At 41.7% G+C, this 72,089-nt stretch overlaps 2 protein-coding genes across 6 annotated transcripts in view; both read left to right on the top strand.

Moving 5' to 3' along the window:
- LSM8 (LSM8 homolog, U6 small nuclear RNA associated) overlaps positions 1–6,842 on the top strand; it is a 9,221-nt gene extending 2,379 nt beyond the window's left edge. For all 3 annotated transcript variants that reach the window (XM_054726136.1, XM_008152426.3, XM_054726137.1), the window contains exons 3-4: positions 1,858–1,985; positions 6,571–6,842. In XM_054726136.1, coding sequence (XP_054582111.1) covers positions 1,858–1,985; positions 6,571–6,661 — 219 coding nt within the window. In that variant the 3' untranslated portion in view covers positions 6,662–6,842. The remainder of the gene's footprint in view (positions 1–1,857; positions 1,986–6,570) is intronic.
- Positions 6,843–31,712: 24,870 nt separating this feature from the next.
- Positions 31,713–56,008, top strand: ANKRD7 (ankyrin repeat domain 7). Of its 3 annotated transcripts, XR_003612838.2 has the most exons (8): positions 31,713–32,040; positions 37,906–38,020; positions 38,181–38,354; positions 39,475–39,581; positions 41,107–41,244; positions 43,568–43,674; positions 44,878–44,946; positions 55,865–56,008. XR_003612838.2 is itself a non-coding variant. In XM_028127065.2 (7 exons), the coding sequence occupies exons 1-7, from the start codon at positions 31,811–31,813 to the stop codon at positions 55,867–55,869; spliced, it is 876 nt and encodes a 291-aa protein (XP_027982866.2). In that variant the 5' UTR covers positions 31,713–31,810; the 3' UTR covers positions 55,870–56,008. The 3 variants fall into 3 exon arrangements, 2 of the variants coding, with proteins under 2 accessions (XP_027982866.2, XP_027982865.2); XM_028127065.2 differs by lacking the exon at positions 44,878–44,946; XM_028127064.2 differs by lacking the exon at positions 55,865–56,008 and having other exon boundaries at positions 44,878–45,239.
- The last annotated feature ends 16,081 nt before the right edge of the window (positions 56,009–72,089 follow it).

Genomic DNA, 72,089 nt, shown 5'->3' with positions numbered 1-72,089 from the left:
TGCCTGCCTGCCTGATTGCCCCTAACTGCTCTCCCCTGCTGGCTTGATCTCCCCTAACCGCCTCAGCCTCAGCCCCCGCCACCATGGCTTTGTCCAGAAGGATGACCAGAAGATGTCTGGTTGAACTGGTCTAATTAACATATTACCCTTTTATTAGTATAGATATTATCATTTAATCTTCAGGACAACTGGGTGAGACTATACTATAATTACCCTTGTATTCTAGGTTAAGCACCAAGCTCAGAAAAAGTGAGTCACTTTCCCAGAGTCACCTGTAATCAAGTGGCAGAACCAAATGGTCTTATTTCCTTCTTAATTAAGAGAACAATCATGTTTTCTTTTAAGCACCTCAGCTTATATTTTGTCAAGGACAGTTTGAAATATTTTAATCTTAACACTTCAAGAAGCCTTCTGCTATTAACACATATTTACAAGTAGTTTTTTTTTATTTTTCAAAAACATCAAGTTTAAATTTTTCTGTTGTTAAAAGGATATGTAATGAATTGGAAATTTAATTTTATAAAAGAAGGGAAGCTTTTTAAAAACAGCATTTTGAGTACTAAAGTTCATTTGTTCTGCATTTCTTTGATGCATGGTACACTTGATAGAACAATTATATATAAAATGAAGCCAAAATGCTATGTATTTATGTGATAACTATTTGCTAATTAGTTTACTATAGACAGTATTCCATATTTTGTTTTCTCTTTATTTCATTCTGACTTTATATATATCTTGATTTTCAAAACATGAAACAACTTAATAGGGAGCTTCAGAGATTTAAACAATCAAACAAATATAAGTTAATGTTTCTTCAAAAAATTGAATAGCCTCGAGTTATTGTGCTGTGCTATGCCCATGTCTTCCCTTATTCAAAATCAGAAGTCTTCCATTAAAACTTTATCTGTATATTTCCTTCAAGGTCTGGCTCTAATTATTGCAGTCATGTTTGTATCTACCTTATTGCGTTATTAGTAGGATTGAATAAGTAAATGCATATATTCAGCTAGAACAGTTTCTGCCAAATAGTAAAGTACTCATTGTGTTAACTGTTAAGAACAGTTGAGGTTTATACATCTTTATGGGACTTATCTGAATCTCTTAAGAATGTGAATTATATTTGCTTGTTCATAGTAGTATAGTAGTTCACCTGTCTCTGAAGCTATCCTTTCATGGTTCAGATCCTAGCTCTGCTACTTTCTACCTAAGAAACCTTTAGAGATTACTTAACCTCCCTGTGCCTCAGTTTTTCTTCTCTGAAGTGGGAATAATTATATCTACTTCAAAGGAAAAGATTAGTTGAGATAATGTGTGCAGTGTGTTTAGCACAAGTCTAGTATTAGTATGTTGCATGAAGTGATACTGCTACATTGCAATAGCTGGTATATATGGTTCCATACATATATATACACACAAGGGTGGCAAAATTAGGTTTACACTCATGAGTTTGCAAAACACAGAGTTTATTCTTGTATTTTCCATACCTGTAACTGTAACCCTACTTTTGCCCAGCCTTGTATAATTTTCCCTTAAATTTCACTTGTTTTAGTTCGTGTCTGTAGAATGTTAGCTTCTGGATGGGCTTTTTTGCTACTTTCTTGGAAATACACTGGTACATTAGTGTCCTTTGTAAGTCTAAGCAACTCTGCACACTAGTGAAATGTGTGGTGTAGTTTCTTTTACCCTTTAAAAAACCAAGAGGTAAGTTTTGTGCCAGAATATTGGTAATTATAAAGAGGAATTACATTTTATAGTGGACTTTTATATTTCTATAGGAGGACCCAGCAACTAAAATTATTGTCTGGTTAAATTTACATATTCAAGTAAACCTGAATACTTGAACTTTTCTTTTTACAGGGAACACTGAAAGGTTTTGACCAGACCATTAATTTGATTTTGGATGAAAGCCACGAAAGAGTGTTCAGCTCTTCACAGGGAGTGGAACAAGTGGTACTAGGGTTGTACATCGTAAGAGGGGACAATGTGTAAGTGAAATGTGTCTTCTTTAAGGCAGGTTAAATATACTATAGGTGTACTGCCCTGCTATGTGGAGAGGAGGTTTTTATCTACTGAGATTTGTCCATATTTCTAATAGTTAAGTGGTCTGGATAGGGTTCAGAAAGGGCTTCGACTTACACTGAATAATTCATTAGGGAGGCTTCTTAGAATGTTCTTCCAAAATACCTCTAATTTCAGAGGAATATAAATATACTCCTAGGATATCAAAGCTAAGGTTTGAAAATTTCTTTGAAATATTTTGCATGAACAATTTTAAATGATTCCTGCTATATAACTAGAGCTGAATTTATAAACAAGTAATTATCTTTTTTTTTAATTTCAGTATAATTGGCATGCTAAATATGTGCTTTGTCAATGCTGTGGCCTCAGTTAATTTGTGACACACTGATAGGGCAGTTTAAGAAGATATATTGTAGTGGTGGCAGTTTAAGAAAAGTCTGCAACAATATAGAACCAAGCTGTTAGTAGACCTTTTGGGGTGGGGGTGGTGGAAATGCTATATATCTGCATTAAGGTAGATACCACTAAGGTGAGTACTAGCTGTGTATGACTGCTGAGTACTTGGAAAGTGGCTAGTGTGGCTGAATAACTGAATTTTAAATTTTATTTAAATATAATTTAATACTTGTGGCTAGTGGCTACTGTATTAGACAGTGTGTTATAGCAGCTAAAAGATTGTTGAATCAATTTCCTAGTGAGTACTGTATAGATTTAAAACATGGCTAGAATACAGCAAAAGATGTATTAGCATCTCAGATTATTTGGGGGGACAGGTAGGATATAGAAGATGTAAGAATACTGTTCATTTGAATTGTTTATCTTAAGAAAATCATCTTTTGGATGGGTAAGTTATTGGCTTTTTATCTAAATCAGGGGTTTATAAAATAGAGAGATGACTATTAGGTGCAAAGTTATAAAGTTAGCTGTAAATAATAAGAAGGCTAAGGAGATGGGGCCCAGGTCCCCTGACCAGAACACACTTTATATTGCGGCTCTGCATAAAAATTGATTTTAAGAATCTCCTACATTAAAAAATAATATTTTTGAACTGCAATTTAAAAAAAATGTAGATCTTTGCTGTAGACCCAGTGGTATGCTGAAGCCAGCTTATACTGACTTTTGAAAGCAGATTGTTGTGTTTTCAGTTTTGTAAGCTGGTTGATTAATGTCTGTCTTGTTGGTAGCTTGATATCGGGCATAGTGGGAGTGTTTACACTATGAATGTCAGTACATACTGTAAACCAGCCTCCCATTTTTTTCTTTGGAGAGCTGGTTTTAAAACATTTATCAGCACCCACTGTCTTCCATAAGGATTTTAAATGATCCTAAATTTTTAAGGGTACAGTTGAGATCTTTGATTTGTTTTATTTTGAGAAAACAATACATTTCCCCAGAGTTTAGTACTTTTCATTATTAGAGAACTGAAGGCTTTATATAGTTTAAAGCATAATTGGGCAAATTCTGTATTGAAAGTATCCTATCTAATAAGGAGGGAATATGCTAATTGACCGCTATGCCCTCAAAGATGGCAGCACCCAGTCCTTTTAGCCCCGCTGGGGTGGCAGGTGCATGGCATGGCTGGACCCACCCTGCATGGCTGCCTCCGGAGTCCCCCAGTCTCCTCAGACCCCAGCCCCCCAGGGCCAGCCCAAGGCACAGGCAAACCTTGGATGGCAGCTGCCCAGCTGCCCAGGGCAGCCTGAGGCTCAGGTAACCAGGGCCGGCCGAGGCTTGCACTGCTGGCAGCAGCAGCAGCAGATGTTAATGGGGGTGTCGCCTTTCCCTGATCTCTGGGTCCCCTCCCACCCCTGAGGGCTCCCGTACTGTGAGAGGGGGCAGGCCGGGCTGAGGGGACCTCCCCCCGCTTTCCAGTGCATGAATTTTCATGCACCAGGCCTCTAGTTCATTTATAAAGAATGTACTCTCATTAAAACCAAACAAATGTAAACAACTGATTTTTAGTGGAATAATGTTTCACACATGTCTCTTGGTCTGGATGGAACAATAACTATATCCAGCTAGAAAGCCATGGCTTTGTTACTTAGCACACCATTAATGAAATTAATGTAATAGGTTTGTGTTTAATCATGGGAAAACTTACTGGCTGTAAATAGCCAATCACATAAAAAAATAATTTTATTAGTTACCTAAGTACTTGTTGCTGCTGTTATTTTTGTATATAAAAAACTACTTTTTGGTCTTGAATTTAAATCAAGCAAACTGAGAAATCATGACAATTACTAATAAACATTATACACCACTTACGGATTTAGTTCATTGATGTTACTGTTAGGTCGCCGAAGGAGGAATGCACGAGGCCAGAATGGTGAGGGATTACAAATTTATTCAATCATTCGCACACCAGGTGGCTGAGCCTGTATAGCTCCAGCCTCCAGTGACGGGAGTCAGCGGCTTTTAAAGGACTTTTGGCGGGCTTTTTCTGGGTGGAGACTTCTTTATGCAGACCCGGAGGGGAGATAATGGAATATGGTCACTGCAAGTGAAATGTGGTCTCCGCAAAGGGAATGTCCATTGTGAAATGGCCTGAAAAGCCAGTTCCGGGGAGGGGGGGGGGGTGTATTTATTCAATCAAACCTAACAGTTACTTAAATAACAGATGCTTTAATTTCTTATTTAGTGATTTTGTGATTTTCCTCTCTTCTCAGACTTCCTTAATACAGTTCCTAGAGTTGAAATGATAGGATTGGAAGTTTTGGGTTTTTATACCATACCTATCCTATTTGTGTCTTCTTCCTTTAAAGACTTATGATCGAACTAGAGGCCCGGTGAACAAAATTCGTGCACTTGGGGATGGGTCCCTCAGCCTGGCCTGTGCCCGCTCACAGTCTGGGAGCCCTGGGGGGATGTCCGACTGACAGCTTAGTGGGCCTAAGCTGTTAGTCATGTCAGTAGGACATCCTTAGCATTGCCACAGAGGCAGGAGAGGCTCCCACCACTGTAGCTGTGCTCGCCAGCTGTGAGCCCAGCTTCTGGCTGAGCAGCGCTCCCCCAGTGGGAGCACTCTGACCACCAGGGGGCAGCTCCTGCGTTGAGTGTCTGCCCCCTGGTGGTAAGCATGCATCATAGTGACCGGTCAGTCCACCATTTGGTCATTTGCATATTAGCCTTTTATTATGTAGGCTATGCTGTAGATGAGGCTTCCTAGAACCATAAGAAATGCAAAAAATTCACTGTTAACTCATTCTTGAATTGGCCCCACTTAAAATCAGATTGTCCCCCATGTGAGGCATGTGCTGCACTTTGGGAACCAGTGGGCTTGACACTTTTCCTCTCTGAGCTTTATTTCTGAATACATACGCATATACCATGGGAACTGGAATCTCTTCTCCGCCTGCTTCACTGGGTTATCATGAGGAGGTTCTGAGCTAATAAACCTAGAAATGTTTCATCAAGTAAGTGATGTCAGAACGGAAAGGGACTGTTATTTTTAAGCTCATGGGTACCCTCACAGGTAGCAGGTGCTGATTAGGGGAGGAGGGCATGATTGTTTCCTGGGACTGTAGCTATGGAAGCTTTGCAGAGGGTTCCGCAGGCCTCAGAGGGGCGGGCTCTGGCCAGCAGCCCTGTAGTGGTGGTCGTCCCTGGAGGCGCTGGCAGGGGGCAGGGAGTTAGGGGGATGCTAGGGGGGCGGTGAGACCGAAGGGGAAGTAACTGTCAAATTTTTCTGCTTGGCGCCATCCTTTAGATTGTATGTGGCTGTTTCGCAGCTGTACCTGCTCAGGGAAGAGCTCCAATCTCCTGGAGTGGGGTGGGGGCTGGGGCTGGGCCAGGGCAGAGCCAGGCAGGCTAGGAGGGCAGGTTAGCCATAACCCCAGCAAAGTTCAATGGGCCTGCTGTCAGGCGGGGGAGTGGGGGGAGGTCTGACCCTGGAGGGCCACTCAGGCCTGCCTCTACCCGGGTCTGGAGTTGTAGGGAGGAGAGGCATGCCCAGCACCAGCAGCGGCGGGCCACGGGCCCTAGGTGCCTCGGGGGTGCTGAGGGGTGGTCGCCAGTGTGCTATTATTTTGGGCACCCCTGGCAGGGGTGGCAGAGGAAGAGATCGGGAGTCGGAGGTGCAGGCTGCAGCTACCCCCAAGGCTGGGTCTTCTTCCAATCCAGTCAGCCTCCCCATCCCCCCTAGGGGTGAGGGGGTTTGGGTTAGGGTGTCTGTCAGGGAGATTGGAAGAGCTCCCCATGGCCGCTTCCTCTTCCTTCTTTGCAGTCCAGATTTCTGTCAGGCACTGTCCTCAGATCCCTGGGAACTTGGCTCCGGCCGCCCACCCCCTGCTGCACACGCATCAGGTCGTTACGGGGACACTGTCATGGACAAATTAGCATATTACCTCTTTATATGTATAGATCACACTATATGAAATATGTCCTTTAATATTCGTTCCTGCAATAATGTTGCCTTCAAATGATTTCTTTTAGAGTTTTGTGACTTCATGAAAAGTTTGGTTTTCAAATTAAGTAGTTCTTTTTAGTTTGTCTTCTCAGTTTTATTCAGAAATGAGATTGTTTTAACTCACTTTTTTTCTCAACTAATTGCAGTGCAGTCATTGGAGAAATTGATGAAGAAACAGATTCTGCGCTTGATTTGGGGAATATTCGAGCAGAACCTCTGAACTCAGTAGCACACTGAGGAAAAATTACATACATTGGACATCTGTAAATCTTTGTACAGAAACTGATTATTCTGAGGATGATGTGTGGAATTTTTATAAACGTGTAATTGTGCAATTTTGACTATTGATTAATTGTGATATATGTAAATTATAATATTTTTACATTTTGTTGAATAAAGATTTTTCTTGTCTAAATCATAGGTTTGGTAGTTGGTTTTATTTTTCCATTAAATAGTGTGAAAATCAAATGATTATTTTGAGAATTTTTAGAAAAATTTTTTTGATATTTTAATCTTTATGGAAAACTTGTTGAAAAGAGAAATGTGTGTGTTGTGTAACTAAAGCATAAAATACCACCAATAACAGTGCAGGATACACTTCACAGAAAGGTAAGTCTTGCTTTCCAATTATCTTACACACACCCCTTCCCATTTATTGCACTGCCCTGGGGACTGTTCTCTCGAACTTTAGAAGTGTGGGTAAAATGTGTTTGGTTGAGAAAAGGAAAAATGCTTAAAAGTTGTATATTATCTGAAAAAAATTAATGCCATATAATATTAAAAACCATCTTGGTTCTTAAGAATTGTGGAATTACTAGTATTAAAGGAGTTTTTGTTGTTTATAAATGTGAGTAAATAAACCTTAAGTTTGTGTTGAAGTAGTGCTTGCTATTGTTGTCAACAACTTTCTATGACACTGGTTCCATAAACTTGGTTTCTAAAGAAGTACTGTAAACCTGGTTTCTACAGCATTTCAGGCCTATCATTGGTTGATTATTTGAATGAGTCAAGGAATGCCCCTCATCTACAAATAGGCTGTTTTCTAAAACTCCTTGTATAATTGGTTGATTACATATTTTAAGGAATCCATAGAAACAATGTTATAAGTAGTGTTTAGATATCCAGGCTAGTCCACAAAGATTATCAACCTATGTTTAGGCCAAAGTGTATATCTGTGCTGAAAAAACTTGAAATTTAAATAAAAATTTTAATGAAAGTGTTAAAAATAGCTATTAGCAAAGTTTTTGTCACAATGCAGATAGTAAATATTTTAAACTCTTTTGAGGTCCCATATTGTCTATGTTATAGCTTCTCATGAAAACAACCATCCTATTTAATAAAAGAGTAATATGCAGATTGACCATCACTCCAACACACAAGATGGCTGCCCCCATGTGGACACAAGATGGCCAGCAGCGGAGGGCAGTTGGGAGGAACCAGGTCTGCAAGGGATGGCAGTTGTGGGCGATCAGGCCAGCACAGGAGGGCAGTCAGGACGGACCAGGCCAGCACAGGAGGGCAGTCAGGACGGACCAGGCCTGCAAGGGAGTGATCAAGCCTGCAGGGGAGGGCAGTTAGGGGTGACCAGGCCTGCAGGGGAGGGCAGTTAGGGGCAAACAGGCTGGCAGGGGAGCAGTTAGGCATCAATCAGGCTGGCAGGGAAGTGATTAGGGGGTGATCAGGCTGGCAGGCAGAAGCGGTTGGGACGGACCAGGCTGGGCTGAGGGACACACACACACACCCATGCACCGGGCCTCTAGGCTATACTAATAAAAGGGTAATATGCTAATTAGACTGGATCTTCTTCAGGACAGTGGCTGTGAGGGCCGAAGGAATGCAGCCATGGAGGTGGCTGCGAGGGCCAAGGGCAGGCAGCTGCAACAGTGACTGTGAGGGCTGAAGGTGGGCAGCCATGGTGACGGCTGCCAGGGCCAAGGGCAGACTGCTGCAGAGACTGGCAGTGGCAGCAGCTGCTGGGTGATGGGGTGGCGCCTTCCCCTGATAGGCCTGGTCACCTCCCACAGAGGTAGGCCAGAGGCAGCAGCAGTGGCAGGGCGATGGGGGCTGTGCCTTCCCCTGATCAGCCCGGTCACCTCCCATAGAGGGAGGCCAGAGGCAGCACCAGTGGTGGGGTGATGGGCCTGAGGCAGCAGCAGTGGTGGGGTGATGGGCCTGAGGCAGCAGCAGTGGTGGGGTGATGGGGGCAGCACTTTCCCCTGATCGGCCCGGTCTCCTCCCGCAGAGGTGCTCCCAGACTGAGGGGGCAGGCCGGTCTGAGGGACCCCCCACCCCCCAGGTCCTGGATGCCTGTGACCAGCCAGAAGGAGGGAAGCCTGGGTGCGGGGGCCGAGGCAGAGGCGGTTAGGGGCAGTCAGGCAGGCAGGCGAGCAGTTAGGGGCAATCAGGTAAGCAGGTGTGCGGTTAGGAGCCAGCAGTCCCAGATTGTGAGAGGGATGTCCAACTGCGGTTTAGGCCCGATCCTCTCCCTCAAGTAATGAGTTGCCAATATGATGTATAATTTTGAAGTCTAAAATGATTCACAAAGATGTATTTTCTTGGTTGATGTCAGAAAAATCATTCCCAAAGTATGAGTTGGTTGTCTTTATTGTTTGGTAGAGGAAACAAATGAAAATGCACCAAATGTACATGCAGTTCTTTACTCCTGGGTGCACATGGTAGGTTTTTATGCTCAACCAATTCAAGTTGGATATCTTTTTGCAAAAGCACTGTAAGGGAAACAACTATAAGTGGTATCATTAATATGCAGAGGCAAGTTTTTTATATTCTTTAATGAGACTTATTTTTACAGTTTCTTATAAAGAGGCTCAAATCATTTTTAACCTATAATTACCAATTCTGTGCTTTGTGACTCAGGTACTATCTAAACCCAACTTAATAAATCAAATTTTTCTTGGCATGGTATTCTCACTAAAGCATTTTGCAAATGGCAACTAACTTCAAAAAGGACTTAATTTGTTTCTTTTTAACTGAAAAGATACTATCTAAAATAATAATTTAAAAGATTGTTTTCATGTTAAAACAATTTGATAAATGGCCTTACATGCTAACTGTTTTGGCTTAAATAATACAAATCTTGAGGCCAGAGAATAAGAGATTATAGATACATTTTTATTAATATTTGCTTTAAGCATCTCTTTTAACATCTTAATAAAATTCAGATTACAATTTTTAACATTGTGAGATATAAGAACTTTTAAGTAGTATTTAATGCAAATATAGACTATGTCAACATTTTTTCTCAGACATGTAACACAAAAGATTCCCCATGTGGACAAGAAAGGAAAGGAAACAATCCACAATGGGATCCAAACCTACTTGTGTAGTAGCCAAAGTTACAAAATAGTCTTTAACTGGCAATATAATGCATTCTGGGCCGTCTCCTTCAAAATTAGTGCATAGTGTTTATTGAATGCATACCATGTGCCAGCTGTGATATTAAGTGCTTAGAACAGTGACTATTTTACATATGGCAAAATTGAGGCTCAATAGGGTTAGGCGCCTTACAAGAGATCTCTTGGAATAGGACTCTGATTCAACTAGGTCTTTGTCTTCCTTACTGCCTTATCTGCACAAAGTATAATTTCAAAATTTCTTCTATCAAGTACCTATCAAAAGCATAGTTGGAAGAAATACTTAAATGATCTAAGGCTATTCCCGAAGCTTCACATACAGGGTGGGGCAAAAGTAGGTTTGTAGTTCATGTGAAAGATAATATAATGTTAATAAATAATAATATAAAAATAAACTATTTCACATACAACTGTAAACCCAATTTTGCCCCAATATTCATTGTGGGCCACCTTTATTATAATTACCTGAAATAATTTAAATATTCTTGGCCCTACTCTCACTATTGTGGTTCAGTAGATAAGTGAGCACAGGTGGTCTTTGTGAACAGATGCTGCCTCCTAGTGATCACTGCTTAGTTTTCTGTGTCCATAATGTTAAAACAAAACAAAAAACCCCACAAAACAGAGTTTTGAAATTTTGTCAGGGACATTTGTCAAGCCATTAATGCATGTTAGGTACTATGCTGGAAGCTATAGATATATCAGGGAACAATATTAACTAACTGTTGTTCTTGTGAAGCTTGTACCTGTCTATAGTACCTCGGCCAAAACATCTTGACTCAAAAATTTACTGTTCAAGGTCATGAGTTAGTTCATTAAATTCTCTCACTGCTCTGGGATATAACTTATGGGTCTTGGATTCCATTTAAAGCAACTGAAAACTGTGTTTTTGAGTTTAATATAAATTGTATTGAACTTCGCCTGCCTTTTTTCTGTTTTACGATTACAGAGTCTTTGTAGGTTGCAAAACAAGAAGGATAAAGGCAAAATAGGATTTCACCAATAGTTCTCTATCAGTAGCCAACAGTATACATCATTTGGTAATGAATGAGTTGAGAACTATTCTCCAAGACATCTTTCCTTAGGTTTAGCATTTAAAAATTTTTAAACATTCAATTTTTAAATTTATTTTCCTTTTACCCGTTACTTCCATACATTTTGTACATATTTCTCTTTTAAGCATCCTTTAATTTTATAGATATATTGCTTGCCTGAGGTGGCACAGATCAAGTATTGTTAAATGAGGATCAAAATCCCATCCTAGTGGTTTTTCAACTATATGATATGGTTTTTTCTCTCTTATCATCTTATACAGTACACATTTTTTAAAGTTTTATTTTTCCCATATACTACCTTTACAAATGCCACATGATAGAAATGGCACAATATTGTTATTATATTTGAAATATGTTAAAAGGAAAGTAACCTAGGAGTGAAGGGGTGAGAGAGATCCCTGGAGGATGTGACACATTTTGTCATGTATGTATGTAAAACTAGAGTGTCTCTGTGTGGGAGGCTACGGCAGGAAAATAAAGTGTTTCTGTTTGCTGTATGAAAACTTTGTTTCATCTAATTTGTCTCATACCAGGTAAGTCATAGGCTATAATAATTTGCACTTCACAAAGAGGAAAATTCATAAGCATATGTTGCCAGAGTTTTGAAATCTGGCTTATGTAGCATTTTAAAATAAATGGTATGAAAGAGGTCATAATGACAAATTTTTAATGAAATTTGTTTATCTTTAAAATTACAATTTTATTTTCTAAAATTATTTATTGTTTTGATAAATATTGACAAGTGTTTAATGTATTTATCAATTTTCTCTGTGACCAATGGTGAATGTACACATTTCTCTAAAATTTTGCTATTTTTAATTAATTTAATAAGTGTAAAAAACATTGCTCTTTTTTATTTATTTATTTATCTTTATTTTCAAGAGCATTACAAATGTCCCCTCCTTGTTCTGCCATCACCCCATCCACCCAATTACTGCTACATCCCAGGCCTTCTTGCAATATTATCTGTGACCATGGGCAATGCATAGCCTATATAATAAAGAGCTAATATGCTAATTAGACTGAACAGCAGAACGACCATCCGGACGACCTTCCAGACAAAGCCAGGGCTGTGAGGGCTGGCCAAGGCAACCGGGGCTGTGAGGGCTGAGACCCTTGCACGAATTTTGTGCATCAGTCCTCTAGTATGTATGTATGTTCTGTGGTTAATCTCTTCCCATACCCCTTCACCCTTTCCTCTGAGGTTCTTCAGTGGGTTCCATGCTTCCATGCTTCTGGATCTATTTAGTCACTTTATTTTGTTCATTAGATTCTACATATAAGTGAGATAAAGGATATTTGTCTTTCTCTGACTGGCTTATTTTACTTACTATAATAATCTCCAGATCCCTCCATGCTGTCTCAAAGGATAAGAGATTCTTATTTTTTACAGCTGCATAGTATTCAAATATGTAAATGTACCACACCTTTTTTATTCACTCATCTGCTGATGGACACTTGGGCTGTTTCTGAATCTTAGCTATTGGAAATAGTGCTGCTATGAACATAGGGGAACAAACATTCTTTCTGACTGGTGTTTTGGGATTCTTTGGGTATATTCCAAAAGTGGAATCATTGGGTCATATGGCAGTTCCATTTTTTTTTTTTTTTTTTTTGAGGAAACTCCATACTGTTTTCCATAGTGGCTGTACCAGTACTTGTCATTTGTTGATTTGTTGATGGTAGCCATTCTAGCAGGTGTGAGGTGATATCTCATGGTAGTCTTAATTTCTACCTCTCTGATGATCAGTGACATTGAGCATTTTTTCATGTCTCTTGGACATCTGCATGTTCACTTTGAAGAAGAGTCTATTCAAGTACGTTGTCCATTCTTTTTATTGGCTTTCTTCCCCCTTTTGTAAAGTTGTATGCGTTTGTTATATGTTTTAGAGATAACCCTTTATCAGGTGTATTATTGGCAAGTAGGTTCTTCCATACAGTGGGTTCCCCCATTTAATTATGATGCTGATTTCTTTAGCTATGCAGAAGCTTTTAGTTTGTTGTAGTCCCATTTGTTTATTTTTTCCTTTGTTTTTCTTACACTAGGAGAAACTTAGAAGCAGTGAAAAATCTGCTACATGAGATGTCTGCGATTTTATTGTCTATGTTTTCTTCTAGGATTTTTACAGATTCATGACTTACATTTAAGTCTTTTATCCATTTTGAGTTTATTCTTGTGTGTGGTGTAAGTTGATGATGTAGTTTTGTAGGCCTTTTTTATTTTGCATATACCTGTCTAATTTTCCCAACACTATTTATTGAAAAGACTGTCTTTATTCCATTGTATGCTGCTGCCTCCCATGTCAAATATTAATTGAGCATAATGGCTTGGGTTGAATTCTGGGTTCTCTGTTCTGTTCCATTGATATATATGCCTTTTCTGGTGCCAGTACCAGGCTGTTTTGATTACCCTTTGTAGTATAATTTGATATACAGTATTATGATCCTTCCAACTTGGTTCTTTGTTCTCAAGATTGCTGAGGCTCTTTGGGGTCTTTTTGGTTCCATATAAATTTTTGGATATACTTATAAGAACTGAATGTGAGAAGAGCAATAATAGTTATGCTGACAGGCAAATGAATGTCTGTAGTGAGTTTCTTTTGGACCAACAGTTCTTTAGAGACCCAATTTCAATGTCCACCAGTTCCTTATGTGTACATGTCAGCACTGACCCCTCAGCTCTGGATGGTGGACAAATGGTGGTAACGGAGGTCCGACTCCCTCTGGTTTGGTCTCGGCCAGACCCAGGGGCACGGCTTCACCCGGACTCAGGGGCACGTGGCCTCTCCCAGACCCAGGGGTGCGTGGCCTCACCCGGAGCTAGGTGCACGAGGCCTCACCCGGACCCGGGACCCAGCCTCACCCGGATCCAGGGACACACGGCCTCACCCGGACCCGGGGGCGCGTGGCCTCTCCCAGACCCAGGGTCGCGTGGCCTCACCCGGACCTAGGTGCACGAGGCCTCACCTGGATCCAGGGACACATGGCCTCACCTGGACCCAGGGGTGCGTGGCCTCTCCCAGACCCAGGGGCGCGTGGCCTCACCCGGACCTAGGTGCATGAGGCCTCACCCGGATCCAGGCACACATGGCCTCACCCGGACCCAGGGGCGCGTGGCCTCTCCCAGACCCAGGGTCGCGTGGCCTCACCTGGACCTAGGTGCACGAGTCCTCACCCGGATCCAGGGACACATGGCCTCATCCGGATCCAGGGGCGCGTGTCCTCTCCCAGACCCCGGGGCGCGTGGCCTCACCTGGACCCGGGACCCAGCCTCACCCGGATCCAGGGACACATGGCCTCACCCGGACCCAGGGGCGCGTGGCCTCTCCCAGACCCAGGGGCGCGTGGCCTCACCCGGACCTAGGTGCTCGAGGCCTCACCCGGATCCAGGGACACATGGCCTCACCCGGACCCGGGGGCGCGTGGCCTCTACCAGACCCAGGGGCGCGTGGCCTCACCCGGACCTAGGTGCGAGAGGCCTCACCCGGATCCAGGGACACATGGCCTCACCCGGACCCGGGGGCGCGTGGCCTCTCCCAGACCCAGGGGCGCGTGGCCTCACCCGGACCTAGGTGCGCGAGGCCTCACCCGGATCCAGGGACACATGGCCTCACCCGGACACAGGGGCGCGTGGCCTCTCCCAGACCCAGGGGCGCGTGGCCTCACCCGGACCTAGGTGCACGAGGCCTCACCCGGATCCAGCGACACATGGCCTCACCCGGACCCAGGGGTGCGTGGCCTCTCCCAAACCCAGGGGCGCGTGGCCTCACCCGGACCCGGGACCCAGCCTCACCCGGATCCAGGGACACATGGCCTCACCCGGACCCGGGCTCCAGCCTCACCCAGACCCAGGGGCATGTGGCCTCACCCGGACCCAGGGGCACATGGCCTCACCCGGGCCCGGGACCCAGCCTCACCCGGATCCAGGGGCACATGGTCTCACCCGGACCCAGGATCTAGCTTCACCTAGACCCAGGGGCACGTGGCCTCACCCGGACCCAGGGTCGCGTGACCTCTCCCAGACCCCTGGTCGCATGGTCTCACCCGGATCCAGGGGCGCACGGCCTCACCCGGACCCGGGACCCAGCCTTACCCGGATCCAGGGGCACACGGCCTCACCCGGACCCAGGATTCAGCTTCACCCGGACCCCGGGGCACATGGCCTCACCCGAACCCAGAATCCGGCTTCACCTGGACCCATGGGCGCGTGGCCTCACCCAGACCCAGGGGCGTGAGGCCTCACCTAGATCCAAGGGCGTGTGACCACACCTGAGCCCAGAGGCTCGCAGCCTCGCCTGGTCTCAGCGGGGTTTCGTCTTCTTGATCCCAATTCCTGTTGGTCAGTTCCCTCTCAGCAATTCCTTCGGTCATTTTCTCAGAGCTCCAGGGCAGCTGCCGCAGAACTCGTTGGGCGGCGGGCTCGGCGAAGCTCCGGTGTGCCCGGTGCGCGGTGGCGGGCTGGTCCGGTGTCGCTGCGTCGGCCCTTGGGTCTGCAGCGGTGGCAGGTCGCCGAGCGTGCACACCTGGCCGCTTCCGGGGCGTTGAGATTCTTGAAGGACTCGGAGGTCAGCAAGCGCGGAGTCTCCCATCCCATGTCTCCCAGGGGCTCGTCTGTCTGTGCTCGGCAGCGAGTGGAGACGTCCCCTCAGCCGGAGACCGCCAGGGGAACTGCGCCGTGCACGTTCCAGGCTGCCATTGTGTCGCCTGAGCCGTAGTTCTTAAAGTGTGGACTTTGGGTCACCGGCATCAGCATCATCCCACATACCCCTCTCTTTTATTCTAGTTGTAGAGCATCTGCTCAGCCAGCCCTCCGGTGGTTCTGGCTGGTGTCTGCTCTGCTCTCCCGTCGTAGTCTCAAAATTGTTGTGGTAGGCAACGATCAGGCTTCCGCCCTATGTCTCCATCTTGGTCCTCCTTTGTACAGTTAAGTCTTGATTGTTGTTGGTGTCACTGGGAGGAATTGTCCTCCAGGCCAATTGGCCGTGAGGACCCTCTTTGTCTATATAGGAAGAGTTGCTGTGCAGGAGACATGTTTATGGGCCGGGTCTTGATGCAGCAATGCTTTGGCGCTCACTGAGTCTGCCTCTCGAATGTATCCCTTATGCGAGTGGTTGAAATCTGGTGTCATCTCACACCGACCACTAGATGCCCTCATTTCTGGGTCTCCGATGGAGTGTAGGTCAGCTACTGCCTGAGGCACTCAGCAGGGAAAAGCTTCTGTGCTCAGCTTGGATGTGGCGGAGTTACAGGGTGGAGCCTACAACCTTGTCTTCCTGTCAGCCCTGCCCTATGAGGTTCCTGTGTCTGTGTCCCTCTGTACTCCTTGCGAACACCTCTGAGAGAAACGCGCCCTGGAGTTTCGCCCGCTGCCAAACAGTCTAGTCTCTCCCCTAATGAATCTGGACTCCCAGATTCTCGCCTGGAACTGGGTTTCAATGTAGTTGGAACTGGGGCTCAGCTCAGTCTGGCGCCTTTGTCTCCTTGGTATTTTAATAGGGATTACATTGAATCTATATATTGCTTTGGGTAGTATGGACATTTTAATGATGCTAATTCTTCCAATTCATGAATACAGTATTTGCTTCCACTGGTGTACTTCCTCTATTTCTTTTTTCAATGTCCTGTAGTTTTCTGAGTACAAGTCTTTTATATCCTTGGTTAAATCTATTTCTAGGTATCTTATTGATTTGTTGTTGCAATCTTAAATTGGATTTGTTTTTTAGTTTGTCTTTCTGATAGTTCATTATTGGTGCATAAAAATGGTATGAATTTCCAGAGGTTCATTTTGTATCTGTATTCTGCTATTTTGCCCAATTTATTTATTAAATCTAGCAGTTTTCTGGTGGAGTCTTTAAGGTTTTCTATGTACAGAATCATGTCATCTGAAAATAATGACAGTTTGACATTCCCCTTCCCTATTTGGATGTCTTTTATTTTTTTCTTCTTGTCTGATCACTGTGGCTAAGACTTAGAGTACTAAATTGAATAAAGGTGGTAAAAGCAGACATCCCTGTCTTGTTCCTGTTCTTATGAGAAATGCTTTTAGTTTTTCCTCATTGAGTATGATGTTTGCTATAGATTTGTCATATATGGTCTTTAATATTCCCACTTTACTGGGAGGTGTTATAAAAAAATGGTTGCTGGATTTTTCTAATACTATTTCTTAGTCTAATTAAATGATCATGTGATTTTTATCCTTTATTTTGTTTATGTGATGTATCACATTTATTGATTTGCATATATTGTACCAGCCTTGTATACCTGGAATAAATCCTACTTGGTCATGGTGTATGATCTTTTGCCATATTGGTGGATCTGATTTGGTAATATTTTTTGAGGATTTTAGCATCTATGTTCAACATGAATATTGGCCTGTAATTTTTTTCTTTGTAGTGTCTTCTTCTGGTTTTGGAATCAGGATAATGCTGGCCTCATAAAAAGAGCTTGGAAGTCTTCCCACCTCTTGAATTTTTTAAACTAGTTTGAGAATAGGTGTTAGTTCTGTTTTGAAGCTATTGGGAGCAGGACTTTGTTTGCTGGGAGTTTTTTGATTACTGCTTCAGTCTCATTAGTTGTTATTGGCCTGTTCAGGTTTTCTGATTCACCTTGGTTGAGTTTTGGAAGATTTATGTTTCTAGGAATTTTTCCATTTCATTTAGGTAGCCCAATTTGTTGGCATATAGTTGTTAATAGTAATTTCTTACAATCCCTTTTGTTTTTGTGGTGTCAGTTGTTACTTCACACTTTCATTTCTGATTTTATTTATTTGGGTCCTCTCTCTTTGTTTCTTGATGAGTCTGGCTAAAGGTTCATCAATCTTGTTTATCTTTTCAAAGAAACAGCTCTTGGTTTCAGTGGTCAAAAGTATCCCTGGTGGAGAATGTTGCCAGCCTTGCCCATATAGGAGTCTAATCATTGCCTCTTGGTTCCAGACAATAGTCCCTCAGGGTCTCACACTTGGAATATCCAGCTCTGGACTGTTCTCCAGTCTCCCACCAAACTGCACCCACTGGGGGAATCTGGCCTTCACAGAGCTGATCCAAACTGAGAGGCATGTTCACCAGCACCTTCAGGAATACAAAGTGGCTCCTCTCCTCTGGGGCTTCCAGTCTAGTGGGGAAAATGTCCCACACAGTGTGTATGAGGCCATTAGGAAGAGACAGCATAAACCAGGATACCATTCTGGAATCTATGGCTTCAGAGTTCTTGGTGAGGTCCACTAACATTGTTTTCCAATACCCATCTCAGCTCATTAGTGCTCCATGCTCTCCCTTAAGATATACTTGTCCTGAGTCATCTTGGCTCCTCCACATGTGAGATGCAGGCAATGCTAATGTCTCAGACCTACCTGTGTACCTCATGGTCTTAAAATACATTGTTACAGAATTTATCAGGCGACCAAAAAATATACAGGAGTACCCGGAGACACAGGAAAACCCCATTTATTTCCAGATGTACTAGTACTGTGACTCAGGGAAGCCTATTTCCAAATCCTGAGTAAGTCAATGTGGAGGAAGCTTTCTCTTTATACCCTTTTGTTTCTTTGTCCCCCAAATATGGATCAGACTTCCGGAACTTTCGCGGTCTTTGCAGAAAGCCCCATGTGTTGGGATGGGGGCCGTGAGACCACACCTAAAGGCCTGGCCTGGCCTGGCGCCAGCACTGATAACCCCCTCTGGGGGTTGTGTATTGTTCTTGGTTTATGGCCTCTGTAAAATGGGAGTATGTAGGTAAACAGGTTTTGCAAGACCAGATAATTAAGGAAGGGGCAGTGACTAGACTATAGGCTAACAGGAATATGCATTAGGGATACAGAGTCAGGCTGCTAGCAACCCCCCTCCCCAAATGTCTTATTTTCCTCATCAACGTGGCCAAGCAACATTGAAATCTCTTTAATGTTGGGCTGGAGCAATTTAAACACCCATCCCTTACTCAAGTATTCAATGTCTTTCTTCATGCAACTGCCTGTATAGGAAAGAAGCATATCATAGTGCTACAGTTGTGTTACACAATCCCCATAGAGCACACAGGCTCAGAAAATATAGAGTAAAGGGATTTAGTTTGGGAGGAAATGTATGGATTCCTATTTCAGTGAAATGGCACCTAGAGTTCTAGTTACTTTTATTAACATGATTATTTCTGCATTATATATTATATATATATATATAAAAGCCTAAGTGACCGGATGACCAGATGACCGGATGACTGGATGACTGGACGACCAGCTGGTAGCTATGATGTGCACTGACCACCAGGGGGCAGACGCTCAATCCAAGAGCTGCCCCCTGGTGGTCAGTGTGCTCCCATAATGGGAGTGCCGCTAGCTGACAGATGGGCGCCAGACTCTGGGCTGATGGCTGGTGAGCGCAGCTGCAGCAACACGAGCCTCTCCCTGCACGCCCTGCACGCCAGAGTGGTGGGGGCATGTGCAGCGGGGCCAGGATGAGTAAGAGCAGCGGCACCCAGCCTGGGCTCAGTTTCCTCCCTGGCCACCTGCTGTATCGCTCACTACTTCGTGCTGTGTGGAATCAACATGGACAGCGGGCTGGAGCCCAACGAGCTGGTGGGTAAGGCCAGGCTGCAGCAGCATGGAGGTCCACTGATCCCCGGAGGCCAGGCCGAGGGACCCCACTGGTGCAAGAATCTGTGTACTGGATCTCTAGTTTCAGTATATAAAAGAATTTGTTAACTCTATAGTACTACCTAAAACAATGTTTATAACTAAATGCACTGCATCAAAATACACTGATAATATGTCAAAAGCAGGGTATGATTAAAACTCTTTGATGCTGAGGACCGTAGATGCGGCAGCCTTGTCCTCAAACTGCTATTACATTCTTGAGAATGCATTTTCCTATAGAGCCACAGTGCCTTATCACAGCTACCAAAATAAACAATAATTCACCCAGTAACTAGTCTACAATCGGATTTCCCCAATTCTCTCAAAAATGCCTTTTTACAATTGGTCATAAGAAAAGATATGATTTCTCTGTACCCTAGTTTTTGGTATTCAGATAATTTTGTGTAATTTCCCTAGAGTTGTTTGCTTGTTTTGATTCCCCTATTTCCCTGGGTAGAAACATTGAGGTGCCTTTTGCTGGGGCTGGAGATCTGAACTCAGGAAGAAGTAGCTGGCCCTTCTCTCCCTTCCCACTCCCCTGGCTGCCACTCTTACAGTGGAGGCTGCTCCTTCCGATGCTGAGAACTTTGCTGCTCCTGCACCAACTGCCCCGGAATAGCCCTGTTCTTTTTGCTCTCGACACATTACATCCCTGCTGTTCTTAACTATTTTTTTTAAGAGAGAGAGAGAAGGAGGTAGACACATTACATCCCTGCTGTCCTTAACTACCTTATTTTTTTAATTTTTTAATTTTTTTTTTAGAGAGAGAAGGAGGGAAGGGAAGAGAGAGAGAGAGAAAGAGATGTCAATTTATTCCACTTATTTATGCTTTCATTGGTTGATTGGTTATTTCTTATATATGTTCTGACTGGGTATGAAACCATGACATATGGGAAGGATGCTCTAGCTGAGCTGCCCACCAGAGCTGTCCTTTGTTATTCTTTGTGTTGGGGGAAAACTTCAGGTCTTTCTGAGCTTTGCTTCTCTGATGCTATTTACAAAATCTGTTCTACTTCTCTTCACTTAGTCATCTTTGCTTCTGTCTTTTGTCCCTGTAAATTCTGAAGTCCTCAGAAGCACCCAGGATGCTTGGGTGTTTCAGATGCTTCCTTCTTGAAGTCCTGTGGTGATTTTTAGATCTCATCAGTTGGGTTTTAAGGAGGAGGATGTGCATCTTGGACCATGAGAGGAACCTCTGCCCTTCTATAGGGAACAGACAATGCTGGCAGTGGGGGCAGCTCTTCCAGACCCTGAGCCTGCTGAGCTACTCCAGGTGGGAGAGAGGCCCTAGTGACAAAGTTGCTAATTTCCATATCTCTTTCATGGATGCCCAGCAGTGTGTCTGATTCTTGTTGATAAAGACATTTAATACTATCTATTGATAAGTAGATGCTCTGGGAAGATTCTTAGGGGATATAAATAATTGATACTGTGAATGTAGTCATTTATAATCTATAAACTGAGAATATCAGGATATAAATAATTGATACTGTGAATGTAATCATTTATAAACTACTAGAGGCCTGACGCACAAAATTTGTGCAAGGAGCTCAGCCCTCACAGCTGTGGTGGCTGCCTCAGCCCTCTCAGCTCTGGCTTCCGGACAGTTGTTCTGCTGTTCAGCCACTCGGTCTAATTAGCATATTATGCTTTTATTATCTATACTAGAAGTCTGGTGCATGAAAATTCATGCACTGGAGGGGGGGGGGGTCCCTGAGCCCGGCCTGGCCTCTCTCACAGTCCAGGAGCACTCAGGGGTGGGAGGCAACCCGGTGATCAGAAGAAGATGATGCCCCCATCACACCTCTGCTGCTGCCACTGCTGGCAGCGCAAGCCTCAGCCGGCCCTGGTTACCTGAGCCTTGGGTGGCCCTGGGTGGCTGGGCAGCCTCCATCCAAGGCTTGCTTGTGCCTCGGGCTGGCTCTGGGTGGCTGGGGGGCTGAGGGGACTGGGGGACTCCGGAGGCTTGCCATGTGCCTGCCGCCCTGGCAGGGCTGAGGGGACTGGGTGTCGCCATCTTGTGGCTGTGTGCGCTGCCATCTTTGAGGGCGTGGCAGTCAATTAGCATATTCCCTGCTTATTAGCTGTGGGTGCTGCCATCTTTGCGACAGTGTGAGGGTCAATTAGCATATTCCTTCTTTATCAGATAGGATATATAAAAGGCTAATATGCAAAGTGCCCCCTCAGGAGTTCAACTGGGAGACCGGGAGTTCAATTGCTTGCTATGACGTGTGCTGACCACCAGGGGTGGCACAAAACAAAGGAAGGCCCCGGCCAGCAGCTAGTAGCCAGAGAAGGAAGGCCCTGGCCGGCCAGGCCTAGGGACCCTACCCATGCATAAATTGCATGCACCAGACCTCTAGTTATAGATAACTGAGAATATCACTGTAAAGTAAAAATGAAAAAATTCTAGGACTTACATAGTTTAAGCAGCAGGAAAGGTTCTTAGGTGGTCCAAAATTAGTGACTTATTTTAATCAAGTTGTCTAGAGTCAGTTATAGTTTGAATTATACCTTTCCTCCCTCTTACTACCACACTTTACTGGTCTTTTGTAGTTTCCCACTCCCAACTTCAGGTGTGAAATCCAGCATTGTTTCTGTTTTCATCTTCAGTACAATTTTTTGAAAGTCAACACTACCAAGTAGTACTACTGTGTATTAATCATTGAGATGAGAGATGGGAGATGGGAATACAAAAGAATACAAAAAAATTAAAAATATAGTCTTTTCCCTCCAGGAGCTAACAGTAATTTTGGGGAAGCCCATTACAAACCCTCCCCCCCACACCCAAATAAAATAGACATGGTAAAGATACTGTATGTTCTAAGAGATCAAGGAAAGGTCATGGTGTGAGGGTGAATTATTTAATAAATTTTTATTTATCCCACCTTTTAATAGATTGGGGTTTATTTAATGTCTACATTCTTTAACTTGTTAGTCAAAAAAAAAAAAAAGAAAGAAAAAAAAAAAGTCTGTGAAGATATGTAAGGGTTTTTTAATATTTTGAATATCAGTAGAATGAAAGGCTAATATTTGATGATACAACAATTATTAGGAGACATTCAAAGTTGACAATCCTGTTGAAGTTCGAAGATAGAGGTGTGAATATTCTCAAACAGAAAACATTTTACAGGAAGAAAAACTAAGTCCAAGAGTCTGAAACTAGAGAAGGCGGAGAAGGGCAGAGTGTATGGTGGGATGTCTGGGTGGGGCCTCCCAGCCACTTTCTCATCCTGGTTCTGCGCTTAGCTTTGTGTGTAACCTTGAGGAAGCCTCTCAGCTGCCTCTTCAGCTCAAACTGAGGTTAGAACACTGATCTTCCTTCCTCGTTTGTTAGATGGAAAGGTAATCCCCCTAACAGCATCAGCACCCAGGCCTAGTACCGTGGGGCAGATGCCACAAATGTGCATCAAATGAAGGGCATGTTTGGGTTTGTCCTGACAGGTGCAGACTACCCAAGGCACCCTGAGAGCATGGGGTTTCCTTAGGGTGTCCACAAGGATCATCCTGTTTAGTCTGGCGGCAACCCCCCAGAGAGGTAAAGTGGTGTTAGAGCTCAGAGTTCAGAGAGACCAAGGGCTCCCTGTGGGTGTTCTCAATCTAGATCTCGTCTCTTCCTGTACACCACACTGCTTCCTCGGTAGTGGGCATACACTGAGGAGGCAAACCACCTTAGTTACAGTGGATTGTTCAAGCCTGTTAACGATGCCATAATCACACACCAGCAACAGGACTATCTGAGGAGTGGCAATAAGTGAAGCTGTGAAAGAATAACAATCCATTTACAGAGCCAGTGTTCTGTATTTGCCAAAGAAAACCATTATGTTTGTGTTGTATTTTATAAGGTGCAAAATGTTTTCACATAATTTATTTCACTTACTATTGTTTACAACCCAGTTAGGTAGTATGGCAGACATTACCATTTTACAAGGAAGAAGAGATCATATGGGCAGCCATGGCCAACCAGAGATCATTCCTTGAAGGGCCAAGATAACCTTTCTTCTTTAAGAGTAATCTCTGCAATGAAAAACTGACAACAAAATAATGGCAATCAATTGCTGTGTCCATCAGTAGAAACATTGCGAAAAAGAAAAAAAAAAAAGGAAAGACAGACAGAAAGAAATTATAGATAATAAAATGTGTGTGTGGGGTGTGGAGTTAGTTCTTTTCTATGACTTGTGTGACTAAGATAGGGTTGCCAGAAAAAATGCAATATGCTTATTCAGATTTGAGGGTTTTTTAAATGACTGACTTTAGAGAGAGGAAAGGAGAGAGAGAAACATCAATTTGTTGTTCCAATTATTTATGCATTCATTCATTGGTTGATTCTTTTTTTTTTTTTTAAAATATGTTCCATTGATTTTCTACAGAGAGGAAGGGAGAAGGACAGAGAGCTAGAAACATCGATCAGCTGCCTCCTGCACTCCCACTGGGGATGTGCCCACAACCAAGGCACACGCCCCCGACCGGAATCGAACCCAGGACCCTTCAGTCCGCAGGCTGACACTCCATCCACTGAGCCAAACTGGTCAGGGCCATTGGTTGATTCTTGTATGTGCCCTGATCAGGAATTGAACCCACAACCTTAGAGGTTTATCAGGATGATGCTCAAACCAATTGAGCAACCCAGCCAGGGCCTTAGATCTGAATTACAGATGTCGTTTTTTAGTGTGAGCATATCCCAAATATTGCATGGTACATCCTGCAATCATTGCATACACCATAATTTGAAACCAAAATAATCTTGATTTGCAAAAGCCCTGCATTTGTGAAGAGAATGGGGATTTTCTTAAAAACCCCAAATCTTTATGTTTCACTAGAAAAGCAAAGCTTGGTGGACCCAAGGCTTAAGCCAATAATATGAACCTGCTATTTCACCTGACACTGTGGCTAGGAAGGGGCATGAGACATGGTCCATTCCCTCCTAGATCATCTAAATCTCTTTTCAATGAACACTGCAGACCCAAGGGGACCTCCTTTTCACAATGATCCATGAAGATTCATGAGCTTTGAACATGCAGCCTGTCCAACAGGTTTCAATGACAGGAAGTCATTCACAGTACATTTTCTGGTGTAAGCAAACCATCAGCAGGAGCTAGGAAAAATTATTTTCCTAGCAGCAAAAGGCTAGTCAAGTGAAGCAGTGGGAGTGGAGAAGGAACAAAGAAATCTGTAACTGGCTGTGATCAATTAGTTGTAAGACACCACTGCACTCGGACCAGCCAGAGAATAGGGTGCGGTTGAAACTAATATAAACCTCTACAGTTACCTCCTTCTTTCACTCATAGTGATTATTCATAGCTGGGGTATTTTTCAATGTATGAGCCTACACATCATATATAAACCATATATTTTAAAAGCGAAAACATTACACATCGGAACTTTGTCAAGAAAAGAGCCTTTTCCTCCCCAATGGAATCAAAGGAGAGCCAGGCAGATCTCCTAGAGCATTGTGGGGGATTTGCATGCAAAATAAACCCAGACACTTCGCCAAAATCCCGGCGGTTCTGGAAAATGTGAGAAGTCACATGATCAGCCTCAAATCTCAGAGGGGTGGGCGTGTTCTTAGGAAGGATGCGGGCAGAGCTGGTCCTGAGCCATCCCTGCAGGTGGAGGAGAATTCCCTGTCTAAACTGAAAGGGAGACGAGTGAAATTTGTCCCCAGAAGCTAAAATAAGAACTACACAACCAGCAGTAAGTTTTAAAAATGAGTTCACGGAGAAGAGGCGCACAGTAGCCGCAGAGAGAAGCGCCGGGCCAGCAGCTCGCCTGGTTTGTCCCTAGAGCGGCTCCGGCAGGAGCGCCTGTGCCCTGCATTGTCCTGCAGCTTTGCTGAGGGCGGGAGGGACGCTCTGGACCCAGAAAAGACAGCAGTGCCAGATGGACACGCAGTGCAGCTTTAGGGCCTTTTCATTTTCAGGGTCAGGAGTAGGAACCAGCGACTTGACCGCTGCAGTGGGTCATTTTGAACACTTCTGTAGGACAAAATTATTTTCAGTAATATTCATGTAATAATCAGTAATAATCACTGTTTCCTCCAGTCGTCCTTTAGTTTTAAAACAAGCAACTAAAAAGTTAAAAAGGGAAGAAATTTCCATTTCGAAAGATGCTTTCAAATTTAGTAAAATATTTCCTGTATGTCTGAAAATTTGCATTTCCCAAAATACAACTATTACACCATGAAGTTCCCTCTGTTCGTTCCCATTTTAAATAGTGTGTTTTAAATTTTTAATGAAACACGTTAAATTTAATTTAAAAACCAATTTATACCTACTTATTTTAAACTTAAACTTTAAAAGCTCATTTACATTTTAATTTAAACAAAAATTCCAAGTGGTGACATACAATGATAGAAATGAAATAACTCAGGTTCTCATTCTTGTCTGAACAATCACTGTCCTATGGTCTTTTTTTTTTTTTTTTTCTTAATAGACTTTATATTTAGGACCATTTTAGGTTCATAGCAAAACTGAGCGGAATATGGAGATTTCCAATGTACCTGCACCCTGTTGCCACCTATGCACAACCTCCCACACTATCAACATCCTGGACCAGAGTGGGGCATTTGTTACAATCCACACATTGACACATCACTTGTCACCTAGGACAGCAGCAGGGACCTCAGAGCCTGTGCGGGAGGGGAGTGGGCAGGAGCTGTGAGAGGCTCTGCCTCCGGTCAGCCAGGGCACACCGCCTGCAGCAGGCATGTCCTGAGCCCAGCACATGCACAGGGCACTGGTCCAAATGAATGAAGCAGCCACTGCCCTTGAGGGGCTTACATCCACTGGGGAAGAAACAGTGACCTGCTCCCCTAAAAAGAAAAAAGTACTATAGCAGTCACAACTGAGGTCAGTCAAGACGTGCCCATCCTATTCTAAAGATTTAACAAAGCGTCTCCTTTAATCCCCACGGCTACTCTTGTGATAACTGCCCTAAGTAGTCCCATTACTCAGTGTAACTGGGAAGGAAAAAAAAAAGGTTCAAATAAGTAATTTACACAAATCATCCAGCTGGTTAACAGGGATTTGAACTTGAGCCTGTGGAACTGCAAGCCCTGTGCTATCATCACAATGGAGGAGAGGCATCAGAGGGAGAAGTTTAAGGGCACCTGGAGAAGTGATGGCCAAGATGACAGAGGGATGAGCAGCCAGCCAGTGCCTGAACTGGGGGAGGTGAGTCCCTGGGAGGGCTTGAAGCAAATGCCCTGCCCAGGAGCCATCTCACTTAGCCTCTGGCTTGGCCCTGAGGTGTTGTCCTTAACCTGAAACATTCCCATGAAACTGGCCCATAGTATGGAAGTTCCCTAGGGCCTGGGTCCAATCTAGCTTCGCTGTCCCACTGTTGTTTGCTATATCCCAATAGCACCCCCAATCCAGCTGAGGTGATTCCCTTGACAGAGCCCAGTTGGGATCCAAATGGTGGGGACTTAGCCCTCTTAGAACATTACAAAAGGCCCATATTGGAAGGGCTTAAGAAAGGGGTGGCCAAACAAAAGAGCCTGAATATGATACAGGCCGTTCAACGGAAACCAAATGAAGACCCTTCTGTATTTTTAGAAAGGATCTACCAGGCCTAACAGAAACACGCTGATGCTGACCCACAGGCACCGGAAAATGTTCAGATGATAAACATGACTTTTATTGGGTAAAGTTCCTCGGATATCAGAAGGAAGCCCCAACGTTTAGATGGGGCATTGGGAATGAGTCCCTCCCAGCTGGTGGACATAGGTTTTATTTATTTATTATTTTATTTACATTTTATTTTTAAATTTTATTGGGGTGACATTACTCTACATGAACATATAGGTTTCATGTATGGATTACTAATTTACAAAATCTGTATATAGGACCATGTGCCCACCTCCCAAAGTCAAATCTCCTGTCATCTCATATTAGGCTCCCTTTCTACCCCCCCAACCCCCTTCTGGCAACCATCACGCTGCTGTTTGTGTTCATAAGTTTCAGTTTTATATTCCACATATGAGTTAAATCATATAGTTCTTAGCTTTTTCTGTTTGACTTATTTCACTTTGCATAATGTTCTCAAGGTCCATCCATGTTGTTGTAAATGACGCTATTTCATCCTGCCTTATGGCCGTGTAGTACTCCATTGTATATTATACCACACCTTCTTTATCCAGCCCTCTATCGTTGGGCACTTCGGCTGTTTCCAACTCTTGGCCACCGTGAATAATGCTGCAATGAACACAGGGGTGCATATATCTTTGCGTATAAATGATTTTGAGTTTTTTGGGTATATACCCAGGAGTGGGATTGTTGGGTCATATGGTAGCTCTATTTTTAATTTTTTGAGGAATCGCCAGATTGCTTTCCATAGTGGTTGTAGCAGCCTACATTCCCACCAGCAGTGAATGAGGGTTCCCTTTTTCCACAACCTCTCCAACACTTGTTGCTTGTCTTGTTGATAATGGCCACTCTAATAGGTGTAAGGTGGTATCTCATTGTAGTTTTAATTTGCATTTCCCTAATTGCCATGAGGTTGAACATCTTCATATATCTATTGGCTGTTTGTATGTCTTCATGGGAGAGGTGTATTTTCAGGTCCTCTGCCCACTTTTTGATTGGATTGTTTATGTGTTTGGTGTTGAGTTTTATGAGTTCTTTATATATTTTGGAAATTAAACCTTTGTCAGAGCTGCTGTTTGCAAATATCATCTCCCATCTGGTTGGCTGCCTCTTCGTTTTGTAGACACAGGCTTTAAAGTTTATCATGCCCAGGAAACAAGAACATTAAAGCAGGCCACTGTTTGTGTTTTTTTTATAGTTAAGTATAACTTTAAAAAATATATTTTTTATTGTTAATAGTATTATAGATGTCTTCCATTTTCCCCTCCTTTGCCTCCTTCCTCCCAGTCCATACCCACCCTCCCCCTCTCAGCTCTTTCCCACCCTATTGCCCGTGTCCATGGGCTATGCATATAAGTATATAAGTTCTTTGGTTTATCTCTCCTTTCCCCCTCCCCCCAATACCCACATCCAGGTATGTCAGTCTATTCCATGCTTCCATGTTTCAGGTCTTATTTTGTTGATCAATTCATTTTGTTCATTAGATTCCACAAATAAGTGTGATATTTGTCTTTCTCAGTTTGGCTTATTTCACTTAGCATAATATTTTCCAGGTCCATCCATGCTGTCCCAAAGGGTAAGATATCCTTTCTTTTTACAGCTGTGTAAATGTCTCACAGCTTTTTTATCCATTCATCTACTGATGGGCACCTGGGCTGTTTTCAAATCTTAGCTATTGTAAATAATTCTGCTATGAACATAGGGGTGCGTATATTTTTTCTGATTGGTGTTTCTGGATTTTAAGGATATATTCCCAGAAGTGGGATCACCTCTGGGCCAAACAGAAGTTCCATTTTTAATTATTTTGAGGAAACTCCATACTGTTTTGCACAGTAGTTGGCCAGTCTGCATTCCCACCAGCAATGGACTAGTGTTCCCTTTTCTCAAGAGAAAGGAACACTTCCAAGCTCTTTTTATGAGACCAGCATTATTCTAATTCCAAAACCATATAAAGACACTACAAAGAAAGGAAATTATAGGACAATATCTCTGATAAACAGATGCTAAAATTCTCAATAAAAATTAGCAAATTGGATCCAGCAATATATTAAAAAGATCATACACCATGATCAAGTGGGATTTATTCCAGGGATGCAAGGCTGGCACAATATTCACAAATCAATAAACGTGATACATCACATAAACAAATTGAAAGACACAAATCACATGATCATATCAATAGATGCAGAAAAGCATTCAACAAAATCCAACACCCATTTTTTATAAAAGTGGGAATAGAGAGATCATATCTCAAAACATAATAAAGGCCATATATGACAAACCTACAGCCAACATCATACTCAATGGGCAAACACTAAAACCATTTCCCCTAAGAACAGGAACAAGACAGGGATGTCCGCTTTCACCACTCTTATTCAACATGGCACTGGAAGTCCTAGCTATTGCAATCAGACAAGAAGATGAAATAAAAGGCATCCAAATAGGAAAGAAGGTGGTAAAACTCTCAATATTCACAGAAGACATGATATTGTACATAGAAAACCCTGAAGACTTCATAAAAACCTACTATATTTAATAAGTGAATTTGGCAATGTAGTAGGATACAAAATGAACACCCAGAAATCAATGGAATTTTTACATACCAATAATAAACTCTCAGAAAGAGAAATGAAAAAAAATCCAATTTATCATTGCAACACAAAATTAATAAACTTAACCAAGTAGATAAAAGACCTGTACTCAGAAAACTACAGGACATTGGAAAGAGAGATAGAGGAAGATATAAACAAATGGGAGAATATACCGTGTTTATGTATTGGTGGAATCAACATCATTACAATGTCCATCCTACCCAAATCAATCACAGATTCAATGCAATCCTTATTGAAATACCAATGGCATATTTCACAGATCTAGAACAAATACTTAAAAAAATGTATATGGAACCAAAAAAGACTCCAAATAGCCACAGCAATCTTGAGAAGAAGAACAAAGTTGGAGGAATCATAATATATCAGGTATCAAGGTATACTATAAACTCATGTAATCAAAACAGTCTGGTACTGGCATAAAAACAGGCATATAGATCAATGAACAGAACAGAGAACCTAGAATCAACCCAAGCTCAATTATGCTCAATTAATATTTGACAAAGGAGGCAAGAACATACAGTGCAGTCAAGACAGTCTCTTCAGTAAATGGTGCTGGGAAAATTGGACTGATGATTGAAAAAAAAGAAAGAAAGAAACTAGATCACCAACTTACACCATGCACAAAAATAAACTCAAAATGGATAAAAGATTTAAACATAAAAAGGGAAACCATAAAAATCTTAGAAGCATCCATAGGCAGCAAAATATCAGATATATGTTGTAGCACTATCCTTACCGATACAGCTCCTAGGACAATGGAAACTAAGGAGAAAATAAACAAACGGGACTATATAAAAATAAAAAGCTTCTTCCCTGCAAAAGAAACCATCGACAAAATGAAAAGGGAGCCCACTCTATGGGAGAACATATTTGGCAATGATACATCTGATACAGTTCTAATATCTAAAGCATATAAGGAACTCATACAACTTAACAAAAGGAAGATAAACAATCCAATAAAAAAAATGGGCAAAAGACCTAAATAGACACTTTTAGAAAGTGGACATAGAGAAGGCTGGGAGACATATGAAAAAATGCTCAAAGTCACTGATCATCAGAGATATGCAAATTAAAACCATAATGAGGTATCACCTCACACCTGTCAGAATGGCTACCATTAACAAATCAACAAAAGACAAGTGCTGGCGAGGATGTGGAGAAAAGCCAACCCTAGGATACTGCTGATGGAAATGCAGACTGGTGCAGCCATTATGGAAAAACAGTTTATGGAGTTTCCTCAAAAAATTAAATATGGAACTCACATTTAACCTAGTGATCCCACTTCGAGGAATATATTCTAAGAGATCTGAAACACAAATCAGAAAGAATGTATGCACCATTATGTTCATAGCAGTGCAATCTACAATAGCTAAGATCAGTACACAGCCCAAGTGCCCATCAGTAGATGAGTGGATTGAAAAAGCTGTGGGTACACTTACACCATGGAATACTATGCAGCAGTAAGACAGAAGTATCTCTTACCCTTTGAGACAGCATGGAGGGACCTGGAGCGTATTATGCTAAGTGAAATAAGACAATCAGAGAAAGACAAGTATCACATGAGCTCACTCATATGTGAAATCTAATGGAAAAAAAAATACACCGATGAACAAAATAGATCCAGAGACATAGAAGCACAGAACAGACTGAGGAATCTCAGAGAGAAGGCAGGGGTGGGTGGGAAGAGATCAACCAAAGAACGTGTATGCATATATGCATAACCCATGGACATAGGCAATAAGATGGTGAAGGCCTGGGGTGGGGGTTGGGAGCGGGCTAGAAGGGGTCAATGGAGGAAAAGAGGAGACATATGTAATATTTTTCAACAATAAAGATTTAATTAAAAAAAGAAAGTCAATAAGGCTCTTGATCCAATAGGAAGATTGTGTGGCAGTCACCGAGAATCAGGTCTGGGCGCTCCTAAGACGGGGTCCCAACCCCAGCTGCTCTACGAGCTGAGCATTGTGAGGCACCTGCCCTGCCCTCTTCCGGTCATTGGCCCACTTCCGGCCTCTGGCCCACTTCCGGTCTCTGGCCACTCTGGGGCTGGTGCGAACCCTTGGCCAGGCAGAGGGCCATGCTGGGCGGTTAGAAGCCGCAGGGGCGCCCTAGTCTGACTGAAGGACTGTCTCCTCCGTCGCCATGAAGAAGCTTTTCACCTTCTGGAGAAGGAGTGATGGGCCCCACAGCCCTTCCTCATGGCAGCTCCTCCGCGGGGCCGCCGTCGCTCCCCAGGTGCTCTCTGGCTACAGCCTTCGAGATGGGGGTTTGAAGCCACTTCATAAAGCTGCTGCACTAGGGGACCTGAACAAGGTGAAGGAGTGTCTGCTGCTCAAGAAACATGATGTGAACACTCGGGACAGAAAAGACAGGTGACCCGAGTGATGGAAGGCAGCGGGAGGGGAAGCCGGGGCCCTAGAGGCCGCTGGGTCCTCTAACCGGAAGCAGGGCTTGTCTGGGCTCCCCAGGTGGTTGTCCCTCTTGGCAGACCCTAGCCCAGAGGTCTGGTAGCCACGGGCAGAGGCTTACATTCCCAACTTTCATCGTCTTATTTTTAAAAATGCTTACCTGGATATGTGAAGGCATTTGTGTCCTCTCTGATTCTCTCCTCTCCACCCATTGCCTGCACCTCCACCGGCTACTCCGTTTCCCAATCTCGCCCCCTCCTTCCCCGCCCCTTTCCTATAATTTGTATTGTCCCCAGCCACCTACGCTTTGCCATATTACTAATGTAGTGATAAAGAAAAGAGTAGAGATGACTTCCCAGATCAGTGATTATTAAGATGGAGACTTTGAAACAGCGAAACAATGAACTCTTTAATGTGGATCTTTTTATTTTTTAAAATAAATCTTTATTGTTCAGATTATTACAATTGTTCCTCTTTTTTCCCCCCATAGCTCCCCTCCACCCTCTGCCCTTACCCCCCTCACTGTCCTCATCCATAGGGGTATGATTTTTGTCCAGTCTCTTTCCGCACCCCCCACACCCTTCCCCCCCCCACCCAGCATTGTCAGTCCACTCCCTTTCTTTGCCCCTGATTCTATTATATTCACCAGTTTATTCTGTTCATCAAATTTTTTTATTCACTTGATTTTTAGATTCACTTGTTGATAGATATGTATTTGTTGTTCATAATTTTCATCTTTACCTTTTTCTTCTTCTTCCTCTTCTTAAAGAATACCTTTCAGCATTTCATATAATACTGGTTTGGTGGTGATGAACTCCTTTAGCTTTTTCTTATCTGTGAATAATGTGGATCTTCTATGATTTTTTTTTCAATTGCAGTTATCTTCCCAACTCCCATCAATACCACTTACTGCAAAACAAAATGAATTTTATATATTAAGAAATGAAGAAGTTATGTGTTTGGCATTAATAACAGGAAATATATACCATCTGTGCCTATATTAATATCTTTTGAGGAGTTTTTAAGTTATAGGGCATGAAAGGTGTCATCTTTCATCATAATTGGGTAACTGGAAACTATGGTTAGAAAGATGATTTGTGTCATCTTGCTGATAGTTTTACCCCCTCTTTAACAAGAACAGAGTTACCTAATTTATCTTTTATTCTGTAACACTCCCTTGAATTACTTTACAAGGTCATGGAGAACCTCAATATGACTTCATTCAGCGGTCAATTCTCAGTCTTACCTGGCTGGCATCTCAGACAAGTATCTTATTTGCCCTCTCAGTAGTAGCTGAAATATTGTCTTGTCTTTCAGGACATTTCTCCTACTTCTGTGGACACTTTTCAGACTCCTTTGCTGATTTCTCCTCATCCTCCTGACTAGTAAAAATTTGAGGGCTTAGACCTTGAATTGATATTCTCATTCATATTCTCTCTCTCTCTCTCTCTCTCTCTCTCTCTCTCTCTCTCTCTCTCTCTCGCTGTAATCTCTATATCTATCTTCTCTCTCTCAATCTCCACCTGCCTGGTGAAGAGAGATTGGCTTTAAATATTTATGTTCCAATCCTTCCAACTTTTTACCTCCAGGGAGATCTCTCCCCTAACTCTCTCTCTCTCTCTCCTCTCTCTCTCTCTCTCTCTCTCTCTCTCTCTCTCTCTTCTTGGCTATGTAATAGGTTGTGGTATGCTCCTCAGTGTTCAATAACAGGCACTTGGAAGGATGGGGGTGGGAGCTGGAGGGAAGAGAAACCCTGATTTAAAGCTATCAATATGATGTCAACTGACTGATGATTCCTGAATATTTAACAGTTGGCTCATGAGATCAGGCATCTCAAACATACCCAAACTGGACTCCTGTTTTTCCTCTTCAGATCTGCTCTTCTCATTCTATAAATGCCAAGTCCTTTTGTTCACTTGTTTAGGACAGAAACTCCAGAGTCATTATTGACTCTTCTCATTCTTTTACATCCTCCATCTGATTCAACAACAAGCTTTGCTTCAAATAAAATCCAACCATTTCTTGCCACTTCACAGTTACCACCCTTATTAAAGCCATCATCATGTCTTAACCAGAATGACTGCAGTCGTCTCCTAACTAGTCTTCTGTCTTTTAACCTTTACAGTTTATTTTCAATACAGTAGCCAGAATGATCATATATAATATATGTCAAATGATGTCATTGCTTGCCTTAAAAACTTCCGCTGGTTTTCCATATCACTCCACCTGTTATCTTTCTGCTCTTACTTCCTACAACTCTTCCTTTCTGTCATCTCCAGCTACCCTGGCCTCCTTGGTGTTCTGCAGACCTGCCAGAGATGCACTTAGGCTCTTAGATCTGCTGTTTACTTAGCCGGGAGTGCTTTACCCCCAGATAATCACGTGGCTTTCTCTCTTACTTCCTTTGGCTGTTTATCACCGTATCAGTGAGGGTTCCCTCCTTGTTGACATTTCCTACCCTTATTCCCTGCCTGATTTTACTTTTTTAGCACTTAATGCTGTTTGGCGTACTTTTTATTATAAGCTTTGTGTTCACCTCTTCTGCTAGCATATATGATCCATAAGAACAGGGATTTTTGTCTGTTTTATTTCCTGCTGTATCCTTCCTTATCATCTAGAACCCGGCCTCACTGTAGTAAGTCCTTAATAATTTTTGATAAATGAATACATACATACATCCAAAGATAAACATGATAATTTAAAGATACTATTCAGAAATAAAAGTGTATCTTTTATTAATACAAAATGAATTACTCATAAATTCAACAACATGGATGATTCTCAAAAGTGTCATACTAAGTGAAAGAAGACAGACATAAACGATTATATGTTGAATAACTACATTTGTTTAAATTCTTAAAAAGGCAAAAGTTTAGCCACAGAAAGAATATTAGTAGTTAGCTGGTGTTTCAGATAAAGAGGGAAGAAGAGGATTGGTTGTAAAGGAGTATGAGGGAACTTTTAGAGTGATGGAAATGTTCTTTGTTATGATTATGGTGGTACTTATATGACTGTATATTGGTCAAAACTTATAAAATTCAATACCTAATTTTTTATATAAATTAATATCTCAATTAAGATGAATAATAAATATCAAGCTCTATATTCTACTTGAATATTTGTGTGTGGAAAAAGATTGAGAATGAGAGAGATAAATTCTGAAAGGATATATACTAAAATTATAATCATTATTTCTGAAGAGAAGATGGAATTTGGGCAGGGGAGTAGGTAGAATGAGAATGGTCCCTGGAGACTTCTGCTTTGTGTTGCTTATTTCAAGAACACTGTGTCTAATAAGCTTGAAAATTAATAGGAGATGTTTGATATTTCTTCCAACTATAAAATTAAATGACCTTTATTGTTTTTAATAAAAAGTCCCTCAGATCATATACAGTCTGAGAGGTGAAGGCTCAATTTTAAACTAATACTTTTATAGTCACACTACTGAAGCCTAGAATAGATCTAAAATGCCTAGTCTAGAGTTGAAAATAATAATGATCTAGTGTGAAGTAGCTTCCTTGGTTTCTTTGTCACTTACCTTAGATTCTAAGTTATCAAGAACCCAAGAAAGTCAGTTAATAAAAAGATTATTCTTATGATAACCCCTAATTAAAGACTGCAGTTATGTTCTGGCCCTGCACTCTGTCTAGAGGAACAAAACTTTTCATTTCAGCTTCCATAGTACCATCCACACTTGACATCCATCTAATTCATGCTTTTTGTTAAACTTGAATTAGAGATTTCTAAAATCTGATAATTTTCCACCTGTCCACCATCTATGCTGACAATTCTTTCACTGATATTTGAGAGAGTGAGAGGCTGGGAGAAAACCAAACTTGAATGAAACAAAATGATACCAGCTAACCTGAAACTTTAGAAATGAGCACTAGGCTTCACGGAATTTAGATGTTTTGTAAATAGGTATTACCAGTTAAAAAGTGACAAAACAAACTAATGTCTTAGACTGAAAATAAAATACATTGATAAAAGAAAAGTTAAGAATTTTTGAGAAATGGAATGATATTCTTGGTTTTAAAGTGTTTCTCTAAGATATTTATACATATCCATTTTGCGTTCAACTGTTTTAAAAAATAGAAAGGTTTTTGTTTGTGACATTTGGTGAAAAAACATTCTTATTGGCTTCAAAGCATTTACTTTCTATGTGTAAACATTGGTGAGTGCCCATAACAAAGTTATCTTTTACTGCATACTCCATTTGTTAGTTCTGGAATTTAAAATTAGTTAAATCTAAAACTTAAAATGAAATGTAAGCTAATGTTAAATCTGTATGTTTTTAAGACATTTTGTCTTTTTAAACCCTAGTGGATCATTTCTTAGGATTCCAAATATTCCAAGAAAGAATCTTTAAATACTCTCTTGAAGGTTTGAGTGATATAAACTTTGTAATGTTTCATGCCTGATCAAGAGAGATTAGTCTAGTTTTCATAGTTTTTTGTGTGAAAGACCAAAGGACTGTATTGGTCAATACTCCTTTAGAAAGCTGAGGCTTTTATAGCCATTTTATTTTATTGAATTTAAGGCTGATTTTCTCTGTTCATTGGGGCATACAGATGGGCTTAGAGATTAATTGTCACAGTGAGGTTTAGACTTCAATTAAAAGAGTGAAACTTATCCAGCAGGCATGCAGCAGCCACTTTGGGAAGACCTGAAAGTGCCCAAATGGCATTTACTTGCTCTTGGAGTAGGGTATTGTGGGAACCATGCCAGAGACACCCATAGTCAAGGCCAATTAAAGCACAAAGGCCTTGTTGTCAATACACCAAATGTCCAAGGCCACTCTGTCCCTAGGCTAAGATACCATAAGCAGGTGCAAGGACACAAGCACAATAATTCCAGGGTATACTGCTCATGCATGCCCTTCTGTAGCCAAGATATGATGATGTAACTATTGGCAGGAAGCCTTTTTTATCTCTGGAATAATATACAAGTTACTGACCAGCTAGTGTGCTAGAGTGTGAAGAAGTGTGCTGGAGTGGCTACACAGAGATGTAAGGCTACAGAGACCAGCCTGTGTGCTGGGCCGGGGAGACAGAAGCTGCTGAGCCAGACAGCAGAAGCTGCTGAGGCAAAAAGCTCAGATACCACTATGATGTGATTTTTAGAGGCAGCGTACAACTGCTCAGATAATAGCTATAGGTGCAGAGATTAATGCTACTATGTAGGAAAGATATGTGTTTACCAGATGGTGTACTGCTGCCTGTATGAACTTTGCTGTGAAGGACTGTGTTGTCTGATGGCTATGTGGCCACTGGCTTCTTCAATAAAGACTCATTCTTATACACCCATAACTCCTCATGGCTTCTCCATCTAAGACCTGGCATCCAAGAAGGTCCAAACCTAGACAGAGAGGATTGGACCCAACAGCATCAGTGCTCTTGCTATCTCTGACATATATATATATATATTAATGAAAAAAGAGACCTGAGGTTGGAAGGAGAGGTGGATCTAAATATTGAGTAAAAGACTCCTAAGTTCCTTGGGACTAAATTCTTAGGATATGTGTAATAGTGGATGAAGGAGACAATTAGAATGTTTGCTAGGATTTGCTAAGCTACTACAAAAAGTTATGTTAGGTGGGCTTAAAGCTGTTTGGCCCTTTGGGTTGTGTGTTTGGGTTGAGGGCTGGGCACACTTCTTATTACACAAGGAATAATTCAGTAAAAAGCAATTATAATTAATATAAATTTTGTTTAAATACAAATCAGTTCATTAAGCAAATACCTTAATGTATGATCTGGCATGAATAGAGTAAGTATCGTCTCAAACTAAGCCTTATTTCTAACTTTGTGTCTTGTTATATTGATATAGGACACCTTTGCACCTGGCCTGTGCTTTTGGATGTTCAAATATTGTGTCTTTCTTAATTGAGAAACAATGCAAAATAAACGTCTGCGATAGAGAAAAAAAATCTCCATTGATTAAGGTGTGCTAATTTTTCCTTTTCAATTGGAATGTGTTTGAGCTCTTTTCCTAGTTAACTTTTGTTGAATTTCATATTTTAAAACCAAATATTAAACATTTGATTAATATAGCATATCCTGAGTAGCAAATTGGTTACTTATCTATTTTTGTTGTATTGACAGGCAGTGCAGTGTAAAAAGGAGGCTTGTGCTGCTATGCTTCTAGACCAAGGTGCAGACCCAAATCTGGCGGATTTCGATGGCAATACTGCTCTTCATTATGCTGTCTATGGTCAAAGTGTCGCATTAGTAAAAAAGCTGCTTGAACACAAAGCTAATCTTGAAGAAAAAAATAAGGTAGTCGTCTATTAAAAACACACATTATATTTTAGAAGGTAATGGAAGAGGTATTTATTGCAGATAATTTGTATCTGTTGAAACACTTGTTATATAAAGTATGAATTTTCTAAAATGAAATTGGGGAGGAGAATGAGATTATTAACCACTGGTGTGGTTTTCCTTTTTAAAAAGTCTTCCTCCATTTTATTTCAAATTATAATCCTGACCTCCAAAGCAACAACACATTTATCAGTGATAACTGTTCAAAGGCCTATATCAAATGAGAACTATTTGATTTTCCTATAAATGAATATTGATTAAGGATCATAAAGCCTATGTTTTTCTATTTACATACTTATGAATAATGGTAAGAATAAGGTTGAATTAGAAAATCATTTACAATACTAAAAGTAATCCAAGTTTCCTATTGAGACATTATGGAAAACTGATGAGTATTTTTTTAAGCTTCTTAGCACCTTAGTTCACTGATATTTTGTTTACATGAAACACTTGTAGTGCCAGCTTGGAAGTTTACATTTTTTTATTTTTTATTTTTTTAAATATATTTTATTGAATTTTTACAGAGAGGAAGAGAGAGGGATAGAGAGCCAGAAACATCGATGAGAGAGAAACATCGATCAGCTGCCTCTTGCACACCCCCTACTGGGGATGTGCCCGCAACCAAGGTACATGTCCTTGACCGGAATCGAACCTGGGACTCTTGAGTCCGCAGGCCGACGCTCTATCCACTGAGCCAAACCGGTTTTGGCACAGCTTGGAAGTTTAAATGAAACCCTGTGAAAATTCAGTTGTTAACAACATTATTAAATGTGAATATATGATTTGCAATTCTTATATTATATGCTAGGGGCTCATCACCTAAATAATCTAGGCGCCTCTTACCCACAATTTGCATTAAGACTAAAGTTGAAACTTTAATTTTGTTTTTTGACTGGTCCAACTTTAATTTATTTTCTTGGTCTTTAAAATAATATTTTGTTATGTATCAAAACCTTTTAAAAATTAAAGCATATATCAGAGTTTTCTTAATAGCACACTTTTCTTTTAAATTGAATTTGGGTCTAAAAGGCATGTTAATGTACAAAATTTTAAATACTCTTTGAAATATTTTTTTCAGGATGGGTACACTCCACTTTTACTTGCTGTTACTGAAAACAATGCAGAAATGGTGGAATTTCTTCTGAAGAGAGGAGCAGATGCGAATGCTTCAGATGATTATCAAAGGTATAATTTGATATGCTAAATAAGAGCATATACCTACCTAATGGGATGATGTATATATATTTGTGGGCATGTATGTGTATACACATACATATATATATATGTTATATACAATGTATATTATTGTTGCTGTTGTTGTTTTTGGAAAAAGATCTGGCCATATGATTTTGAGCAAATAACCTAGATTCCCTGTGGTAACCCCTTTCATGTCCCGCGTGGTTCAGGGTTCAGGTTCAGGATTCAGGTTCTGGAGAAGGCTGCACACAAATGAAAGAGACTAGAAAAATATTAATTTGGAAATATTGGGGGCCAGGTGGGAGCCCACCTCTAGGGGGAGGACTACACTTTGCTTTGGCCTTGCCATCCCTTTTATTCAGGTTTGGGATACATCCATTGCCTGTAGGCAGGCAATTCCAGTAACAGGCAGATTATCTTATCACTAAGGATTTACATGATTATTTTGTGGGGAAGTTGCTTCAGCTACCATTGTCTCAATTAGATAGGGAGTGGTTGGCTCTGACTTTTCAGAGCTTCAAGGTTGACCACCCTTCCGGGTTCCTTGTCCACACCTTTCTAATTAGTGAGACAATGATTGGTTTCTGGCAATTCCCAAGACCTGTTTTCCTGTAAAATCAAACATTTGGACAAAATTTATTATTATTATAACTAGAGGCCCAGTACACGAATTCATGCACCAGTGGGGTCCTTTGGCCTGGCCTGGGGGATCGAGCCGAAACTGGCTCTCTGACATCCCCTGAGGGGTCCCGGATTGCGAGAGGGCACAGGCCAGGCCTAGGGACCCCACTGGTGCATGATAGCAGCTATGTAGGGACGTGGGAGGTTGGCCAGCCGGGGATGGACTGCAGGAGGGCTCCAGGATATGCCCAGGCCGCCTCGCTCAGTCCTGATCAGCCAGACCCCAGTAGCAAGCTAACCTACTGGTGGGAGCATCCGCCCCCTAGTGGTCAGTGAACATCATAGTGACTGGTCGACTGGTTGACTCTCTGCCCCCTGGTGGTCAGTTCACGTCATAGTGAGCAGTTGAGTTGCCTTAGCATATCATTAGCATATTATACTTTGATTGGTTGAAGGGATGACTGGATGACCAGACACTTATCATATTATGTTTTTATTATATAGGATATTTTTTTATAACATTAGAATTTTACACAGAAACTCAATCTCTACCTCCTAGATGTTGTAGTTAAACGAGGGTAGGGAACCCAAGCTTCAGACACACTCCTCCATAACATTTTGAGACATCTCCTTGAAACCCTAGGGTTTTGGGAAGGAGCCATTGAAAACCATTGAGCTAGCTGCTTCCTAGGGACTCTTTATCTTTAGACTCCCAATAAGATCTGGGATTGACACAGGTTTTTGAGCAGATCTGCCCCACTTTTTACATTCTTGCCCTGATTCATTTCCTGATCAAGATTCTACACTTGAACAGGAAATTTAAAGATTAATTTTTGAAAAAAGTGAAAGACATGTTTAATCCATAAATATACATTTCTATCTCTTGTTCCAGAACAGCCCTTATGATTGCTCTAAGTGATGAACCAACAAATTTGGTTAGTCTTCTTCTTCAGCAAGAAGTGGACCTATCTTGCCAAGATATTTATGGATTCACAGCTGAGGAATATGCTTCTTTTAATGGTTTTACAATGTAAGTGATACTGCATATCTTTTAACAATTGTATGGAATTTGATCATAAGAAAAGAAACATGAGCCCCCAAATACAATGCTGGAATAGGCTCTGCAGTATGGGTGACCACATTATGAACTCTGGTCTCATGGATCCAAGGATCCTTGCTTTCACCTGTTTGTAGGGTCCAATCAGTATAAGAACTACAGATAGGCAGAATGTACAAATTAACTCATAGTGGCATGGGAATTTAAAGAATGCCAAGACAGGGGATTCCAACAACTAGTGACATAGCCATTAATAAAAATCGGGGCAATAGGGTTGGGCAAAATATAATTAATTCACACAAGCTCCTTTAATTGTGTTTACACATTAGCAATGTAATAAGTATATTCTCATGAACCCAAAAGATAAAACTTTTCATGTATTATCATATATTTTTGATTTTTAATAGTAGGTAAGAAAATAAAATGCATTATTCAGAAAAGTTTTTTTTTTTGTCCCTCTTTTGCAATGGGAACTAAGCTTTCTGTAATTGTGACTATTGTTGCTTGAATAGCAGTTAACTTTCTACCATATTTAGCACATACATGGCCTTTGCTTATTAGTACCATTTGTTCACTCTTTCTTGGTACATAGGTTCTATGATTCCTTAAGAGTGGAAGCATAGAAAATCTTTCTCATATATATTTTTTTGTTTTGTTTTGTTTCGTTTTTGTTGTTGTTAATCCTCATCAGAGGATATTTTTTCCATTGATTTTTAGAGAGAGTGGAAGGGAGGGAGGGAGAGAAAAAGACAGTGAGAGAGAGAGAGAGAGGGAGAGAGACAGACAGAGAGAGAAACATCGAGGTGAAAGACACACATTGATTTGTTGCCTCCTACACACACTCTTACCCGGGCTAGAAATCAAACCCACAACCCAATACATGCCTTTGACAGGGAATCAAATCTAAAACCCTTTGGTGTGTGGCCAACGCTCTAACTATTGAGTTCTCATATAGTTTTTTTTTAAAAAATAAGTGAAACTGTAAAATGAAGGAATTATGTTTAGATATTTATTTTACAGTTAGTTTAATCCATATGTTGCCTCATTTCTTTCTTTTTTTTAAAAAATATATTTTATTGATTTTTTACAGAGAGGAAGAGAGAGGGATAGAGAGTTAGAAACATCAATAAGAGAGAAACATCGATCAGCTGCCTCTTGCACACCCCCTTCTGGGTATGTGCCCGCAACCAAGGTACATGCCCTTGACCAGAATCAAACCTGGGACCCTTGAGTTTGCAGGCCGACGCTCTATCCACTGAGCCAAACCGGTTTCGGCCATATGTTGCCTCATTTCTTTCACTGAAATACTGAAACCGTATACCTAATCATTACATCAAACTTAAAATTAAATAACAATATTTGTGATGAATTGAAATTGACTTGTATCTATTAAAACAATTTTTGCTGTTTATTTTCAAAAATAAATATAATTATTTAGGTCTTTAAAAATCAGGGTGTCTTTTTTTTTTTTGTGTGTGACTATGTCTCATATTGGCATGGGGAAAAGGTTTATTCTTTACTGAGTATGGCTCAGTCCCTGTTAGTTGTGTTAAGTGTTGTTTTACTGTTAAGCCCAAATGTTATGAGCTAAATTGTGTAACGGCCCCCCACCCCCATCAAATTCATGTGTTAAAACCCTAATCCCCAATAACTCAGCATTTGGATACCTATATTTGAAGAAAGGGCTTTTAAAGAGGTAGTAAGTGAAATGACTGTGCATTAGGTTGGGCCCTAATCCAATCTGACTGGTTTCCTTATAAGAAGGGTGGAGTACGACACACAGCGAGACATCAGAGGTGCTCATGCACATAGGGACAACCTAGTGCGGAGGCAACAAGAGGGCAGTAATCTACTAGCCAAGGAGAGAAACTGGAACAGATCCTTCCCTTATGGCTCTTACAGAAAACCCATCCTGCTGGCACCTCGAACTTGGACTTTCAGCCTCCAGAATTATGAAAAAATAAATTTCTGTGATTTAAGTCACCCAGTATGGTATTTTGTTATGGCCTCCCCAGCAAATCTATATAGCAAATAGAACCTCATCCTGCTTTTTCTACCTTGCTAATGGCTTATTTGTAATGGCAGGTAAAAAAGAAGTGCCAGAAAATGGGAGTACATGAAATAAAAATGGTGTCTGTTAATGCAGTTGGCTTGAGAGGTTGCTTGAGGTCAACGCCAATGTGTGACATCCTTGGCAAGGCATTAGCTAATGTCTAAGGCCTTAATTTGGTAATTATGTATTCAATTGACTGTTTATGAATGCTGATATTCATATATATTTTCTCTTTATGAGTAGATATCATCATTTAATTGCTAGTTATGGAAAGAAGAAGAAAGTTAAAAAGATACCTTATAAAGGTACAACCTTGGACACTTCATTTGATACAGAAGAACTGGAGGAAGGTAAGAAGATAAAAACAAGTAGTTTTTCTTGTTGGTTATTTGTTTGTCTTTTAGGAAGAAACACAGCTTTCTCAAGTAGTATTTTATTTGAAATTAAAAGTTTCTATTTTGAAATGCTAAATATTTTTAAGAACTGTTCTTAAGAATATGTGTGACTAAAATATTCTGGCATTGTGTTGACTGAAAATGTAATGTAAAGATATAATGAGTGATTAAGGTAATTTTATCTATAGTCTCTTGACTAGATATAGAAAATAAACTAATTTTTGCATTATATAGAGATTTTAATAGATATTAGTAAATTTTTTACTTTAAAACACCTCGGTTAAGTACTTTGATAATAGATAATATAATCGATACCTAATCACTACATAAAATTTAAAATTAAGTAACACTATTTGTAATGAATAATTTTTTGTGTTTATTTTCAAAAATAAATATAGTATTTAGGTCTGTAAAAAATCAGCTTTTTTTGGTTAATATGTCTTATTGGCACTTTTTTATTGTTGAATGAAATAAAAATTTGTATAAATATTCTCTGTATTCACCAGAAACCACACTCCTACCCTACCCTTTACCTATGGTGTAAAAAAGAAAACAAGGTGGGGGGCAGAAAGGGAGCCTGATGGTAACAGACCATATAAATGCCACAACATTCAAACACTCACCATGCCCTGTGTCTGTAGGCATGATATTAGAACAATGCTTGGCCTTATTGACTTGAGGTGAGTAAATTTAAGAGAGAATTTCCCTGAATTCTTCTTTTATAATTTAATGTCACATACTTTTTCAACAAAGTTTGTTTTCTGGACTCTTGATCTAAATCCTTATATAATTGTCTCCTACTATCTTACTTTCTTTTTTTAAATGTCCATACAGTTATAAGAAGTAAAGAGTTTCTGTGGTTTGCACTTTAAAACCACCCCCAGCTTAACGCATATTTCGAGTTTCTAGTCAAATGTTAAATCTTTGCGTGCTTTAAAGTGTAATTGAAATATTAGGTAAAGAAAATTACCAAAAGACACTGCAAAAAGTGGCGAAGATAGGAAGTTATATTTCTGTCAGATTCAAAGGGGATAAAATGCAGAGGACCAATGATAAATTATAACTGTGTTGTAACCAAGGCATTGCATTTAAGAAATGTACTTAGAAGTAACATATTTGAACATAAATGAAAACATTACAAATTTACTTGTTTCCTAGATGTGTAACCTCATTTCTGCAAATCCATCGCTGCTGCCTTGAATTAGAAAAATCTATATCGAAAGAGCAGTTAAGTGAACTATCACAGCATTTTCACTGACTACTTCTTTGAAGAAAAGTTTATTAAATTGAGAACAGTTTTCACCATAGAGGATGTGAAGAAATTTCAAAAGACAAAATGTCTATCTTAGTAACTATATCAGCTGAAAAGATACAATTGTGTTCAGTATGTAGGTAGAAAAAAACTTTTTAGTCAAAATACTAAATGAAATGTTTGTAAAAGTAAACTTTGCAATATATTGTGTCAGGCATGCATTAGAACATTTAAATAAAATAAAATATTAATGTGTTGGCTATAAATAGAGGAGAAATTAGAAATAATACTGTGTAATTGGAAATTCTCTTTTATTTACAAGTACTTTCATTGATAAAGCCTTTTTAAAAAAACCACTACATTAATACATATTCAGAATATTTGGATTGAAAAGAAAAAATGCATTACCATAGTCTTATCAATCGAACAAAACATTTGTTCAATTTTTGGAATGTTTTTGTAGTCTTTTAAAATTTGTGTAGCTTTTTTTTTTCCCTCAAAGGGAATTTATAATTTTGCTTTTTTTTTTTTTAGAAAACACCACACATAATATTCGGTTTTCACTGTGCTCCTTGCCATACCTTAACCACATTCAATGTGGTCTGGCTTTGAGACTTTTCCCTGGAAGGCTTCCTTTAGCTGTCTCCTGGGACAGCTTCCTTGCCTCATGGGACCTCAGTGCAGCCTTTTCTGGTTGCCCTGCCATTCTATCATTTGTAGTGCTTTATAATGTACTAGAGGCCCAATGCACAAAATTTGTGCAATGGGCTTGGAAGGTCGTTCTGTTGTCTGGTCTAATTAGCATATTATGCTTTTATTATTATAGATTCCTCTCCTCCTTGCCTTGTAGATTCCAAGTTCCACAAGAACTTGAATTTTTTGTTCATAGTTAAATTCTCATCACTTGTAAAATGCTCGGTGTGTAGTAGTTATTCAATTTGTCAAATCCTACCTAATAAAAGAGTAATATGCAAATTAACCGTACCTTCACTACACCCATAAACCATGCCCACCAGCCACGCCCACCAACCAATCAGGAGCAAATATGCAAATAAACCCAACCAAGATGGCTACAGCCACAGAGAGCAGGAGAGAGGCTTGGGTTTCCCCAGCAACAGAGGAAGACAAGCTTTCCGCCTGCCCTTGCTGGCCTAGGCCTCCACCCAAGGCTACAAAGTTTCAATTATAGAAGGTAAACAAATCCAAACAGAAATGGCGGCAGCCACTGAGCTGGAAAGAGCGGGAGGCAAGGGTTGCCCCCGGCAATGGAGGAAGCTAAGCTTCTGCAGCCCTGGCCAGCCCAGGCCTCTGCTTAAGGCTACAAAGTTTCAATTATATTAGATACATAAGTCCCAACAGAAATGGCTGCATCCACTGAGCGAGCAGAAGGCTTGGCTCTGCTTCAGGCTACAAAGTTTCAATTGTAGAAGGTAAATAAATTCCAGATACCACGGCCTCCACTTGGGTTGCCAGGGGGCATGGCTGGCCTGCAATCCACCATAGGCCCCTTGCTCAGGCCACCCCACACCCCAAGGGAGCCCCCACCCTGATCCAGGACACCCTTCAGGGCAAACCAGCTGGCCCCCACCCATGCACCAGGCCTCTGTCCTATCTAATAAAAGAGTAGTATGCAGATTGACCATCATTCCTACACACAATATGGCTGCCCCCATGTGGTCAAAGATCCTGCCCCCATGTGGACACAAGATGGCCACCACAAAATGGCCAGCAGGAGAGGGCAGTTGGGAGGCACCAGGCCTGCAAGGGAGGGCAGTTGGAGGCGATCAACCCTGCAGGGGAGGGCAGTTAGGGGTGACCAGGTCAGCAGAGGAGGGAAGTTGGGGGCAAACAGGCTGGCAGGGGAGCAGTTAGGCATCAATCAGGCTGGCAGGGGAATGGTTAGGGGATGATCAGGCTGGCAGGAAGAAGTGGTTAGGGGCAATCAGGAAGGCAGGCAGGTAAGCAGTTAGGAGCCAGCAGTCCTGGATTGTGAGAGGGATGTCCGACTGCCCGGTGGGATCGGGTCTAAATGGGCAGTCGGACATCCCTCAAGGGGTCCCAGATTGGAGAGGGTGTAGGCTGGGCTGAGGGACACCCCTCCCCTCCGTGCACGAATTTCATGCACTGAGCCTCTAGTACATAATAATACTAGTAACTGACACTTGTCAGGCACTGCTCCAAGTGCTTGACATCTGTAATCATCACATAGTCTTGTTGAGGTAATTACTATTCATATCCTCATTTTATGATGAGTATATGAGGTACATCAGGGTATAGTAGCTTGCCCCAGGTTATTGAATTAGGAAGCTGAGAGCTGGGATATAAACCCATGCATTTTTTATTTGAACCTACTCAGTCTCACTCAGGATTTGCACATTAATCAATATACTACACCATTTCACTTATAAATATATGAATATATAATCCTTGTAAACTCTATTTTTAATGCCTCAGAGGAAACATTTTAGTATTATTTGCAACTTATTAAACCACTAGTTCATTTAAATATATGCTTATTGTGAAAGAGTTAAAGCCGAGGAAGAAAACCTAACGATTCTTGACATCAAGTCAGCGCACATTTAATTTCCACTGTGGTTTAGATCAATGGTTCTCATTTCGTCCCCCATAGAATATTTGGTAATGTCTGGAGAAATTCTGGATGTCAGGATTGAGGGGAATACTGCAAAATAGTCCACATGCACAGGATAGCCCCTATAACAAGTATTTATCTGGCTCCAAATGTCAACAGTGCCCAGGTTTAGAAACACTGATCTAGAATCTATAATATGTACCGGGGAGCAAAGATAAAAAATATATTTTAGTCTTCTGCCCTCAATGAGTACACAAATGTTTAGTATTTCTCAACAATGTAAGTTAGTGAGGGTCAGACAATGTGCTCTCTACCTTTACCACGAGCTTGGAGGGAAAGAGTAATAAATTACCTAGAGCAGGTTAGGGAGAGTCAGGGGTGATTTCAAATGAAAGAGAACTTTGTTAGCTGGGTTAGAACAACAAGTGAGATTTTGATGGGTCTTCCAATCAGAACTTACCCATCATGGTAAAAGCTAATTCATAAGAGAGGCAAAGGAAAACACCCAAGAATCAGAGGAGAGAAGGTTCATTTGTGGTACCTTCACCAAGGTTAACCCTGGTAGAGAAGAAGAGATTTGAATCAGGTCCTGAGGCTGGGTGAAATTTTGACATGGGACATCTAATAAAAACTAGATGGATAGACAAAGAACATTGTATATTTTATAATTGAAATGGTGCTGACTACCCATTTGGTAAACACGCGTACTCTAGTAGAGTATATTGTATAGTGCTGGCATAGTGCAACAATATTGGACTTGAGTTATTTGTGTTCATTGTTGTGAATTCTTCCAAGTATTTAAAATCTTAGAAAATTGTCAAATTGTGAATTATTTCCCACATCTTTGCCAGCACTTACCATTTGTTGATGATAGCCATTCTGACAGTTGTGAGGTGATAGCTCATTGTCATTTTGATTTGCATCTCTCTGATGATTAGTGCTTTTGAGCATTTTTTCATGTCCCTTTGTCTTCTGTATGTCCACTTTGGAGAAGTGTCTATTTAGGTCCCTTTCCCATTTTTAATTGCTTTGTCTTCCTTTTGTTAAATTGTTAGAGTTCTTTATATATTTTGAAAATTAACTCCTTATCAGATATATCATTGGCACATATGTTCTCCCATTCAGTGGGCTGTCTTTGTTGATGATTTCTTTTACTGGGCAGAAGCTTTTTTATTTTGATGTAGTCCCATTTGTTTATTTTCTCTTTTGTTTCCCTTGCCCTAGGAGATGTATCTGCAAACATATTGCTACCAGAGATGTCTGAGATTTTGGTGCTTATGGTTTCTTCTAAGATTTCTATGGTTTCACAACTTACATTTAAGTCTTTTATACATTTTGAGTTTATTCTTGTGTATGGTGTAAGTTGGTGGTCTGGTTTCATTTTTTTGCATGTACCTGTCCAATTTTCCCAACAACATTTATCGAAGAGACTGTCTTGACTCCATTGTATGCTCTTGTCTCCCTTGTTAAATATTAATTGAGCATAATGGTTTGGGTCGATTTCTGGGTTCTCTGTTTTGTTACCTTGATCTATATAACTGTTCTTGTGCCAATACCAGGTGGTTTTGACCACAATAGCTTTGTTGGATAACTTGGTGTCTGGTATTGTGATCCTTCTAACTTTGTTCTTTCTCAAGATTGCTGTGGCTACTCAGGGTCTTTTTTGGTTCCATATACATTTTTTGAGTATTTTTTCTAGATCTGTGAAATATGCCATTGGGATTTTAATAGGGATTACACTGAATCTATAGATTGCTTTGGGTAATATGGACATTTTAATGATGCTAATTCTACCAATCATGACCATTGTATATTCTTCCACTTGTTTATATTTCCTGTATTTCCTTTTTCAATGTCCTATAGTTTTCTGAGTATAGGCCTCTTACCTACTTGGTTAAGTTGATTAAATTTTTTTGATGCAAGGTAAAATGAATTTTTTTTTTCATTTCTCTTTCTAAGAGTTCATTATTGGTGTATACAAATGCCATCAATTTCTGGGTGTTAATTTTGTATCCTAATACATTGCCAAATTCATTTATTAAATCTTGTAGTTTTTTGATGGACTTGTTAGGGTTTTCTGTGTACAATATCATGTTGTCTGTGAATACTGAGAGTTTTACTGCCTCTTTCTAATTTGAATGCCTTTTATTTCTTCTTGTTTGATCAGTGTGGCTTAGCCTTCCAGTACTATGTTGAATAGAGTGGTAAAAGCGGACATCCCTGTCTGGTTCCTGTTTTTAGGGGAAATGGTTTTGGTTTTTGCCTATTGAATATGATGTTGGCTGTAGGTTTGTCATATATGGCTTTTATTATGTTGAGGTATGACCTCTGTATTCCCACTCTGCTTAGAGATTTTATCAAAAAAGGGTGTTGGATTTTGTCAAATGCTTTTTGTGTCTATTGATATGATCATGTGATTTTTTTAAATTTGTTTATGTGATGTATCGTGTATTGATTTGTGAATATTGTACTAGCCTTGCATCCCTGGAATAAATACCATTTAGTCATGGTATATGATCTTTTGTACACTGCTGATCGGAATGCAGATTGGTGCAGCCACTATGGAAAATAGTATGGAGTTTCCTCAAAAAATTAAATATGGAATTGCCATTTGATCCAGTGATCCCATTTCTAAGAATATAGCCTAAAAAACCTGAAACACATTCATAAAGAATATATACACTCCTATATTCATACCATATCTGGAAATAGCCCAACTGCCCATAAGTAGAGGAGTGGATAAAAAAGCTGTGGTACATATACACAATGGAATACTATGCAGCAGTAAAAAGAAAGGATCTCTCACCCTTTGAGACAGCATGGAGGGACCTGGAGAGTATTATGCTAAGCGAAATAAGCCAGTTAGAGTAAGACAAGTATCACATGAGCTCACTCATATGTGGAATTTAATGATGAAAATAAATTGATAAACAAAAATAGATCAATTCCATAGAAACATGGAACAGACTGTCGAATCTCAGAGGGAAGGGGGGTAGGTGGGTTGGAAGAGATTAACCAAAGAACTTGCATGCATATTATGCATAACCCATGGACACAGACAATAGTGTTGTGAAGGTGTGGAGTGGGGGGTAAGGGTGGGCTAGAGGTCATTGGGGTAGGAAATGGAGACATATGTAATACTTTCAACAATAAAGATTTTAAAGAAGTAAAAAAATAAAAATATATATTTTAAAAATTATGTTCAACTTTTTAAAAGTGTCAATTATTTTTAGTGTGCCTGGTCATATCTAAACTAAAGCACATTTACTCTTCCTTTAATAAGTTTAACAACAGAAAACAATTATTTAATGTACATATGACCCTATGTGACTATTTAAACTTCCTCTAGGCAGCCATATAATCAGACTGTTTTTCTCACCCATGTGGACGACTTAGAGGAATACCCTTTATAATTGAAGTCTTTAAATTTCACCTCCATTCCCTCCTTTCTAATCCCAACCGAACTAGGGTTATTTTATAAAGGTGTGCATAATTAGGCCACTCTTTTGGAGGGAGCAAGTGGGACTGAGTGAACTATATGCCCTGACACCAGTCTGTGCAAAGGAAGAGAGAGCACATGTTTCTGCTCTTCAAGGGTATTTCTATGGGATAGTGGTGGCCCTGTCTCAACCCCATCACAAGCCCTTCTGAATGTGTTCTCTTTATGCAGCTTCTGCTGGCCAATCTCCTTAATGCCAGTGCTGCATTGTTATCTTCCAGAAACCATAGACCATGCCTTTGCCTGGGTTACTGATCCAGCTTGTTTTAACTTTATTACCATGTAAAACATGTCCTTCCCAATTTTGATGGGGTTTTCTATCTTCTGGTATTTTTCTCTTGTTAAAAAGTAGTCTTCCATTGTTAACCCTTTGCACTTGCTTGCTTTTTTCTCGATTCCTTTATTCTAATGCTAACCGTGTCGAGTCAGACTCGACATCCGAGTGCAAAAGGTTAAAGACTCACTTTCTATGCCCACTGATTCCACTCAGAGGCTCCCCTTCTCCTCCCCAACCCCCCCACACACTCGTTTATTCCTACTTTCCTTAATGCTACCTTTCTAAATTACCATCATGGAACACAAAGTATAGGAACTTGGGCATGAATCTTAACCTTTCTGAACTTGTTTTCTCATCTGAAAAACTTGTGAAAGTAAAAATTATTCAGTACAGTATGTAATAAATAGATATTAGTTTACTTTTATTTCATGTCAAAGAAATAAAACTGCAACCCATTTTTTTTCCCTTTTTCTGTTTTTCTTACTCCCTTGGGCTTACTGTTTCAGTTCTGTGCAGATTTTAATGCAAAACTCAGCATAAACTTGGCTATCCTAAAATTTCACATGACACCTGGCATATCATTATTTTCCTCGCTTTATTGAGGTACTGTGGTATTATAGTAGATTGGAATATTGTTCAGCAAATATTCACTCACCTCCCTCTGACCCTTTCCCCTTTCCTGCTGACTTGGCTTGCCCATGTGACTTCCATGGGTAGAAGTGACAGGTGGCCTTTTTCTAGCAGAACCCATTACCCTCTTGCACTCTTTCATCCTCCTTGAGAAAAGCATGCTTCACAGGTACTTCTTCAGCCTGGGTCCCACCATAACATAGTGCAAATCTGAACTCAGGCCTGGTTAATATCAGGAACTGAGTTCGGCCTGTCAGAGCCATAGCCAGTACTCATGAGTAAGAAATACTTGTTTATTGTTTAAGCCTCTGAGACTTTGGGATTGTTTACTGTCCCAGGAAAAAGCTAATTAATATAAAAATCATGGTCCTGGCCATTTCATTCATACAGTTTCCAGAACAAGTACTCTGTGTCTTATTCCTGGAATCTCTAACCTTCACCTCCCCTAACTGTCCCATAGCAGCTCATTGGTACCCCCTCATTGGTCTCTCTTATTGTGCAGAATTGCTTTTCTCTTGCAATGTCAGCTTCATTGTGTATTATCTTACTTGCAAAGTGCTTACCCAAATACATTCTCAAGAAACCAGGCCTTTCTCCGCAATTATTTTACCAGCTGCAAGGAAAAAATTTTCATTATATGTTATATTAGAGGGATGCTTTTATCCTGTAATCACTTCTGAGATGTAAGTGAATCTTACTCAAATTTAAGTAATCACATTCTTGCTTTAAAGGAAATACCTGATAGTTCTTTCCTAAGGACTTGTATCAGTTTCTTATTGTTGCTGTAACAAATGACCACAAACACAGTGACTTAAAACAACACAAGTTTTTAATTTTAAAGTTCTGAAATTCAGGAATCCAAAATGGGTCTCACAGGGCTAAAATCAAGATGTCAGTAGAATGTGTTTCTTTCTGGAGGCTCCAAGGAAGAATCAGTTTTCTTCCCTTTTCTAGCTTCTGGATGTTGCCCACATTCCTTGGCTTCTGACTCCCAGAAATTGAATTACTCTGACCTCTGCTGCTATCCTCACATCTCTTTCTCTGACTCTCCTTTGCACATATAAGGACCCTTGTATTTTCACTCATCCACCTAGAAAATTCAAGATAATCTTCTCTTTTTTGAGACCTTTATGGTAATCAACTCTTTCCCATAAATAGGTACTTTTAGGTGTGAAGTTATAGCTCATTATAGTTTTGATATGCATTTTCTTGATGCTTAGTGATGTCAAGCACCTCTTTTTATTTTAAAGTGTTTTTGTTGAGTTTAGAGAGAATGGAAGAGAGAGGGAGAGAAAGAGAGAAACATCAATTGGAAGACTCCACCAAGCCCACGACCTGGGCATGTGCCCTGACTGGGAATCGAACTGGTGACCTTTTGGTGCAAGGGATGACACCCAACCAACTGAGCCACATCGGCCAGGGTTCAAGCTTTTTTATATACCTGTTGGCCATTTGTATGTCTTCTTAAAACTGTCTATTCAGTTCCTTTGTCCATTTTTTGAATGGGGTTATTATTTCTTTTGGCTTTTGAGTTGTATGAGTTGTATATACAGAGTGGCCAAAGTATTATGATCTCTGAACGCATAATAATCTGGCCACTCAATGTGTGTGTGTGTATATACATTGCCTGATGCACGAAGATTCGTGCAAGAATGGGCTTTCCTTTCCCTGGCTGCCAGAACTGCCTTTCCACTCAGGCCCAGGCCCATTCTGCTCAGGCCCCGGAGCCACCTCTTACTGCTCTGGGAGCCACCTCATTCTGCTCTGGTAGCCACCTCTTTCTGCTCCTCTGCTCCGGCCCCATCTTCCCATGCTGCCCAGAGGCCCTGAGAGACTGGGAATGGGGCAGAACCCCTGCATCATCATCATGGTGATGACGCAAGCATCCCGCCCCCGTCACTTGGCGCCTGTGTATACAAATTAACCGCCATCTTTGTTGGGTTAGTTTGTATATCACTCTGGATTGGCTGGTGGCGTAGTGGAGGTACGGTCAATTTACATGTTTGTCTATTATTAGGTAAGATATTAGAGACCTGGTGCATGAATTCATGCATGGGTGGGGTCCGGCTAGCCTTGCCAGGGGGAGGGGACATGGGCAGTTGGCCGGCCTGCCTGCTGGGACAGTTTGCATATTAGCCTTTTATTATATAGGATATACACTGAGTGGCCAGATTATTATGCGTTCAGAGATCATCATAATCTGGCTGCTCACTGTGGCCAGATTATATATATATATGTATATATATCTCCTATCTAATAAAAGAGTAATATGCAAATTGACCATCACTCCAACACACAAGATGGCTGCCCCCATGTGGACACAAGATGGCCACCACAAGATGGCCAGCAGGGGAGGGCAGTTGGGAGGGACCAGGTCTGCAAGGGAGGGCAGTTGTGGGCTATCAGGACAGAAGGGGAGGGCAGTTGGGAGGGACCAGGCATGCAAGGGAGGGCAGTTGGGGTGATCAAGCCTGTAGGGGAGGGCAGTTAGGGGTGACCAGGCCTGCAGAAGAGGGAAGTTGGGGATGACCGGGCCTGCAGGGAAGGGCAGTTGGGGGGGACCAGACCTGCAGGGGAGGGCTGTTAGGGGTGACCAGGCCTGCAGGGGAGGGCAGTTAGGGGCAAACAGGCTGGCAGGGGAGCAGTTAGGCATCAATAAGGCTGGCAGGGGAATGGTTAGGTGGTGATCAGGCTGGCAGGCAGAAGTGGTTAGGGGCAGTCAGGAAGGCAGGCAGGCGAGCAGTTGGGAGCCAGCAGTCCTGGATTGTGAGAGGGATGTCCAACTGCCCTTTTTGGCCTGGTCTCAGGAGGATCAGGCCTAAATTGGCAGTTGGACATCCCTCAAGTGGTCCCAGATGGAGAGGGTGCAGGCTGGGCTGAGGGACATACCCCCCGCTTGTGCACAAATTTCGTGCACCGGGCTAATATATGATATTAGCCCCCTATCAGATATATGTTTTGCAAATATATCGTCCTATTCCATAGGTTTTCTTTGCGTTTTGTTGATTGTTTCTTTTGCTATGCAGAAACTTTTTTGTTTGATGTAGTTCCACTTGTTTATTGATTTGCCTGAATACTTGAAATATCAAGTCTACTGACATATTGTCATTATATTGCATATATCATTTTTGTTGCTTATAACATAGATAATTTTAATTTGGTTTAACAGATTTTAAGTTGGTGATTTCTTGTAGTAATCAACACTATCCTAATCATGTATTTATTCTTCACAGACTATCACGTTATTTGAATATGTCTTCTTCATTTGATCATTAATATTTCTTCTCTAGACATAATTACTACTTATAAGTGATTACAGTGTTGTTTTTTTAATCTAGAGCATTTTACTCACAGAACTAATAATGGTACATTTTCATTTTATTTATTTATATTTCAATGATGAATAATTTTGAACCTTTTCTTTAGTTCCTGTAGCTAAGAAACATTTCCTCTATATAACCTTTCTTCTATTGATTTATTTTTGCTTAGCTTCTGATTCATAAATAATTATAAGGTAATAGGAATTTGGAAGAATTTTGTTCTAGATAGGAATTTAAGGCATTTGTAAGATATTTTATTTGGAATATGCTTCATTTGTTAAACAAAATAAAAAACTCCTGCCTTTCTTTACAAAACAACAACAACAACAAAAACAACCCCACAACAATCCGTAGTTCTATGAAATCCTTTTTTGTCAGTCTCCTCATGTAATTGTTTGCCATCCAGTGGACAATCTAAGTACTGCTGTGCTTTGTAAAACAGGATTCTATGTATGGTATGTAGAGATGGAAACTGATCCAAGATTTTCTGGGGCAATGTGTATTTTCCATTAGTGTGTATCAGTTCAAATTTTATAGGATAAAAATGCTTAATCTTTCCTTTGTCTTGTCTTTATAGGCTGATTGGGTATCAGCTATCTAGAAGCACCATCTCTTTGATTTTGGTCTGGAAGATTCCAAGAAAGTGCCCCATAGATCTCACTTCCCGGTTACTATGATCAATGTATGGACCTAGATTACACGTGCATGTGTGTCAACTGATTTTCTCCTTTTACATTTTTCATATTTAGAGTTCTCATAACACAGGGAGATAGTGAGTGGAGCTGTGCTTCTTTTACTATGAACTATTATTTCACTTGAGATTTTGTTGGAGTATTCAACCAGCAGGGATGTACAAGTGGAATCTAGGACACTTGATTACCTTGAGCAATGAAGGTAATTGAGAGTGCTGGAGAATAATGTTAATCGATGTACACTTCAGATGTCTGTTATTCACAGAGAGAAGTCAGGTGTTCTAGACAACAAATACTAATTGAGTTCTCATTATATGCCCAATAAGATTTTTCAGTTAACTGGACAAGAAAATCTCTTGTCCTTCTTCTTTAAGAAATTATGTTTTAGCCTATAATGTATCTCCATGCCTTGTGTAATAGGCAGAATTATAAGATGACCCCAAGTGATCCATGCCCTGAGTGTGGATGGAACCTGTGAATATTATGAGATACCATTCTTGTGATTATTTTATCTTAAATGACAAAAGGGGGATTATCTGTTTGGTTCTTATCTGATCACATTACCTAGAAATTCAGAAGAAGTCAGAGATGTAAATATGAGAAGGTTTGAAGACAGGAAAATTCTCCTGCTGGCTCTGAAGGAAACCATGTAGAAGAAAATGGCCTTTAGGAGCTGAGTCATTCCCTAACAAAGAGCCAGCAGAAAAACAAATAAATAAAATAAAGAAATAAAAGAGAACTTAGTCTTGCAGACACAAACCACTGAATTCTTCCCACTCTTTAATGAGCTTGTAAGAGACCCCTGAGGACCAGCTGAGAATATAGCTTGTGGATATCTTGATTTGAATCCCAGAGTAGAAAGGATATAGACACATATTATTGTAAGGTTCTTATGCTGAAATGTTAAATGATATAATATCTTGAAAGATATGTTGTGATAAGGTGTATGTGTTAAGTCCAAGAGCAACCACAAAATTAAAAATGAAATAGAATCAAAAGTCAATTATAGAAATAAAATGGAACCTAATCATCTATATATATATATATATATGCAATTGTTCCAAAAGAAGATAGGAAAAAAAAAAGCTAAAAAAGTGGGCATAAATAGAAAACAAATAATGCATGGTTGATTTAAATTCAAATATATCAATAATTCATCAAAGGTAAATAATCTAAATACTTCAATTAAAAGTCAGAGAATGTCAATATCAGATAAAATAGCAAGATTCAATTCTATGTTGTCTATAAGACACCCACTTTAAAACAAGGATAAAAGGTTATTAAAGATAAAATAAGAAATGATATGCCAGCCTGGCTAGTGTAGCTCAGTGGTTGAGCTTCAAACTATGAACCAGGAGGTCATGGTTTGATCCCAGTCAGAGCACAAGCCCGGGGTGAGGGCTCAATACCCAGTGCGGGGCATGTAGGAGGCAGCTGATCAATGATTCTTTCTCATCATTGGTGTTTCTATCTCTCTCTCCCTCTCTGAAATATAAATATATATACACACTAGATGCCCGATGCATGAAGATTCATGCAAGAATGGGCCTTACTTCCGCTGGCTGCTGGCACGGCCTTTGCTCTGGCCCAGAACCACCTTTCGGCCTTCCCGTGCTGCCCAGAGGCCTGGAGCAGTTGGGGTGGTGTGGAACGCCTGCGTCGTCGCCGTGGTGACTACACAAGCGTCCCGTCCCTGGCCGCTCCACGCCTGTGTATGCAAATTAATCTGCCATCTTTGTTGGGTTAATTTGCATACTCACTCCTGATTGGCTGGTGGGTGTTGCAAAGGTATGGCCAATTTGCATCTTTCTCTTTTATTAGTGTAGATACACACACACACACACACACACACACACACACACACACATATACTAGAGGCCCAGTGCATGAAATTCGTGCACTTGGGGGGTCCCTCAGCCCAGCCTGTGCCCTCTTGCAGTCCAGGAGCCCTCGGGGGATGTCCGACTGTTGGCTTAGGCCTGCTCCCCAGGGAGAGGAGTCCTAAGCTGGCAGTTGGACATTCCTAGTGTTGCCACAAATGTGGGAGAGGTTCCTGCCACCGCCACTGCGCTCACCAGCCATGAACCTGGCTTCTGGCTGAACAGCACTCCCCCTGTGGGAGTGCATTGACCTGCATTGAGTGTCTGCCCCTGCTGATCAGTGTGCATCATAGTGACCAGTCATTCTGCTGTCGGGCCAAAACTGGCTATCTGACATCCCCCGAGGGGTTCTGGATTGCCAGAGGGCACAGGCCAGGCTGAGGGACTCCACCGGTGCACAATCGGGGCCAGGGAGGAACTGCAGGAAGGCTCCAGGGCATGTCCAGTCCATCTTGCTCATTCCCGATCGGCCAAACCCCAGCAACAAGCTAACCTACTGGTTGGAGTGTCTGCCCCCTGATGGTCAGTGCATGTCATAGCAAGCGGTTGAGTGGCCTTAGCATAAAATTAGCATATTATGCTTCGATTGGGTGAATGGCTGACTGGACAACCGGACACTTAGAATATTAGGCTTTTATTATATAGGATATATGTATCCTATATAATAAAAGGTGATATATGTATCCTATATAATAAAAGGCTATTATGCAAATCGACGGAACGGTGGAATGACTGGTCGCTATGACGCACACTGACCACCCAGGGCGCAGATACTCAATGCAGGAGCTGCCCCCTGGTGGTCAGTGTGCTCCCACAGGGGGAGTGCCGCTTAGCCAGAAGCCAGGCTCACAGCTGGCGAGTGAAGTGGCGGTGGCAGGAACTTCTCCAGACTCTGCTGCAGCACTAAGGATGTCGTTGGACATCCCCCAAGGTCTCCTGGACTGCAAGAGGATGCAGGCCGGGCTGAGGGATCCCCTTGAGTGCAAGAATTTCATGCACTGGGCCTCTAGTATACATATGATATGCCATATAAACACTAATAAAAATAAGCTCTATTAAGGTGAGATGTAGATTCAGAACAAGAAATATTACTGAGGGAAAAGAAAGACATTGCATAATGACATAGGGTTCATTTAATGAAGAAGACACCTAACCCTAAATGTGTATGTATATAGTAACAGAACTTCAAAATACCTTAGGTAAAACTGATACAACTAAAAGAAGAGACAAATCTACAAGTACTAGTATAGTTTCAAATTTCAACATGCTTCATTCAGTAATTTATAAAACAAATAGGCAAAAACTTCAGAAAGGGTATAGAAACACTATCACCATTTTGACTTAATTGACATTTATAGAACATCCCACCTGCAATAGCAGGATGCACATTTTTCTTCCAAGTGCACTCAGAACATTCATCCAGATAAACCATATTCTGGGACATAATGCAAATCTCAACAAATTCACAAAGATTAAAATATTGAAAGCATATTCTTTGACATTAAAATATACCTGAAAATCCCTTGATATTTAGAAATTAAAAACATACTTTAATTAATCATATGTCAAAGAAATTACAAGGTAAATTAGGAAATATATAGAGTTAAAAGAAGATGAAATGAGAACTTACCAAAGGTTTTGGGATGCTTCTTCTAAAGCAGCTTTAGCAGGATAGCTAAAATGGTGCTTAGAAGGAAAGTTATGCTATCCTTGCTTATATTAAAAGAAGAATGATCTCAAATGAATAATTTAAGATTCTACTTTAACAAACTAGGGGTGGGGGGAAGCACACAAAGAAAACTTAAGAAATGAAGAGTAGAAATCAATAAAAGAGCAACAAAAATCAGTGAAGCTAAAATTACTAAACTTATAGCCAGAATGATCAAGAAAATAGAATATGCAAATTATAAATATCAGAATTAATAAGGAGCCAAAATTATAGATTATACAGATGTCAAATGGATTATAAAGGAATAATGTCAATAACTTTAGTCACACAAATTTAATTACATAAATGAAATACACAAAACCTTAATAGTATAAACTATTAAAGCTCACTCAAGAAGAAATGTATAGCATGACTAGACATCTGAATATTAAAGATATATAAATAAATGTTCAGATGGCTTCACATATTCAACATAATGCTAGAAGTTCTACCAATGTGGTAAAGGCAAGAAAAAGGAATAAAAAGAATAAAGATTGGAAAGGTAAAAACAAAATTGTCCCTACTTGCAGATGACATAATTGTATACATATAAAATCTGAATAAACCTACAAAAACTGCTATAACTAATAAGTGAATTCATAAAAGTTGAAAGATATAACACTAACATACCCAAATCAATAGTGTTTCTATGTACTATCAGTGAACAGGTGGGCATCAAAATTAAAATACTATTTCATAAATTAAGTACTTAAAACATGTATGGAATTTATATACTGAAAACTGAAAAATGCTGATGAGAGAATTAAAAAATCTCAATAAATGGAGAAACATGTTTGTAGATTAGAAGACTCAATATATTAAAGATGTCAGTTCTTTTGAAGTTGATACAGATTTAATACAATCTTATCAACATTCCATCAAGGCTTTTTGTAGATATAGGCAAGATTCTAAAATTTATATGGAAAGGCAAATGAACAAGAATAGCTAAAACAATATTGAGAAAGAATAAAGCAGGAAGAATTATACTATCTGATTTAAAGATTTATTATATGACTACAGTAATCAAGACAGTGAGGTATTGGTGGAGGGATAGACATATGGAATAGAAGAGAGAAGGCAGAAATAGACCCACACAAATAATAGAGAAACATGCAAATTGACCGCACTCCGCTATGCCCATGATTGGGCCTGCCAGAGGCTGGGGGCGGGACTCCCGGTGGCCTAACTGGCCATTGAGAAAACCAAGATGGCGGCGCCAAATCCTCTTAGTTCCGGGGGTCCTGGTGAGTGATGGCAACCCTAGAGGGGCGTGGTATGCACGGCCAGCAGCCTCCCGGGGGCCGGGGCGCGGGGGGGTGGCCGGGCACGGCCAGCAGCCTCCCGGGGGTCCCGGGACCCATCGCGACCCGGGGGGGCGTGGCCGGGCACGGCCAGCAGCCTCCCGGGGGTCCCGGGACCCATCGCGACCCGGGGGGGCGTGGCCGGGCACGGCCAGCAGCCTCCCGGGGGTCCCGGGACCCATCGCGACCCGGGGGGGCGTGGCCGGGCACGGCCAGCAGCCTCCGGGGGGTCCCGGGACCCACCGCGACCCGGGGGGGGTGGCCGGGCACGGCCAGCAGCCTCCGCGGGGTCCCGGGACCCATCGTGACCGGGGGGGGGCGTGGCCGGGCACGGCCAGCAGCCTCCCGGGGGTCCCGGGACCCATCGCGACCCTGGGGGGCGTGGCCGGGCACGGCCAGCAGCCTCCCGGGGGTCCCGGGACCCATCGCGACCCGGGGGGGCGTGGCCGGGCAAGGCCAGCAGCCTCCCGGGGGTCCCGGGACCCATCGCGACCCGGGGGGGCGTGGCCGGGCACGGCCAGCAGCCTCCGCGGGGTTCCGGGACCCATCGCGACCCGGGGGGGCTTGGCCGGGCACGGCCAGCAGCCTCCCTGGGGTGCCGGGACCCATCGCGACCCGGGGGGGCGTGGCCGGGCACGGCCAGCAGCCTCCAGGGGGGCCCGGGACCCATCGCGACCCGGGGGGGTGTGGCCGGGCACGGCCAGCAGCCTCCAGGGGGTCCCGGGACCCATCGCGACCCGGGGGGGCGTGGCCGGGCACGGCCAGCAGCCTCCCGGGGGTCCCAGGTTCAATGGCGACCCGGGGGGGCGTGGCCGGGCACGGCCAGCAGCCTCCCGGGGGTACCGGGACCCATCGCGACCCGGGGGGCGTGGCCGGGCCCAGCCAGCCGCTCCAGGGGTGATGTCCCTGGGTAATCGCCACCCTCGCCTAAATGGCTGGTGCTGAGAGGGATCAATGGGGCCAGTGGAAGGAGCAGGTGGTAGTTGACCACCGAGGCCATCTGCAGCAGCCGGATGCAGAGCTGGGGTCCACGTTCTCCAGGTTGGCCTCCGTGGGGCCCGAGTCGCACCCATAGTAGCCGAGTGGGCATGCTGGCATAGTAGCCCCAGCATGAGGCCAGCTTCCCAAGCCAGGCTGCGGAGGGAGGGAGGGCCTCTGGGCTGGGAGCACTCCCCCACCCCAGTGGACAGGGCACAGAGAGCAAGCAGCAGAGAGCTACTAGAGGTGGTGGGTGTGGTGGCCTGGCTTCCAAGAGGCTGGCTTCAGCTGCTGTAGCCTGCGCTGAGGTGGCTGGTGGTGGGGGCAACTGCATGGGCGCATCCGAGGCTGGGGCACTGGGAGACGTGGGACTGCAGCCCAGAAAGCGAGGCTCCGGAGGACCTGGTCACCGACCCCGGGCATTAAAGCCGCCTCCTATAAGATGTATCCTAGCCTAGGTGTGTGGGAAGCAGATTCAGGAACCTCTCCCTTTGCGGCGCCAGAGCCCAGGCCTGCCAGCACCCCAGAGGAGACCCCCACCAGGATCGGGGGCGTGACCAGTCTCTAAACCAGGGTGGCCATTAGCCTAGGCCTGCCAGCACCCCAGAGAAGACCCCCACCAGGATCGGGGGCGTGACCGGCCTCCAAACTGCCAGTGACCCTAACCCAGGCCTGCCAGCGCCCCAGAGGAGATCCCCACCAGGATCGGGGGCGTGACCAGCCTCTAAACCTCCCGCAGCCCTAGCCCAGGCCTGCCAGCACCCCAGAGGAGACCCCTGCCAGGATTGGGGTCATGGCCAGCCTTCAAACTGTGGCGGCCCCTAGCCCAAGGAGGCCTCCTGGCCGAGGACGCCTGAGTCTGTTCTTGACCTAGGGCCGGACTCTCCCCACAAGGGACTCAGAAGCCACCAGAGTCTAACTGCCAGTCTCTGGGAGTGCATCCACTGTCCACCAAAAAGTAGGGCCATCAAAGCATTCAGTCTCAGTGCAGGCACAGGTCTGTGGCTGACGGGGTGGAGGCCAGACCAAAACAAAACAGCAGAAACACCCTGCCCACCTGGGCGGGTACTGCTGTAGTCCACGTGGCCTGGGCAGTGTAGAAAGCGCTACCTTCTCCCAGGTCCTGTGCTGGCACCGCCGCCTCGCTCACCCTCAAGCCCCCCTGAGTCCTGACAGCAAAGTGTGTGGGGCATTCTGCAGGAGTTGTGCCGTTCTGGGTGCTTTTGCCCAAAGACACACTTTGGGATGAATTCAGAGCCACATCTCATTTCCCATGACACTGGAAGAACCATGTAAAAGGATTTTGACAAAAGCTTTCCACATCTCTGTTTATTCTTTTGAATCCATAAAACGACCTTAAAAAAAACATCCGGGCCACCTAAGAAAGAATGCACTTTCTGGCCAGAGCACGCAGGATTCTTTTGCCCAACCGGTTAAAGGGAGCAGAGCTGGCACAGTGGGAATGGCCCTGGTGCCCTATGAGGAGACCGGGGGAATGGGGTTGCCGAAATTCCATAAGCCTCTTGCCACCTTCTCCTTTGCAAACCACACCATCCAGATCCACCAGGACTGGAGGCAACTGGGAATCACAGCCGTGATTTGGGACATGGTGAGCAAATCTTGAGGGGCCTCTGTAAACATCTGCAATTGATTATAAGACTGGTCTTTATTTAAAAAGAAATAAAAGAACAGCTTTGTTGAGAAATATCCATATACTGTACATGTCACCTAAAGTGTACAATGAACTGGTTTTTTAAAGTAAATTCAGAGTGGTACAACCATCACCATGCTCAATTTTTAAATATCTTCATGACCCATCCCCTCCAAAAAAAACTTCTACCCATTGGAATCACTTTCCTGATCATCTTCCCCAAAATAGATTGCACTTTAAAGGTGGGTAAAGGAAAGTTGAGGGAAGTTAAAACACTGCACAAAGGATATTGTAAGATGACAAAGCCCAAAGTGAAGCTCATGTGTTTTCTTTAAAAAATATATATTTTTAAAATGTCAGAAAGGGAGAGGGAGAGAGAGATAGAAACATCAATGATAAGAATCACTGATCAGCCGAAACCGGTTTGGCTCAGTGGATAGAGCGTCGGTCTGTGGACTGGAAGGTCCCAGGTTCGATTCCGGTGAAGGGCATGTACATTGGTTGCTGGCACATATCCTGGTGGGGGGTGTGCAGGAAGCAGCTGGTCGATGTTTCTCTCTCATCGATGTTTCTAGCTCTCTATCCCTCTCCCTTCCTCTCTGTGAAAAATCAATAAAATATATTTAAAAAAAAAAAAAAAGAATCACTGATCAGCTGCCGCCCACAGGCCCCCTACTGGGGATTTGAGCCCAAAACCCAGGCATGTGTGCCCCTGATCAGAATCAAACCTGGACTCTTCAGTCCACAGGCCGATGCTCTCTCCATTAAGCCAAACTGACCAGGGCCATGTGTTTTCTTCAAGTTCTGCGTGGTTTTAATGGTCCCCAAATCTATACTAATAAAAGGATAATATGCTAATTAGAGTGATTGTCTTCCGGACATCTTTCCAGACAAAGCCGCAGTGGCTACAAAGGCCAAGGCTCAGGCAGCCATAACCAGCTGCAGTGGCAGCAGCATTGGGGTTATGGGGGTGGTGCCTCCAGAGGGAGGCCAGACTGGGGGCCAAGGCACAGGCAGTTTGGGGTGATCAGGCTGATAGGGGAGGACAAGGTAGGGGCAATCAGGCTGGCAGGAGATCAAGGTAGGGGCGAGCAGGCAGGCAGGCAGTGGGGTTAGGGACAATCACGCAGGCAGGCAGGTGAGTGGTTAGGAGCCAGCGGTTCCGGATTGTGAGAGGGATGTCCGACTGCTGGAAGTTGGACATCCCCTGAGGGGTCCCAGATTGAAGAGGGTGCAGATTGGGCTGAGGGGCACACCCCCCCACCCCCACCCCCAGTGCACGAATTTCGTGCACCGGGCCTCTAGTATCTACATAATATGGGTGACAGAAGGAGAGGAAGCTGAGCAATGAATAGAAAACCTGTTTGAAGAAATAATGACAGAAAACTTCCCTGACTTTGGGAGGAAAAAAGTCACACAATCCAAGTAGCACAGAGAATCCCAAACAAATGAACCCAAAAAGACTGACATCAATATATAGCATAATTAAATTGGCAAACTTAAAGGCAAAGAAAGAATATTAAAGGCTTCCAGAGAGAGACAGAAAGTTACCTACAAGGGATCTCCCATTAGACCAGTGGTTGGCAAACTGTGGCTCACAAGCCACATGCGGCTCATGAGCTGCGGTTTGCCGCTCTGTTGACTAATGAGTTTGCCAACCACTGGGATAGGGGCTTAATCACAAGGAACAACAACAGCCTGTAATTATTGGAATCGAGAGTCTAGGTCAGTGGTCGGCAAACTCATTAGTCAACAGAGTCGCAGTTTGCCGACCACTGCATTAGACTATCAACTTCTTTCTCAACAGAAACACATCAGGCCAGAAGGGAATCGAATGAAGTATACAAAGTGATGAATAGCAAGGGACTGAATCCAATAATATTCTATTCATCAAGGCTATCATTCAAAATTGAAGGTGAAATAAAGAGCTTCACAGACAAACAATGGCTAAGGGAGTTTATTACCACCAAACCAGCAATGCAAGAAGTGCTAAAGGGACTATTGTAAAAAGAAGAAATAGAAATGGAAGAAGAAACACAGGCAAAAAGAATAAAAATGGCAACAAACAAGTACCTATCAATAATAACTTTAAACATAAATGGATTAAATGCTCTAATCAAAAGACATAGGGTAGCTGAATGGATAAGAAACATGACCCATATATATATATATATGCTGTCTACAAGAGACCCACCTTAGAACAAAGGCCTTACACAGGCTGAAAGTGAAGGGATGGAAAAACATTTTTCAGGCAAATGGAAATGAAAAAAAAAAGTCTGGGGTAGCAATACTTATATATGACAAAATAGACTTCAAAGTGAAGGCCATAACAAGAGATAAGGAAGGCCACTTCATAATACTAATGGGATTGATACAACAAGAGGCTATAACTCTGGCAAACATATATGCACCTGAATATATAAAATAATTTCTGGAGGTTATCAAAGGGGTTATCGACAGCAATACAATTACAGTAAGGGACTTTAATACCTCACTGACATCACTGGAAAATCTTCTAGACAAAAAAAATCAACAAGGAAACAGCAATTCTAAATGACACTTTAGAACAGATGGAACTAACTGACATCTTCAGAACATTCCACCCCAAAGCTACGGAATATATATATTGATATATTTTATTGATTTTTTTACAGAGAGGAAGGGAGAGGGATAGAGAGTTAGAAACATCAATCAGCTGCCTCCTGCACAACCCCCACTGGGGATGTGCCTGCAACCAAGGTACATGCCCTTGACTGGAATAGAACCTGGGACCCTTCAGTCCACAGGCCGATGCCCTATCCACTGAGCCAAACCAGTCAGGGCTGGAATATATATTCTTCTCAAGTGCACATGGGACATTTTCAAAGATAGACCACATGTTAAGACACAAGTTAAGTCTCTACAAATTCAAGAAGATTGAAATCATATCAAGCATCTTCTCAGACCACAAAGGCATGAAATTAGAAATCAGTTATAATAAAAATGCTTGATAACAATCAAATACATGGAGGCTAAATAGCATGCTATTAAACAATGAATGACTTACCAAAGAGATCAAAGAAGAAATAAAAATCATCCTGGAAATAAATTAAAATGAACACACAACAATCCAAAATCTATGGGACACAGTGAAAGTAGTCCTGAAAGGGAAGTTCATAGCACTACAGGCCAACCTTAAAAAAACAAGAAAAACTGGTAATAAGTTATCTAACCCTACAACTTAAAGAATTAGAAAGAGAACAAGAAGAAAAGCCTAGAACAAGTAGAAGGAAGGAAATAATAAAGATCAGAGCAGAAATTAATGACATAGAAAACAAACAAAAAAATACAAAAGATCAATAAAACCAAGAGCTGATTCTTGGAAAGGATAAACAAGATTGATGAACCTCTAGCCAGACTCACCAGGAAACAAAGAGAAAAGACCCAAATAAACAAAATTAGAAACAAAAGGGATGAAGTAACAACTGACCCCACAGAAATACAAAGGATCATAAAAAACCCCCCAAAAAACCCCACCCTATGAAGGACTTTATTCCAACAAATGGGACAACCTGGATGAAATGGACATATTCCTAGAAAAATACAACCTTCCAGAACTCAATCAGGAAGAATTAGAAAACCTGAATAGGCTGATAACTCCTGATGAAATTGAAGCAGTAATAAAAAGCCTCCCAGCAAAAGAAAGCCCTGGTCCAGATGGATTCACAGGGGAGTTTTACCAAATATTCAAAGAAGAATTAACTCCTATTTGCCTCAAACTATTAAAAAAAACTCAAGAGGAAGGGACACAACCAAACTCTATGAGGCCAGCATTACCCTAATTCCAAAACCAGATAAAGACACAACAAAGAAAGAAAACTACAGGCCAATACACTGATGAACAAAGATGCTAAAATCCTCAACAAAATTTTAGCAAATTGTGGCCAGCAGTACATTAAAAAGATCATACATAATGACCAAGTGGGATTTATTCTGGAGATGTAAGCCTGGTATAATATTCACTAATCAATAAATGTGATACAGCACATAAACAGTTTGCAAGACAAAAATCACATGATCATATCAATTGATGCAGAAAAAGCATTCGACAAAATCCAACACCCTTTTTTGATAAAAACTCTCAGCAAAGTAGGAATAGAGAGATTATACCTCAACATAACAAAGGCCATATATGACAAACCTACAGCCAAAAGCATACGCAATAGGCAAAAACTAAAACCATTTCCCATAAGAATAGGAACAAGACAGAAATGCCCTTTTTTACCACTCTTGTTCAGCATAGTTCTGGAAGTCCTGGCCATAGCAATCAGACAAGAAGAAGAAATAAAAGGCATTCAAATTGGAAAGGAAGAAGTAAAACTCTCATTATTAGCAGATGACATGATATTATACATAGAAAACCCTAAAGATTTCATTAAAAAACTAGATTTAATAAATGAATTCGGAAACATAGCAGGATACAAAATCAACACCCAATAAACTATAGCAATTTTATGCAGCAATAGTGAACTCTCAAAAAGAGAAACTAAAAATACAATCCCATTTACCATTTCAACAAAAAATTAAGATACTTAGGAATAAACTTAACCAAGGAGGTAAAAGACCTGTACTCAGAAAACTATAGGGCATTGAAAAAAAGTGATAGAGGAAGATATGAACAAGTGGAAGAATATACAATGTTCATGGATTGGTAGAATCATTATCATTAAAATGTCAATATTACCCAAAGCTATCTACAGATTCAATGCAATCCTTATTAAAATACCAACAGCATATTTTACAGACCTAGAGCAAACACTCCAAAAATTTATATGGAACCAAAAATGACCCTGAATAGCTACAGCAATCTTGAGAAAGAAGAACCAAGTTGGAGGAATCACAATAAGTTATATTACAAAGCCACTATGCTCAAAACAGCATATAGATCAATGGAACAGAACAGAGAACCAATAAATCGATCCAAAACACTATACTTAATATTTGACAAAGGAGGCAAGTGCATACATTGGAGCAGAACCAGTTTCTTCAATAAATGGTGTTGGGAAAATTGGACAGATACATGCAAAAAAAAAAAAAAAAAAAAAAGAATGAAACTAGACCACCAACTTACTCCGTATACAAAAATAAACTCAAAATGGATAAAAGACTTAAATGTAAGATGTGAAACCATAAAAGTCCTAGAAGAAACCATAGGCACCAAAATATCAGACATCTCGCCTAGCAATATGTTTATTGATACATCTCCTAGACAGTGGTTGGCAAACTCATTAGTCAACAGAGGCAAATATCAACAGTACAATGATTGAAATTTATTTTGAGAGCCAAATTTTTTAAACTTCAACTTCTTCTAATGCCACTTCTTCAAAATAGACTCACCAAGGCCGTGGTATTTTGTGGAAGATCCACACTCATGGGGCCAAAGAGCCGCATGTGGCTCGCGAGCCGCAGTTTGCTGACCATCGTCCTAGAACAATGGAAACTAAGGAAAAAATAAACAAATGGGACTACATGAAAATAAAAAGCTTCTGTACTGCAAAAGAAACCATCAACAAAATAATAAGAGAGCCACTATATGGTAGAACATATTTGCCAATAATACATCTGATAAAGGGTTAATCTAGAAAATATATAGGAAACTCGTACGATTTAACAAAAGGAAGAGAAACGATCCAATTAAAAAATGGGCAAAGGACCTAAATACACACTTCTCCAAAGTGGATATACAGAAAGCCAAGATACATATGAAAAAATAGTCAATCATCTGAGAGATGCAAATGAAAATGACAATGAGATATCACCTCATACCTGTCAGAATGGTTATCATCAACAAATCAATAAGCGACAAGTGTTAGTGAGGATGTAGACACTGTTGGTGGGAATGCAGACTGGTGTAGCCAATGTGAAAAACAGTTTTCTCAAAAAATAGAAATGCAACTCCCATTTGACCCAGTGATCCTACTTATAGGAATATAGCCTAAGAAACCTGAAACACTTATCAGAAGGAATATATGCATCTCCATGTTTATAGCAGCACAAGATTTGGAAACAGCCTAAGTACCCATCAGCAGATGAGTGGACAAAAAAGTATGGTACATTTACACAATGGAATACTACATGGCGTTAAAAAAGAAACAACTCCTTACTATTTGCAACAGCATGGATGGACCTAGAGAATATTATGCTGAGCAAAATAAGACAGTCAGAGAAAGATAAGTGTCACATGATCTCACTCAAAGGTGGCATCTTTTGAACCAAATAAACTGATGATCAAAAATAGAACCAGAGACATAGAAGCATGAACAGACTGTTGAACCTCAGAGGGAATGCAGGGGAGGGTGGGTGGGAAGAGATAAACCAATGAATTTGTATGCATATGTGCATAACCCATGGACACAGACAATGGGGTGGTGAGGGCTTGTGGGCTGGAAGAGCTTAATTGGGGGAAAAGGAGGACCTATGAAATACTTTCAATAATAAAGATTAAAAAAAAAACATTCCATTGGAGGAAAGATAATCTATTCAAGAAAATGCAGCTGAGGCAATTGTACAACCATAGGCAAAAAACAAAAATATTTTTGCTTAAGTTTCACACCTTATATGAAAATAAACTCAAAATAGATCATGGACTTAAATACAAGAAGTAAAAATATCAAAAATTTTAGACAAGAAAAAACAGAAGAACATTTTGGGTTCTAGGGCAAGGCAAAGAGTTCTTAAATGTGACACCAAAGACATCCTATCTAATAAAAGAGTAATATGCAAATTGATCATCACTCCAACACACAAGATGGCCACCCCCATGTGGACACAAGATGGCCACCACAAGATGGCCGGCAGGAGAGGGCAGTTGGGGGGGACTAGGCCTGCAGGGGAGGGCAGTTGGGGGGGACTAGGCCTGCAGGGGAGGGCAGTTGGGGCAGACCAGGCCTGCAGGGGAGGGCAGTTGGGGGCAACCAGGCCAGCAGGGGAGGGCTGTTGGGGATGACCAGGCCTGCAGGGGAGGGCAGGTAGGGGCGATCAGGCTGGCAAGGGAGGGCATTTAGGGGTTACTGGGCCAGCAGGGGAGGGCAGTTAGGGGCGACCACACCTGCAGCGGAGGGCAGTTAGGGGCAATCGGGCCATCAAGGGAGCAGTTAGGTGTTGATCAGGTTGGCCGGGGAGTGGTATTAAGAGATTTACTAACCATTCCACCACTGCAGAAAACTTGTTGGCTCCAGGGCATGTCCAGCCCGTCTCATTAGGAGGTGATCAGGCTGGCAGGCAGAAGCGGTTAGGGGCAATCAGGCAGGCAGGCAGGTGAGCAGTTGGGAGCCAGGAGTCCTGGATTGTGAGAGGGCAGTCTGACATCCCTTGAGGGGTCCCAAATTGGAGAGGGTGCAGGCTGGGCTGAGGGACACTCCCCCCCCCCCCCCCCATGCATGAATTTCATGCACCGGGCCTTTAGTGGTCTATAAAAGGAAGAATTAATAAATTATACTTCATATAAATTAAAAAATTTTGCTCTGCAAAACTCCCTGCTTTATCCTCTGTTAAGAGAATGAAAATACAAGCTATAATTAGGAAGAAAATATTTGCAAATTAAATATCTGACAAAACACTAGGATATATACAAGACTCCTAAAACTCAATAGTAAAAAAGAAAAATAAAACCAAAAAAGCAATCCAGTTAGAAAAAGGACCAAATACATGAAAAGGTACTTCACCAAAGAGAGTATACAGATTCTAACTTGGTTTGTTATGGTGACCAATGGAAAAGCTATGTCATTAGCCACCAGAATATTTTATATCTCAAGCAACAGGATACTTTCTCTCCCTCTATTGAATGCAACACAGAATATTTATTCTTTTCACATCTCAGGAGCAATAATGTAGATTTCTTACTTATTAGCCACAGTCACAGTGATCTCAAAGGTAGCACTACCTTTGTTAACTTTGATGTAGTAGATTTCCAGCTTCACTTGGCAATAGTTTCTGTAGAGTGGGAATAAAGAAAATGACATTGGAACTCGGGATTCTGCTGTGGAGCTCAGTTTTCACTATCATGGGATAGTGAAATCTGTCCTGATTTGTTAGCAAGAGCATGTACATTATTGGGGTTCTATGATGAAGACTGAACTTCCTATACTCTAGCAGGTGGGTAATTGAACACAGATTTGAATTGTTTCAGAAGACCAAAGAAAACCAAATACGCTTTTAAGAAAAAGGAGGGACACTGTTTAATATGCCGGCGGACTCAGGGAACAGCCTTCCAAATCTGAGTGAAGGAACACGCATGGGGCTTTCCTTTATATCTCCCTCCCTGTGGTCTTTGTCCCACAAACATGGATTATGCTTCTGGTCCTTTTTGCGGGCCTTGCAAGAAGGCCCCCAGGTGTTGGGGGTCTCCAGGCCATATCTGATGGTCTGGCCTGGTGCCAGCGTTAATAACCCTCCCTCCGGGGCAGTGCACTGTTCACAGTAACAGGTTCTGCAAGACCAGTATCTGGGAAGGAGAGAGGGACTTAATTATAGGTTATCAGGAATGTACACTGAGCTTGCTGGCTTGGATTCAGATCACTAGCCCCAAATATCAGGGTTACATTGGAATTAGCC

This window comes from Eptesicus fuscus, chromosome 14 (genome assembly GCF_027574615.1).
Source record: "Eptesicus fuscus isolate TK198812 chromosome 14, DD_ASM_mEF_20220401, whole genome shotgun sequence".
NCBI lineage: Eukaryota > Metazoa > Chordata > Mammalia > Chiroptera > Vespertilionidae > Eptesicus > Eptesicus fuscus.
Note: the sequence above shows the minus strand (reverse complement) of the source record. Positions and strands in the feature narration are given on the sequence as shown.

Bases quoted from the DNA above. Each gene is read 5' to 3' on its own strand.
- ANKRD7 (XM_028127064.2), top strand. From the start codon at position 31,811: ATGAAGAAGCTTTTCACCTTCTGGAGAAGGAGTGATGGGCCCCACAGC. The intron at 39,582-41,106 runs GTATAATTTGAT...CTCTTGTTCCAG, and splicing joins GCTTCAGATGATTATCAAAG to AACAGCCCTTATGATTGCTC. The intron at 41,245-43,567 runs GTAAGTGATACT...CTTTATGAGTAG, and splicing joins TCTTTTAATGGTTTTACAAT to ATATCATCATTTAATTGCTA.